Raw genomic sequence first — 72089 nt, forward strand, 5'->3', positions numbered from 1 at the left:
GTGTAGTGTTTACCGAGTGAAAGCAAGGTAAATGAAGGATTCAATTTTTACCGAGTGACACTATATCTATCGAGTCTCCAATGGTTACCGAGTTCCAAGCTATGTTGTGTGATTAGTATGGATCAAGCTTCTACTTCTACTGAGTGCATGATGATGTTGAGTAATGCAGTGGATGCTGAGTATCAGAAAGTTACCAAGTCAGCTTGAAGAACCCGAGTTTTCTACTATTTGGCCGACTCAGTAATATTTTGTTCACTTGTGTTTTGGCTGACCTTGCAATTGTAATTATTAGAATGGTATATATGTAATGTATGAATATATATTTAAGGAATGGACATGTAATGCTTTGAGAAGAATAAATGTGAATCAATAGCAGAGTAGAGTATTCAGCAAGGTCTACAAGGAGTAGTAAAGATTCATCAGTCACAAGAGGTGATCTGTACTTCAAGGATCTAATCAGTAGTCAAGTTGTAAGTAGATCCACTATTTCATCCTAATAGGTGAATTAGTTTTGTAAATCCTTTAACAAGGTAGACTTAACAGTCTCTGTATAAATCTCCTAATAGAGTGCATACTTCATTGTATGTTTGTAAATCCTCTAACAAGGTGGATCTAGCAGTCCAAATTGCTCTTAATAGGGCAGATCATCATAAGTGATCAATGTAAGCCCTAACATGCTAACTTCATACTGCAGTAGCAAAGTTTTGCGGGCATCATCCCCACCCCAGTTTTACTTTCTATTTGGAAGGTTTCTGGGTCACCAAAATTCTATGTTCATGTGTTATAAATGTTTATCTTTCTCATGCATACAATAGATTAGATAAATGTATGATGAATAGATCAAGTATTGAATTGATTTAAAGATTTTGAGGTTACTGATTCACCCCTCCCCTCTTAGTAACCTAGCTAGTCTTGATTATTTCCAACAAAATTATCCTCTAAATGTAGGGCGTGAATGGTTTGGAAACAACTTCTTGAAAGAACACACAGAATGGGCTAAGAAGTTACTCTTTGACATGAAGAAAATTGAGTGTGATGTTATAGATGTATTGCCCAACATCCTCAAAGATGGTTTGCCAATGCCACTATAGAAATGGAGATCATTATTTGTTGACAGTTTGTCAGGCAACTCTCCAATTTGAAGACCACTGAGGACATGGCTAATCATGTGTCGATAGTAATAGACACTATGCCAAACATCTTTGTAATGTATCTATATTCTTAGCAAATTGAAAGGACAATAACAATGATTTAAGGTTTGCAAAATATGTCAAAATTGTCGACAATGTATTTTGTAGATTTATAGGTACAAAAGTCATGTCACTATTATTGGTTTGTTCTAGCCTCAAAATCATGCAAACATTTAAAAAAAGGAAAATAACATTTACATTCAATTAACCAAAGAAAACAAAATAGTGACACGTACCAGTCTCATAGCAAATAAATGCTTCATTTGTAATATCTTACATCCATTCATCACATTCTTACATTATTAAGTAGTGTATCAAATGAAACAAGCCACAATGCACCTCATTTTTATAACTTGCACATCATATGACATTTATGAAAGATTTACTTAATAAGAAAATACTTTAATCCATCCATGAAATTTATTGCATTTAGTGTTTGCAAAATAAGAGCAACAATATGTATATAACAATGTCACTCCATTAACATATTAAAAGAAAAACCGAATCCATAATGATTTATAAACATTAAGAGTATACAAAATATATTTCAAATATCAATTATCAAAGCAACAAATTTATTAATGCAACTGGCAATGGTCTCCTTATTTTCAATAGATCCTAGTTTATATATCCAAACATTAGGTATTGCTTCATATGCCATTGTTCCCTACAACTGGGATTTTACATTGAAATGAACAACAACTACATATAGGCTCAACATATTGAATTACATATGTGCATCTAACTATGTTTTGATGAACCTTCACATTGACGCATTGAAGATGGGGAGGAAGTTGGTAGTTGGCTTCTATTGGAAGGAAAACTAGCCACCTCATTGTACTTTTCCTTCCACCCTTTGGTATGACCTCTCAAAACATCTAGCATCTCATCGTACATACAAGTTGACTCATAGAACATCTTCTTGTTCGCTGCAAGTGATTCCTCTAGACTGTGATTGATCAACTGGTGTTAATGTAGTTGAAGATTGTACTCCACAATTTTCTCCTTAGCCTCTATAAGAATCTTTTCCAACTCTTTATTTTTCATCTCCAATTCTACATTTTGCAACTTTAGGTGTTTCTTATTTGCTTCACATGCAACCAATTTATCTAACAACAAAGATATATGTTTATCTCGAAGCTGACTATGTTTATGCATAAGTTGAAGTGAGTTATTCAAGTTGTCATCCAGGGTAGGATAACCTAAGCCTACATTCTCATGACTATTTCCTAGCCCCACCACACCACTAATATCTGACACACACAATAGAGATACTTATCTGAACTCTGTCATTCCCTCCTAGTGGATGATTCTTTGATCTTTCCATGCTTCCTAAACTACTAGACTTTGAGAATCCTACAGTTATAGTGATGGGGATATTAGATGTCAATTCATGGGGAGCTTCCTTTCTATGAATATCTTTGTGACTACACATGATTGCATCAACACATAAGAACTATGCTTACCTTTCCAATAATGAAGTTTAATAAAAATACCCTTCAAAATAAAATAAAATTTACATTTTTGCTAATAGAATGAACAAAAATGAAGGTGCCACAAAATTGTAGATTACCTATTCAATATTGATGACTAGAAGTAGAAGTATCCTCTTAATATAGTTATAAGATAAAATCTTAAAAATTATTAAAACATCCATCAAATTGAACAAACATATTGAACATTTTACGCTAGATGTTACTGTACAATTTAATTAAGCATTGTATACATTATAAATTAACATAATACATTGATTTGGATGGATTTCCTTATTTGTTGTGTTTCAATACCATTAGTTGGCCAGAGGACTAAAATAATACCTTTCAATTACTTGATTAGCTAGATGGCTAACATGAGTTAGATAAACACCACTACAATTCCTACCCAGTGACTTACAATGGCCATGATTTAACAATTATGACAATATTCAAATACTATTTACGGTGTGAGATTTTAATGAATAACATAAGAATAAGACATTAAATTGAAGAAATTAAGATTTCTAATATTTATATACATTTTTTAATGGAAGGTTTTCATTACCATATGATTAACTTAATTACAAACATAAAAGGCCACAAAAGCTCTGTGCATGGAGATGTTCCTTTGACATTGTTCAGTCCCTTGTATACTATCCAATAAAATCACATTTTTTTAAACACCATAACTACAATTCCAACTACACATGCATGAAGGACAACCACTATTCTATTATAATACACTATTATCTACATTCGTGTGAACTCCAAATATGTATTTTTTGATTTGCACTATCATTCTATGTCTCGATGACCGCAAATGAGTCACAAACATTGACGTAATCCTCCTTGGAGAAAACTATGATTTTCATGATTTCCCTTTCGCTTTTGCCTTGTGTCTAATATTTTGTACCTATGCACAAACTGGAATAGTTAATGCACAAGATCGACATCAATGTAAGCAATATAGTAATCATCAAAACAATGCAATTAAATAGTATGTTTCAAAGGCTAAATTAATTACTACAAAAGATCCATCAAATGTTTTATATTGCACATATTCCATAACTGAATGGGTTCATCAACTTCTGGAAAGATATCTTCAAAATCCAATCCATCATCATAAGGAGGTAGAGCTTTTGTAATAAGGACTTCCTTCAAACGAACTTTCATAGCTCTTGCTGGGATATCTATCATGGAAGTATAGCATTTTAGAATTGTAACATTCCTTAATACCACACCCTGACCAATGAGCATATTACCTTGACAAAGATCAACATAGTCTCTAGGGATGATGACTCTGCAGTCCATATCATGGGAAGGGGATTGTGGATTTTCTAGCTACAAACCAGGTGTCCACATGTTCATCAGATATAAAAACCAACAAAATTCTAGAAAATAAAATACAATTTAAATACCATGGTGGACATTGAGTAAAGGCAATAATGGTTCACTAGTATGTGCAATTTCTCCCTCCTACACAACAAAAGTATTTTGTCAAACATCCAATTCCTCTGTAGTATCTTCCAAGGATTTTGAAGGGGATTGTGGATTTATTGACTAAAAACCAGGTGTCCAAATGTTCACCAAATATGAAATCCAACAAAATTAAACTAAAAAAAATTGAAGTTAAATGGGATCTATTCTACTACAGTCTAAATTAATCTCACACAATCACACAACATAAAATACACAGATGTAGATGGAGCTCTTAAAGATCACTATAACCAAATATTTTAATACACATACACATGTTTGAAGATAAATGTACACACACATATATCTAATTTCTAGAAATATAATAGAATATACATTTATGTATGTATCAATAAGTATAGACAATATATATGTTATTACATATAAATATGCATTCATATAATACAATATATATAAATAATTAGAGATAAACTATATCTATGTTTAATTAACTCAAGCAGTGGTGGGCAAGTGAAGACATAAAAGTAAACATAGATGAAGGGAGTCCAACTTTTCACTTCAACTAAAATTTGAATAAACCAATCTTGGTTAACTCCAAACTAAAATCATCATGAGGCAAAGCCGTGGTGATCTTTAAAATAAAATAAAAAAGGCCTAAGGCTAGTTGAAGAGGAACTCCTTATGCCATGAGAGCAGTGCTAGAGGGTGATAGAGGATCAAATTTATCATTGAAATCTCCCTGGGGACTTGCGAGGGTTTTGGATCTAAGAGTGTCTATTCATTTGCAGCATCATCAATCTCTGTATACCAATGAGGTGAAAAGGTTAAAGAGACCAGAGGGAAATCCTTGCTAGAAGACTAGAAGGCAAGTGCCATATTTAACATGAGAGAAATGACAACCAAAAAGAGTGTGAAAAGCATGCGATAACTCATGCCAGGGAGCAGTGAGATCCTCTAAGTGAGCCACCTCAAGGGTATTTTCTTGAACCTTAATTTGAAAGAGAACATTGTTAGATATACATGCCTTAGCAAATACAAACCAATTAGTGTCAATAATAGCATTTGAAAAAAATAACTAAATTCCTTTCCTTCCATAATTGAAAGAGAATTTTCATTATGAAAGTGAGCCAAATTTGTAGGATTGGAAAGAAAACAGAAGGGTTATCTCCAAATAAAATATGTGTCCAAGAAAACATCAATAGAAAGAAAGTAGAAAAGATGCTATGAATCCAAACCCAATAATTCTATGCTCTTTGACAGAGCTCAAAAAAGGTGGACAAAAGTCTTAGGTTGAACACAAAAAGGACAATCGAGATCTTGAACATGACCCAAAGGCAAGCCTTGAAACAAAAAACACCAATTAAAATGGTTTTTTAGGTAATATAATACTAGACCAAATACTAATAAATTGTTGCCTCCATTGAGAATGTGATGATATCACATGCCATCTTTGGTTCAAGACCTCCACCATTAACAAATGGCTCAAGAGTCAGATGTATCCCTGTCAAAGGAAGTATCTATCAAATGTAGTATTAGGATACCATCACCAATCCTTCCACAATTGTTATTCCAATCTTATATAGTAATTATGGTGGCAGGAGAGAGACAAACAATTCATATGTCTCACCATCACCATTAGAAAAACCAAATTATGTATAAGCATTCTCTCATGTGTGAATTGACATAGTTTTAGAGAAGAAAAGATCTTGAGGAGTCTGTAGACCTTTATAATGAAGATGTAAATCCTGAAGGCTTAGAACTATGGCCAATGGTAATCCTTGGAATTGAAGAAGAGGAGACCACCAAAGACTATTGACTAAAAGAGAGTCCATTGCAGAAGGCTAAACCATGCCAAAACAACCAAGGTCTTGCAACTTGTCAAGCTCACCAAATCCTTTTGACCACAAATGTGCCTTGAATCTATATTGGTCATATCATAAGGAGAATGTTGTGAAACCCCAAATCTCTCTGTGTTTGCGAGTGAATAGGATGTCCACAAATAATGCAATGAAAAAAGAAAAATTTTACATGCTTCATTGCCATAAAGGTTGTAGATTATATATTCAACACAAAATGCTTATCATTTCCTATGAGTGGATGTTGGAATACTTTAGAATAATTGAGAGGGTGGGGGGGGGTGTGAATCAGTTATCCAAGGTATAGATGTATAAATAAAACTTTTCCAACTTACTGAACCCATAAAACATTCATACCCATGTATGCATTCATTATGCAATCACTAAAACTTGTATGTTATTGTCAAATCAACTTGCAAAAATGTAAAGCATGAAACACAATAGATTCATCAGCACACTTGACACAATGATTTACATTGAAATCCAATTTGGGAAAAACAACCAGTAACATGCTATTCTTTTTCACTCTTTTGAAGTGATGATGCCCTATGAAAGGCCAACCCTGTTAAAGGTTATAACACACATAGTTAAATGTGACCCGGTTAAGGGATTTCAATCACCCTGTTAGAAGTGAGCCTTGTTAGGGGACATTAGGCCATTCACTTGGAATGCCACCTAGTTAAAAGATTTACAAATGACTATTTGGTCAACCTTAATCCAAAGGATTTACCCTAGACTGATACAATTATTAGAAAGTAATAGTAGAGATTTGATCTGATACAACTTACAACTTTTCTTGCAAATTATAAATCTCTGTTTAGTCCTCAATTCTACTTGGCCTTCATACTTTGTAGTTTTAACAGCTTGTTCACCCTTCAAGCATTCATCTCCTTAAGCCTTCTTGCTTGACATGCCATTGTAGATTCTCCTCTTGGGTCACTTTGATGAAGCAAAACTCTTAACTCCTTCCCTTCCTTAGGTTCTCGTACATGACAACTTTTTCTTCATGACCAAAAATTCCTATAAATAGGAAATTAGGATATTTTCTTGCTCATTTTCCATTGTCCAATTTAGGGTTTTGGATGGATTAGGAGGATACAATGTATCTTCCCCATATCTTGTATCTCGTCTAGATATTTCTGCTAGAATCCATTTGAATTTGCCTCAAAATGGTTTACATCAAATTTTGTGCCACCAACTCATCAACCTTATCTTCCTCCTGGTTCACAAGTTTCAAGAAAACACACTTGTTAACTTAGATTTGGCAAATCTTCAATCTTTAACATAATGCAGTAGCTTGACATTATCAATCTTCTGATGCTCAACACATACTGCATTGTTCAACATCAACTATAAAATCACTCGACATCAACTAAACTTTACTTGACATCAACTATCTTGCTCGACATCCACTAGAATTTTCTTTTACTCCGCTCCAACTGACTTTTTGCTTGACTTGCACTGACTTTGCTTGACATCTACTATCTATTTGGTTAAGCTTGGTAGACAAACTTTATATAACTTGTCCTTCTAAACTTTCATAGTGTAGCCAACATTTATAACCTTAAGTAAATTATCAATGCATCATGTCATCACTGTCTTAACTGATCCTTGTACTTCATTACATAATCATAACTCAACCTGTCCTCTAGGTGCTATTGTTACCTCTTATTGATCAAATTCTCTTCATCAATCAACTAAGTGATAGTACTTGAATCTTATAAGTAGTTGTCTTAACAAAAAATGGAAAGTTTACATCAGTGACAAAACAGTGATTGAAACACATCATCTTCTTCAACAATTTCCTTCTTTCAATAATCTCTCTCAATAATGATCGTTTCAATCATATCTCAATAGTGGAAAAGAGACCTAGACCATTGGAGTAATGAGGGAGACAACAATACTCCCAGACCACAACAAGAAAACCATGTCATTGAGAACACTAGTAATTTTTGCCCCATGTTTTGACGAAAATTGGTCGAATTTGTGATCAAGTGGTGCGTCACAATTTTTGTCATCAAAATTTTGATGAACTCTCCAATTGTTCAGAATTTCAACCAAATACTTGGTCGAAGTAGGCTACATTTGGTATGAGCATTATTAGTGGCCATTGGTTGAAATTTTGACCAAACTTTGTCAAAATAGCCACCAAAGAATGGTCAAAAGTTTGACCAATTCTAGTCTATCAACGACTAGAAAACCATACTCACGACCAAAGAATTGGTCAAAATTTTAACCAATATTAGTCAAAATGGACACCAAGCTATGGTTGAAAGTTTGACCAATTTAGGTCTTTCAATGACTAGGAAGCCATACTAATGACCAAAGAATTGGTTTGGATTTTGATCAATATTAGTCAAAATGGACACCAAGATGTGGTCAAAAGTTCTAACAATTCTAGTCTATCACCAACTAGAATGCCATACTCACAACCAAAGAATTAGTCAAAATTTTGACCAATACTTGGTGGAATTATCAACCAAGATCGGTCAAAATTTAGACCAATCTAATTTGTTTTAAAAAAATATGACAGAGGTGAAATTTAAGTTGGTAGAGTAAAATACAACCAAAGATGAACATAGAATTAGGGATGGAAGAAGAAAATTCCTATTTGATGCTAAATTCACATGAGCATCTACCATCTTAAACATGCAAAATTTTGTTATTAAGACAACTACTAAGCCAAACATAGAAAATACCATCCATTATGAGCTTGCTAAAAGTAACAAAATATATTACATAGTTCCTTTTCAAACAAGAAAGAATTTGCATTGCATTGACAACATGGTAGATGTTGATGTGGATCTAGCATTAGGAAAAACATGAGCTTAAGGTATGTAATATGCTGTGGAAGCTTGGTTTTGGTAGAGTAGTGCAAAAGCAATTATCAATAGTTAGACTACTACAAAGCATGCTTCTTAGAATACATGGTAGCTACTATAGAGAAAGATAGAGTGTTTTCAATGGAGAGGTACACCACATTTCATAATTCATACATGTAGGGTCTTCTCATATCATGGAAATTCAGTATCAAGAAAAGTTTGTCTAACTTGACATGATAGCAAGAGAGCAAACAAGTTGTACTTTTGAAAAGGAATGACTGAGTAGTGCAGTAGTCAAGTATTTCATGAATAATGTGAATAATGAACATGTGAAAGAAGTAATCTATTCTATAAATGGACAAGTATTACCAATTTTACTTTCAAGAACTTCACATGTGCTATAGTTATTAAAATGCTGAGAAAATTTTCATGAATATCTAAGTAAATTAACACCATCTACAATATTAGTTTCCTAAGACTTGCATGGAATCCAAACATAGATATAAGTAGCAAACTTGAGAAAAGTCAACATGAAGAAAATGAATTATTTTTAGTTATGAAATGAAGGGTCCTACTTTTGTTAAAATCACAACGTGGACATCTACTATAGGAACTAAATGATGCAATTTTCTATTAAAAAATATGCAGAGTTCTGAGTGAAAAGAATTAAGCATGATCAAGCATTATGAAAATAGGAAAATAGAGAGTTCAAGATAGTAACAAGAGGAAGCATATCATGATATGCAATAAAGATAAATTTTGATTTTTTTTTCAAAATGACATAACAATGTGACCATGCCATAGAATGGAGAGCTAATACAAGGATGTCATAGATTAAGAGAAAACAATATGACTATGTATAGATCGACAGCTACAACATCCATGAGGTTTTAATTGTCACTGTGTATTAGAGCATAAAATGTTGTATTCAACTTATATCATATGAAAGAGGATTCCATAGCTAGAACATGAGTAATGGAGGTACTTTTGGATAGTGGGGCTCACCAATAACCCCACCTTCGAATGAAGCTACAATGATATGCTACAAGAGAACTCCACATTTTTATTTTAAATCTGGAGGTTGAACTTATAGGCTGCAGAAAAATAAATAAAAATGATAAATTTTTGAGGGAAAATTCATGTCTAGTAAAACCCTCAAAAGTCTAGTAAAACTTTCAAAAGTTACTTGGTAAAATATAAAGGGAGAAAACATGTTAAGCCCGTGGCTCCAAAGGAACTAGTAAGGTTTTTAAAAGAGAAGCATTTCATATCAGTGAATATGATACATAGGTAAGATAATACAAAGCTTTAATGCTTTTTTAACAAAGAAGTAACAACAATACATGCTAGAGATGGGTCCTTAAAAAAGATGGAGGCCGCAAATAGAAAAAGGGGAGAACATAGATTTAGAGAGGACAAATCATTAGCTTTTCCAAGTTCAAAATCACATATTAAAAGTAGAAAATTAGCAATCCATATTTAATATTAAGGCCTAACAAATTTTTAAAAATAACCATCGATATCTCAAGCATAATTTTAAAATAGAGGGAAGATAGAATATATCCAGGTCATTAAGGTTAATATTAGATTGTGTCAGAGAACAAAAAACTGGAAAATAAAGCACATGTGAAAACTTCAAAAAATAACAGGGAATAATTTAAAACATACCATTGCTTTCATCTTTGAAGCGAATGTCTTAGCATCATATGGATTTGTCTTCATATTAGTAATGAGAATGAGGAACTATTGGGGGATTGTTAATCCTTCTGGAAGTGATTCATTGTTTGCCTACAATAGAAGTTGGTATATGCCTCTTCCCATTCTTTGCAAAATGCCACATGCTCTAGGTTTAGATTCCAATAAGTGTAGAAGTCCTAGGATATAAACAAATTGATCATTCCTCATTACAGTTACGTGAATAGGGTTGGTATTTTAATTTTTATCTTGATTTTCTATATCAATGGAGCTTCTTAGCACATCTTAAGCATCAAGGAAACTCAGAAAAATATTACCTATTCCAATGAACAAGAAGACTATCAAAAGCTAGTTAAGTATCAATGGAGATTCTTAGCACATCTTAAGTAGTAGCAAGGGAGCAAAAATAGTCAAATGACCTATTGACTAAAACATTTAATATCATGAGCATTTGAATCTTAATCTATTAAACCTAATCAAAAGAAGCCATAAAGCACCTAGAGCATACCGACAAAAGTCATAAAGCATGACAAACTTAATTAGTATCTATGTGTGCACCAGTCATAGTGGATAAGTGAAGAATAAAGAGATAATCCTATGGTTGTTAACAACTTTTTGAGGTAATGCATAACAATGGTCGTAGAAGATCAAAAGGATATGGTTACATGAAATTAGTCTAAGGGCAGCTTCAAAAGGAAGAACTCAGACCAATGAACAAGAAAATAGTGTCAAAATCTATTCAAATCCTAATCAAGAGAAATGTAATCACATTTTTTTATAGCCTGCAAACTAATCATGGTCCTACATATCCCAATTTTTGCATCCTTATTTGTTTCCTTGAAAATTTCTTCCAAATATTCTGATAAGATAATGACTATGATATGGCAGGACAACCTTAAAGCCCATGTTGAGGGATGAATATAAAGAACTATAAATACTAATTAGTTAAAAACTCTAAATTTAATACCAAATAAATTGTATATAACACCTAGTTTTAATTAAATTTATTCAAGAAAAAGTCATTATCTTAACAAACTTGGCTAGAACTAATTATGAAAACACTTCCTATGGTGACCTATTAGTAGATGCATATAACTATATGTTATCAATATTTAGTAATCAAGGGGATTACATGGTAGCACAAACCTTTCCTAAAGGTGGTAAATCTTTTAATGAAACCTTGGATGGAGCACCATCGGGTACACTAATGCAATTTTCATACCTAACTTCTTCCATGGAAAGTTTATCTATTTCCCCTTCAACCTACACAACATGAGGCTTATTTACCAAAGAGATCATCAACATGAATCTCAAAGAATCAAAATAAAACTAGATTAGTACAATTATGATGTATTGAGCTCCCTTTATATCATCTAGTCCATAAGGAATCTTTTAACCATGCTTTTCCTGCACATAGAATAGAAAATGCAAGGTCCTACTAAGAACTCTATTGTGGCCATTCAGTGGCTCAAATATAAGCTTTCTATAGAGAAGAAGCAATAAAATTAGAAAGTTTATTTGCAATCAAGAGGTTTCTTAGTACTGACATTCATAATGTACTTTGTTCATAATTAAAAGTGCATTAAAAGCTCAAAATTAACCTGATAGAAATTCTTCTATAAATCTTAGTACTTACAATTGACAATCATTCCATTCTTTCTATATGTAAGCGCAATTACAGGCTGTAGAAAAAAATATGTGAGTTTCAAGTATGCCAAACTAGAAATTAAACTATACAAATTCAACTAATATAGTTGATTTAGTCTGCGTTCAGTCAACCTTATTAGCATGCGAAATTTGCATAACACCATTCCTCCTAAATGTTTCCAAAGAAATATCCCGCTCCATAATGTATTTAGAAATCTGCAACGAGAAATATAATTTTCATAAAAAGCATCTATAAGACTATGAATAATGCATGATGTGTAGTTACCATCATAAAAACTACAAGAAATGAACAAAAATACCCATAGTTCCTTTGATCCATAAATAATCATCTTGGACTAATTACATGCAAAAACTAGACTAGAAGCACAAAATATTTAACGTCAAGCAAAATAACTATTGTACAATATTATAGGGAAAGTATCCAAAAAATATTTCTATGCTTCTTATAATATTGATTAACAAAACTTCAACTTAAACTCAAAATACTTCATAGTATCAACACAGCTACAAGAAACACTTAACATACCATCTCAATATGAATTAGTCAACTTGAATGTCATGTTAAATATTCATTGTTACATATCAAAATAATAATTGCAAAGCTCTATGAAAGGAATTAAGTTGTTACACCCTTATAACCATAAAAGTAAAGTCCACACCCCGTCACTATCTAATTAATGAATCAATCTACAATAAAAAACAAAATACCACTTTTTACTGACCGACCTTATTCTTTCCACGCCCCACCACTATCTAATTAATGAAGAAGCAATCTACAATCAAAATTTGGCTATACACTACTCTTTTTTTAAATTAAATTAATATGTAATTTTAGCTAGTTGTCAAACAATTTGCAACCAAAATGTAAGTAAATACTCAATATTTGATAATCAAACCAAATGTATCAGTGCATCAACACCAACTTCATTTGATTCAATACCAAATAATGTAAGTGTAGCTATATAACCAATCTTTCAAAATCAAACCAAATGCATCAGAATGAGATTCTTTCATTCAACAACATGCAAAAGATGGATGGTAGTGTAGCTAAATCCCCAATTTTCAGAATCATCAGCATCAAATTTCATTTGATTCAACATTGTCAGCATCGAGTATCATCCCAAATTGTGAAAGAGACTAATTTAACAAATTGTGAAAGATATAAAGAGACCAATTTAACAAATATAAGGTTCAAAGAGACCAACTTAAGATACTACGAGACTGCCATCTTCATTCTATTGAAAAACTGGAATCTTGGATCTTGTCTTCTACTGAAGGTAAATCCTCATGTTTTACCAATTTTTGTATTATAAATATAAGATACATTTCTCTTTGGCATTTCCATTCCACATTACCAATTTATAATATGCACATACTGCCATCTTCATTCTATTGAAATCTTGGTTTGACAAACACTAGTAGAATTTTGGCAAATAAATGAACACATGACTAAAACTGTTAGTCACAAGACTAAAAGTTTTGATCACAGGACTAAAATTGATCAAATTTTAGTAATGTTTTGCAATTTATGAGTATAAGTGACTAAACAAATGACTAATTTGGTCTCTAGGTAAAATCAAAAGGTTGAACAAAGATAAGTATGTAAATAAATGATTAAATAAATGACTAATCAATTTCTCACTACTAATGAGTCACCCAAAGAAATGACTAAATGAATGATCAATGATATTTTTTAATATCATTTTAATACATTCTTTACAACTTTTAAAGTTTTATTGGTTATTGTTGATGGATTTTTTGTTCTATCAATACATCATTATCAATTAGTTTTCTTGAATTCCTTTAAAATGTTATTGAACTCGAAACAAACTTAAAATCACCCCAATCTACACTCAAACTCCTCAAAATATATAGAAAACATAAATAACATCATAAAAAATACAAAATATCAAATTAATATGTAATAAAATGTAACTAAGTATATATATCATAAATATTAATTACGTAATGTTTTTAACAATATTTAATTAATAACTTTTTGAATAATATAAAAAGAAATAATATTTATAATATAAATTCTATAATTAAATAATAATTAATATATTTAGTTATTAATTAACATTTACTATTTATCTTACTTTGCATCAAAACATTAAATTTTAAAAAATGTATTCCATGTTGTTATAGATATTTGGGAACGAACCCACTTCAAATAATAAATTTGTTTTTTTTGGAATATTAGAGTCATTAATTGCACATCGCAATATATAGGCAATATACAACAATTCAATTGTCATTATATATTAGAGTTGTTAACATGGAATATGGTAAAATATAATTCATTTTCAATACTATACAACTTTCATCAAATGATTAGATTTTTCCTTATAGATCATTAGACAAAATGAACTCCAAATTAAATTGACACATTATAATAAGAAATTTTATATTCTTAAAATTTATAACCATGCCTCACAATCAAATGTAGCTCACAATTGATATAGAAAATTACTGCCACATTCCTAATCAATAAGTTGTCCTAATATTTCTTATTAACAAATTTTAAAAATATATTTCCATCCATATATCACGCACATTAATGAAGACATGGGGATATCATAAATTTTCCTACTTTTCATAAGCATTTTAGCTTAGTCATTAGACAAAGGATATTTATGAGCTATAAGAACACACTTTCATTCTTTTCAATAATATAGTGCTATAATGATTTATTACACAAAAGTTTATAAAGATATAAATTAAATATGGAAAGCAAAGCTAATAAAATATGATGATTTATGACAAGGCTAAGAATAAGTATGAGTGACAATAAATGCAAAAAGAAAAAACATTTAATGAAATGAGTAACAATAAATGCAAATTAGCGAAAAATACATACTAAATACTACTATATAAGTATATTAAGATAAAAATATGGTAGAATAAATCTAAAACCACCTAAGAATTGACACACTCTCTCTCCATTTGAAAAATAATACGAGCTAATCACTTCTCTATTAAGAAATTTGTTACAATGCACAGCATCAATTTCTAACTAGACAATAAAACAAGCCAATCACTTCTCAATTAAACAATTCGTTACAAAACACAACATTGATTTCTAACTCTAATTGGACAATAAATAAAACTCATGAACAAAACAAATGTATGCAAAATATGCCAAAACTTTTCCCTAATTTACCTTCCACATATATTCCACCTACCTATTATACACCTAGATGCAATTGCTAGTGATTAATTATTTCAGTAATAAAATTAAAGTCATTTTAATTTTCTTAAAAATATACAAGTTTCTAAAATTATTATTAATAAAATTAATTAATTTAGAATTAAAGTAAAAAGATATAAGATCAACTTTGGTATCTATCAAATAAATAAATAAAATTATATTATTAATCGATAAAAAAATTAATAATTAATAATTAATAAAAAAAAATAGAAGATATGTTTGGTGTTATAAACAAACGAATAAACAAATTGATAAAAATAAATAAAATAATCCTAATCTAAAAAAGCTTTTATGAAATGCTGGGCGTACACTAAAGTGGGCTAGTAAAAAATAAAAATAATTGAAGAGTTGTGAAGAAATAACAAAATAAATTAAAAATGAATAATTATTGTCCCAACCCATCCCATATATATGAAAGGGTACAAATTTTACACTCTCTCATTCATGAATTGGCATTATGCGAAAAACATTTGAGGTAGGAGATTGGCACGATTCCTCTATTGTTTCATAGGACCTTCATTTTTAAAGAGTACATAGTAGAACAAAGTTTGGCAATTCATTTGACCTTTTGCCTCATTTGTCACAAGGTGAGTTACTGCTTCTTTGCTTAATATATTCAAACACTGTCAAAGTTGTAGGGTTTTAGTTAAATGTTGCCCTTGAGCTATATGCAGTCTGAGTAGTACGAGACAATGTTCTTTTGGACAATGATATAAAACCTAATTATAGCATTCAGAATCCAAGAAAATGAGCTACAAAAGATCTCCTTCAAAATGGTTTCCTCTTATTGTGAAACCTGCTCCTCCCACTCACAAGCTTTCATGAAGACTTGCAAATCTTCAACAATAGCTTCTAGAAACCATTTGCTACTGCAAATCCCATCACAACCCATCAAACAAAGAGGTTTGAAATCTTTCACACCCAGAATTTGAAAAAGCTCCCTATCTTAGAGAAAAATGGTGATTTTATATGTCAAATCAACTCCATTATCCACTATCAGCTATGTCATGTCCCCTTTTCAAATAATTAAAAATAATAATCTTTTCTAAGGCAAGCAGGCCCAAAAAGGTGAAGTTTCGGAAAAAAGGGATAATCTTTGGAAGCTAATGGACTAATAAATGAAAATTATTATTAAAATATGTTTTATTAACCCCTTTTGGACGTGAGTTAGGGTTATGCCCTCTTTTAAAGAGTTTGGAGGCATTTTGGGCTCATTCCAGAACTTGATTTTTGCTCATTTCTTTGTTATTCTTCAGAGGCTGCCAAATCTGTGGAGAAGGAGACCCAAGAATGGGAGTTTGCAGGTTTCTAGGGAGACCCAAGAACGAGAGTTTGCAGGTTTCCAGGAAGGCTAAGGACAGGAGTTTGAAGCCATTCCATGTGCATGCTCATGCAAAGTTTGCCTTTGTGCTGAACAGTGTAGATTTGTGGGTTTTCGAGTGTATATTTTGTAAGAGTTTGGTGTTTCCAGTTGAGTATTTCATATCAGTTTGGGTTGCTGCTGTATATCAGACTTTAAAATATTAAAATAGAGCTGAATATATGTATTTGGATATGATTATACTTCTGTGATAGATTATTAAGTTTTGTGGTGATTCAGGGCTATTTTGTGCTATTTTCGGGAGCTATTGTGTGCATGTTATACAGATATGGAAATGTCATTTTATAGGCTGTTATGCTTCTCAAATTTTTATAAAAAGTCCACTTTCAGATTTATTAATAATAGGTGAAGCTGTGAAGCTTTTGGCACTATTTCTGGCATACCCGATCTGGGGTTTATTGAGAAATTGGTGGATCTTTGAAATATTGGTTGTTTGATCTTAAAGATCTGATTAGAGGTTGGAAATATCATACAAAATTAGTAAAGGGACATTTCAAGCTATCCACTGGTTCGGAGCCCAATCCCTATAGGCAAGTAGGAATACCATTGTAAATACCCTGACCAGATTATAACTCAACAAGTCCAATTTTAAAGTTAAAATCACTTGCTTGACATTTTGCCAAACACTTAGCAAGCAAACTTTGTTTAACTAAAAATATTGTTGCAATGCATGTTTCTTTTTTTTGTTTTTAGGCATGTATGATTTTGCAAATTAAATATATTCAAATGTAAATACTGGGCCTAAATGCTGGACCACAAATGCTACCAATATGCTCGCTCACAAGTTAAGTTTGATTTACAAATTCTAATATACTAAATCGGATGAAAGAGATAATGTAGATTTCAGTCATTAACAAACTAAGCTGAACGTGATCACTCCTTAGCATAGTAGTGAACTACTAATTGCCAAATACAATTTCAAAAACCTATTAATAGGCTGCAACTCCTCAATTGCTTTCTTCAACTTCATCAACTCCCACTACAGACACTAAGAAGAGTGACGCTGCCCAAGACCAGGCCTCACGTTATTGAGGAATCACAAACAATAGTGGGTTTGCAACTCGCATTTGTAGAGTTAGTCTTAACAAACTGCAAGTAGCTCAATCACAGGCTCAATAATATCGCCCAAAATTTTCACTATTTAGGTGCCCAAACTTCCATGACCAAGGACCCAAAACTGGTGCACTATTAATTGCCTTGCCATCATAAATTTCCACCTAGCATCATTGACCTGGACAAAACTTCCATTATCCTAATGGCAATAAGTGGCCATGTTGATGTAGAGCCCATCTATAGTCCTCTAAGGAACCTAACTCAACCCAAGGGATTCAATAAATATTGCCCCATGTTCATAGTCTAGGGTGTTGGTTATGTTGCCAATAATATTTCTAGAACAATTTCACATCAAATTAAGTTATGATGATGATCTGAGCAATGTAACATAATACCAATGTAGGATTACTAAGCATTGGGAATCTTCCATATGGTTTAAGATAGTGTTCAATTTTCATGTGGTTTATTTGTTTCTAGGCATTTATACTAAGTTGTTCAACTTGTCACTAATTTTTTGTGGTTGCATACTGTAGTCTTACAATATTTGTGTAGGGAAGAATCTTTTGACTTAAATAATCATTTTATATTATGTTACTTCCTTGATGATAAAATACTCTTGGGGAGAATTATGAGGGGCCTATCTGGAAGATATTGTAAGGAGCCCAAAGTTGGTTGTGTAAGACTTTATACTAGTTTATACAGTTTTCTTATCAAGTCTAGACAATCATTTGGACTAGCCATAGCATGGAGATCGAGTTTCACAAAGATTAAATATCATCATGCAGCCCAAGAAAGCTTGCAAGAAATATTTTTGACAATACTAAGTCTCAATATTCACCAAAAATTTCTAATGGAAGGAACAACATTGTGTAGAAATGATTTTGTCTGAAAATCCTTCCTCTTCTTCAACACTCTTATGCATGGACATGTTCTGGATTGTTAGAAACAATAGTTACTAATAATTTTTCTTGTGGGTAGTTCTTGATTTGATAAATTCAGATTCTGAACTCTTCTTGCCTCTGTCCTATGGATTTAGAAGACATAACTTGTTTCTCTTAGATAATGATGATACCTAGTTAACTAGTTTACATGTTCTTAGGAGTTCGCATGGGTTGGTTATGTTTCATAGAAGTTTGTTGTGAATATTACTATGTTAAACAAAAGGATGAGTTGGACAAAAAAGTTATCAGAAAGTATGGAACTGCTCAAGGAAAAAGTTTAGGACAGGTTAGTTCTGACTACTTTTAATCTTGTAAAGAAATAATAACCCAAAACGATGGCAATGGAGAGACTGCAGCTGTTTTGTTGGTTTGCATTCTTTTATGTTTCTGATGCTGAAGGGTTTATATTAACATCTTTGTTTCCAGATATATCATATCCAAGGTTTTCTAAAAGACATTCTATATTACACCTGTATCACTATCCATGCACTCCTCACATATAATATACACAATGCATCATTGGCATCTCCCACCAGACCACATTTAACACAGAGGTGGGAGTGCCCTTACATTTTAAGGGATTTCAACCTTCTAATGTTGAGTGTTCCTACAAAACCAGTCACTATGTATACAAATACCAGTCGTGTTCCTTGATTCAAATTGCAACCAAACACTAAGACTATTGCTTAAACTAGTAGAAGAAATATAAACAAATTTATTTTAAACATATTTAAATCCATTTCCTAGAATTTGAATTTGAGGAAGATTCTAACATTGTTGTTTTATTTGTTGAATGTCTTTGTAATGTACTTAAAACCAAGGAGGTTCATTCTTCTATAGGAGTTTTTCTTGCTTCAGATATGTTCTTAAAATATCCTGCAATGATTTATTATCTTTGACCTCAACTTTGTGGATAGATTTTCCCATTGGGTTTTATCTTGATGCCTATAAAGATCAAACTTTTTGTACACCAGCTTACTTTGGAAGGATTCAGACAAATACGACTACTCTAACATATTGACAAAATCGTCTTAAAATGCTCTAGATAAGATTTATGGTCTTCACTAAAAATGAAAAGATGTCATCAATATGGGTTTGAATAAATTTAGCATAAGGAGCAAAAAAAAATCCTTGATACCTTGAAATATGGATGGTGTTATCTATACATCGAATGGTAGAATATTTTGCTCATAGAGGCCTTGTGGAACTAAGAAGGTTATTTTTTCCTAATCTTCTTATTTAAAAGAACCTTCTAAAATTTGTTTGTTAGATCAAATTTGTTGAATACATTACATCCTTGGATTCTCTACCATATATGATCTTTTCTTGGCAATGGATGTTGATTACTTTCTAGGGGAGCATTAAAAAGCTTGTAGCTAACAACTAAGCATTTCTTAGCTATCTGATTTACATGCTCGTTCTTTTTTGGAACATACATTATATGACATGAGAATGGGTTGGTGCTTATCCTTATCAATCCTTTCTATCAAAGATAAGTAATTTCCTTTCTCATGAAGTTCTTGATCTATTTTGGACAAAATTAAATAGTTAGCTTTCTTGAAAAGTATCATCTCCTTACCATCTTGATTCTTCTTTAATCTTAAGGAACACTCAAATGATCTTTGGTAAGGACTGTGTTGGCATATGATGATGTGATTTATTGTCATTGATGTCAAATTGTGTAAAGGAGGAGCTAACAAGTATACAGTTTTATACTATTGGCATATAGTATATCCCTATTGACGAAAGGAAGAGGTTATCAACATACTAGGTGTTTATCGGATTAAAGAGGGAGCTATCAAAAGCTGACAACCATTGATTTAAAGGAGCACATGAACCAACTAATAAGGAAAAATTTAAGGAATGATCAAGATTAAAGAATGTGATCTAAGATCTGATAAGGATTTTAGGAGTAGTAATAAAAAATTAAGGAAATCATAAAAAGGTTAAGATCAAGATTATTGAGAGAGAGAAGGGAGAAAAGAATTATCAAGCTAGTGTAAAGATGATCTGAGAAGATAGAAGAAAGGAGGATTGAGGTCAAAAATAGAGCAAAAAGGATCCAATAAACTTTGGGAAGTAGATACAAGTCAGCTTTCTATCTTGTATGAATACCTAATAGTTTCTGCAAGTGATTGTAAATCCCTTAACTGGGTAGTCTCTAATCGTATTGTTAAGTTCTATGTATGACCTTTGTGAAATTCTTTAACAAGGTGAACACCACAAATATGGGATTAGTTCTCTTAACAAAGTAGTCTGAAAAAGACAATAGATACACCTCACAATGTATCAATCGCTCCTAACCAAGTGAGTCACTCATTAGGTGACAAATTGTAACCTTACCCAACAATCTCTTTTAACTGCAATGAAGAGTTGTGGGTACCATCCCTACTGCAGTTTTCCCCTTTGACCAAGGTTTTTGCGAGACTAGAAATCTTTGTGTTATGGGTGTGTGAATCATGTTATCCTTTACTATTATTTACTTTTCAATTTACAAGTTATAGTATATTGGTAAAACTAATGGAATGAACACTATCAGTAACTCAAATGTTGAGTATTGGATTTATGGTTGAAAATTAAGATTAGCAAAAGTTTTGTTAGATACAATGCATTGATATTATTTGTCTCTGGGGATGCACCATAAACAAGGGATAGTTAGCCATTGTATATAAGTTAGTCATTATCCTTTTCATTATGTTGCAAGAGCCAATAACTATTGTCTAGTGAATCATCTATTAGTTATCCACCATTGCCTAGTAATATATGTTGGAGTTACTCACTGTGTATGTGATGTATGACAAGCTAGTCAACTTGTGTTCTTGTGATGTGAAAGAGCTAGTCCTTGTAAAGGGATGCATGCTCAAAAGAGTAACTTTGAATGCATTATGTGATATGACCCATATGCATATGGGTAACTGGTAAAACTAATGATTAATAACTATGGGTATGGAACCAACACCATAAGGAATATGCTATCCTTTATTGCATGGGACCAAGTTCATAGTATCCCTTAATTAATAGTTTAGATTAAAGAGATCAAATATATCACGATGAGGAGAGAGTAAACTATCTTTGATTGCAAATTATGAAGCCCCTAACTTTCCACAATAGGATATAGAGGCAGGGTATGAGTAAGTGGTAAAACTAATGATTAATAACTATGGGTACAAAACCAATGCCAAATGGAATTTGATATCCTTTATTGGATGGGACCAAGTTCATAGAATCCCTTAATTAATAGTTAACATTAAAGAGATCAAATATATCACCACAAGGAGAGAGTAAATTGTCTTTGATTGCAAACTATGAAGTCTCTAACTTTCCACAATAGGATATAGAGGCAGGGTATGGGTAAGTGGTAAAACTAATGATTAATAACTATGGGTATGAAACCAACACCAGATGGAATTTGATATCCTTTATTATTGGATGGGATAAAGTTCATAATATCCCTTGGTTAATTGTTAAGATTAAGGAGATCAAATATATCACCACGAGGAGAGAGTAAACTATGTTTGATTGCAAACTATGAAGCCTCTAACTTTACACAATAGGATATAGAGGCAAGGTATGATAAAGTGGTAAAACTAAAGATTAATAACTATGGGTATGGAACCTACGTTAGTGGAATTTGATATACTTCATTGGATAAGACCAAGTTCATATAATCCCTTAATTAATAGTTAAGATTAAAGACATCAAATATAAGATTGAAGATAATTTTGAACATTTTCATATCAAAAATTTCAGATTGAAAAGCAGATTAATTTAATTGGTATAATATGTCTAATCCCATCTATGAAAAAGACGGGATTGTTGCATACCCTTATATCAAGCAATTAGAAATATGTCTTCTATATGGTTTACATGTGCCACCAGAGAGACTAGAACTTCATCAGATTTTTCTACACCTATTGTGATGTAGAATTTTCTCAAATATATCCGTCTTCTCCTGCAGCTTCTTGTTTTTTCTACTACATATTCTTTGAGATATTTAACCTATTCAAGAGCATCTCCTGCGTGACAAAGCTCACCTCATGAGTAAGTGAGATCGACAAAATTAAGCATAAATAAGACATTCATCTCAAGGATCAAGGGTTATTATAAGCATATATAAACAAGGATGACACACCTTAGAAGACGCACTTGAGTTTTAAAACAGGGTAAAATGTAGTGTCACAAGACAGAGTTCATTACTATTATGGATAGACCAATTAAGCTGTAGAACAAGTTGAAGGAGTTGTTCAGCATAGACAACACTTTCAAGCTTTGTTGATTTTGCTAGCATGGAAGAGCTCATCTTCTAGTTCACTGGGTTCCTTCTACTGTGAGACTGAAATGCACTCTCAAACTTTGTTGATTTGATAGCGTGGATGATCTATGTTAATCTGGCCGTCCAAGCCCGAGAAGAAGGAACCTCACTACATCAGTTTTCCTTACAACAGTATCTCGCCGAATATAGAACTTTGTGTGTAACAATCATGTGTCATCTCTTCATCAATTCACCAAAGGAGCCATCTCGTGAACACATTTGTCGAACACTCACCAAAGGTGTTCAGTCTACCATGAAAGTTTGGCTGACTGGATCTTGCAAATCAATCTCACGGAATCAGACATTTTGATGACTTGTAAGCTACAAGTGAAGCCTCACTCAGAAGGCGGTCGAAAAGAGGAAAACCTACTCCGTCTATAGTGGAAAATTTAAAGATGAAGAGAAGTATTGTTGAACCAAGAGCCAAGATCTGGAACATTGTGTCAAGTAGACCAGTGGCAACAAGTTTCTTGCCAAAACTAGCCCTGCAAACTTACCCATCTCTGAGTCAAAGGCTTGGGACATACATGCCCCTATTGTAAATGGTCACGAACCACAAAAACGTCACAAGTACACGCTGGTCAAGTATGGTGAAAAATTCATTCAACATTTTATAGAAAAGAGAGATTTTTGTTAGAGAATTATCATGGGCATGCCAATGGATAAATTAAAGAAGGTGCAGCAGGTCAATTAAATCTCTGGTGAGAGTGGGTATTGTTCCGTCTCTCATCATTTTCTTCTCCTTTCTACTCTCCTCTAATGATCATTGTGATTATGCACATGATTCTAGAGTCAATTTTGCTACTAATAGCTCTAAAATAACTACCATAATAAATTGATTCCGAATTGCTCTAAAGTAACAAGGGAAAGCAGTACTAGTAACATAACTATTTCAAGGGAGCTTCATGATGCAATTGAGGGATTAAAAATGGAAGCAGATCCCAAGAGTTTGAGAAATGGCAGACTTTGGCAATGCCCACCAAGATTCATCTCCACCAGTGATACTGTTATAAGAACAAGCAACTGCTTCGAAGAAAACAGGGGAGAGCAACAATAGTAACAGGTCTATTTCAGGAGAGCTTCCGGATGAATTGATAGATTAAAAAATGGAAGCAGTTGCCAAGAGTTTGAGCAAATGACAGTTATTTAACACCCAAGCAAATGCTGAGTTATTTAACGTCCACGAAACTTCTCCACACAAATAATGCAACTAATGGAAGAAGCAAGTGCTCTGGAAAGTAATCTTTTGAAGTTTGTGAATGCCACCCAAAATTTGCCCCCATCATTGTTATAGGTAAAAGAAAAAGGCAAAGCGACGCCTAGATTTGGAACATCATGGCAACAAGTTTCTAGTAAAAGGCTTGGGCTATATGCCCCTATTGTAAATTGTGACAAACTCGAATAAATATCTCAAGTTCTAGCTAGGTATAGTGAAAAAGACAAGGCCTATCTCATCTTCATGATCTAGTCAAAAATATCTCAAGGAAAGAAATATGACAAGCCCTCCATCCTCCTTCACTTTCTCTGCACAAGGCGAAGGTAATGGCAATTAAAGGACAGCCATCCTTCATAAGTCCATTCTCTCGGTTTACTATATTCTAAAAAGAGGATATAGCTTACAGTTGAAGGAGAGCCTACATCTAACTTTAATTCATTTTTATTCAAATTAACAATGTAATAATAAACTAGGTAAGCTAGTCATAAAACAACACTCATGAAAACAATTTAAAACATCCAATGCATGCCCATACCAGATTTCCATTTTTTTGAGATCTTGCCAAAATCACTAAGAACACCCACTTCGATTATTTGAGGCCACGGACAATCCTGATAACAATAAATTCCTTTAGTTATCAGTCACAACAGTTCTTTAAAACATGACCAAATTGTTTTAATTGTTAGTCATTATTTCTTGCCCTAAGGATAACCTGTAAGAATGATTACATGAACTTGTTGGGCCCTCTTCCTTCCTCTTCTCTGTTTCTTCCTCTATTTCTTCATCTTCTTGTACCATTTTCTCTGCATCAAAACAATCTTAAACATTAAATGCAAGCCCATATCAGATCGCCATTTTTTAAGCTCTTAACAAACGCACAGACAATCCTGGTTATTAGTCACAACATTTTAAAACTTGACCAAATTCTTTTAATTGTCAATTGAGCATATTCTAAACATGATTTTCCTACCCATTATTTCGTGCCAGAAGAACAACCTGAACTTTTTTCGGCTCTGTTTCTTCCTCTCCTCTGCCTCTTCATCTATCTCTTCGTCTTACTCTGCATTTGTCTCTGCCTCCTCCTTGGACTATTCTCTGCCCTGGATCAACCCTAATTCTTCCTCTGCCGCCACATAATTTAAAAGAAAACAGACCCAAAATAAAAATGAACAAAAAGACCAGCGTGCACGCTGTGGAAGTAGACTACACCATGAACAGACATACTGGCAAAGAAAAAATCCCGAGGAACACACACACACAAGACTAAAAAAAATCAAATCGGGTAAAGGAAAAAAAGAAAAAGAAATATTGGTACCAGAAGGAAATCAATTAGATATAAATTCTAAGTGAAAGACGCTAAACTGTTTATTTATATATATCTTTTGCTGATCTGCTTTACCCGCTCCCTGCAACGGCTATTTTAGTTTCAAAACGTTAGATATGTAAATTCTTTTCTCCGTTGCATTTTAGTTTCAGATATTTTGAAATCTCTCCTAACGGGTTATGGAGTCTTTTATTAGTTTGCAATAGAAATCAATAATAAATTTGAGGGATAATACTTTTGATTAATATTTAATTGTTTTTTTTGTGGCTTCTAATATATTTGTTCAGGTTTGACACGTTTGATTAATTATTTTTATCAATTAGTTTTAGCTTACATTAATAATTTTTAAATATTTTAATGACATGTATTATTGAAAAATAATAAAAACATTTTTAATAAGAAAATTTTGTGTATAAGATTTGTTTTTTTATTTATTTTTTATTGTTTATAGAATATACAATTTAATTGCTCATTAAAAATTTTTAAATTAATTTTATATATTTTTTTACTATAATACATAAATATACTATTTCATAAATTTACAATTGTTTTAAATTATAATTATTATTTATTATATGGAAATTTGTAAAATCATATTATTTTTTGTTGTACTTGTCGTAGGCAAATGTATTATTGCATTCACTTAAACTATCATAACTCAATTAATATGCATTAATCACAAATAATTATTTTTAGGTAATTTACATATTTCTAAAGTTTTGTAATTTATTTATGATTTTTTATATTATTAAACTTAAATATCTCAAATTTGATTGGCTCAATTGATTTTGTGTTATAAGAGCCCATTTTTAGGTGATATTTCAATTTTCTCACCTGAACTTTCATACACAGCTAATAGTAACGAATTATAATCTAATTTTGTTAAAGTATATATATATATATAAAATTTACATATAATTATTAATTCTATAAATTTATAATATATGATGAGATTTAAATAATAATATATTATTATTACATATATAGATCAATAAATAGCCAAAGCCTTTATATTAAATTTAGATGTTAGAAAGACAATTACAATGTTCTTCGTTCAAACGGGCACTGGTAGGAAAGAACAAAGTAAAGAATCCTTCAATCTTGCACGGGACTGAGATCTTAAATTATACATAGTTTATAAAGAGCATTCCATAGTATATTCCTAATTAATGAGATCTTGCAGTGTCCAATTATTAGATCTAATATTGACGGTAATAATTTCGTTTGCATTATTAAGTTTGTCTTCCAAATTCAGACTTATGATGCTATCGCGACTACTTATACCTCCTGAGATAATCTTTCTACTAACCTGCATATCAAAGATGTCTTTCTTTCCCCAAGTATTAGTAGTATTAGACCAACAAGAATAAATGAAGATATTCAACAAGATTAGATAGAACCTTTTCTATAAAAAATCTAACACTTTTCTCCTTAACTATATGTAGTTTATTATGAGTTGGTAGACTACCATCTGATTTATCAATTTTTTAATGTTCGTGTCCTTTTAATGTTTATACGTGCTTGTAGTGTCCAGATTAGTGAATAATCCATGCATGTTATAATGTACTATATTGGAAAAGTGTAGTGCCTCCCCTCGTTCACATTTTTTCTGGACATATTATTGCTATTATTATCAGACTATGATAGACTAGCTTTATGTTAATGGATTAGTGGTATTGTTTTGACACTATCAGACATTATGATATGGATTCAGTTGTTATATGACGAGATCATTTAGACTTTACATTTCATGTATGTATGATGATCATTATATTGTTTTCAGTTATTGTTGATGATTAGTTAGATGGTTTATTATCTCATGTGTTTTATTATGGATACTTACCCCATACTTGCATGTGTATGGTGTGCGTGTTTTCTTATTGTATGGTGTTTCTGATGTGGTTAAGGAAGGGAGTCGTAGTCACCTGCTTAGTCGGGATCTACACGATGCACCACTTCCTGCCATTGCCTGTTTAGCTTAGCACTATATATATATTGTATGTACATGCATGATTTTTCTGCAGGTTGCAGGTACCGGGTATCGACTTCCCTGAATTGCCAGGATGAGCGTACCCTATTATACTATCTCAATGATAAGAGAGGGGAGATAAATTCTCAAGTCCAAATCCCAAACCCTAAAACCATTTGTCCTAGTGAGTTAGGACAAGTATCATAATTGAGTACCCACTAAATGTGTCGGATGACATATTTCGTGATTTTTAATCCTTTAGAATGATTTTGTATGAATTGTCCTATGATGGGTTTTCATATTTTATCTTGAAGGTCTATGGTGAATTTTCTATTAATTAAGTCTCAACAAATATATTTAATTAATAAATTAATTATTTGAGAAAATTAAATATCATGATCTTTGATATTTTGATTATAATTAATTAAAGGAGAATTAATTGAGAGAAAAGAATTAAATTTAAAAAAATTAGAAATTAAAATAAATAATAATTATAAAATACTAATAAATGAATAAACAAATAATAATAATAAAAGTTATAAAAATTAAAATAAAAGTTATAAAAATTAAAATAAAAGTTATAAAATTAAAATGGGAGTTATAAATATTTAAATGAAATTATTTAAAAAGTAAATTGGAGTTATAAGCTTGCATGGGAATTAACGCATTTCTCTATTTCTCATATGTCAACAACACGGGGGTTAGTGCATCAATTAAGCACATGGTGTCTACAACCCTATGACTCATCAAAAAGGTTGGAAAAGACCCATGCTTAGTTGGTGACACCTTCTAGCTGTTTCTAGAAGCATTCTAGAGGTTTCCTAAGAGCTCTTTATATTCAGGCATCCTTAGAAGCTTAGATATAGCGTGGATAGCGGGAAGAACAATTGGAGCATTGGAGGACTCGAGAATTTTGAAGAAGGGAGCTTGCTCTATGGGTTTTTTGAGGAAGAGTGAATTAGCATCAGAATCAAGGTAGATTCTTGTGATTTTACTTATGCTATTTCCGCATCTTGCTATCCCTGTCTTCTTCGTGTCTTCCATATGTCTTTTGAGGAATTTCATATTTCTATTGTATGCATTCTCAATTTGAGTAGTTATTTTGTTTGAGAATTCTATATGCATAGATGTAAAAAGGAAAAGCGGGACTAGGGTTTTAAATTCATGGCCAAATCCATTAGATTAATATTTGCATAAATTTGTGATTTAGAAACTTATAGAAAAATTCTGAGAATTGAAATTTATATATATTTCCAAATCTGAATACATACATACATACATACATATATATATACACACACACACACACACACACACACACACATATATATACATAAATACTTATATATATATATATATATGTATATATATATATATATACATATATATATATATATACATATGTATATATATATACATATGTATATATACATATATATATTTTATTAAAAATTTGAATATCGTTTATAGCGAGCGAATGACGCATCGCTATGGGGGAATGCGTTTTAATGAAGCGCAAATATAATTATAAACTTTGGGCGGGGGGGACGTGTTTTCCCACCCCCGCCGGTGGAAATTGCCATAGTAAACTGGCGGTACCGCAGTGTACCTGCTGTAGACACCTAAATTTGATTACACTGCTTTGGTAATCTAATCTCTAAAGGCATCATTAATTAAATTCTTATTTAATTAATCCTTTGCCATCCCTAGTTGATTAATTTAATTAATCATCTATAGTCCTAATTGATAAATCAAATAATCTATTATTTATCAATTAAATCCTTTTCTCCTATCTAATTCCAAAAATCCCCATTTATTAAATAAATCTATTTGATAAATGAAATCCTCAAATTCAAAAACCCCTAACCTATCTCTAATCCTCCATTTAGCCTAATCCACCCCATCCACCCATACTAACCAAGCTTAGCCACTAACTCACCCACCCTCATTAATGCCATCCACTTGCACATCTCTAACATCCCTAATCTAATCCTAAACCCAAGCCTAATCCACCCCCTAATGTTGTCACATTCCTTAAACAAGTTTAAGACTTTCCTAATCCAAACCAAAGTCTCCCCTCAAAAAGCCCAACCACTAAGTCATGAGTGCTCTTACAAAACATAAAAGACTCTTACAAGCCCACTCATGACTCTTACACCCATCTTCCACACTCTTCCCTCTTCCACACTCATTCTTCTTACATCCCTCTTACATACTCAACCCCACTCATCATGCCTTTAACCAACCCTTTATCCTACCCTCTCACACTCATCCTCCTTGTGACAAGTGTCACCTTCCCATTGGTGCTAAACAAGCACAATCCATGTGCTCCCCTTTGAGTGCATCTTAGCCCTCCTTAAGCCTTCATCCATCCTTGCATCTAAGCCCTCCATCTCTCTACCCCTTAGCCTATAAATTGAATCCCATCCCAAGCCATTTCATCAACAATCTTTGAGCTAAAGTTACCATGCTATTTTGAGAACCAAAGCCATCAATATTACCCTTATAATGCCAAATTGAGAGCTCACAAAGCTACCAATTTTCCATTACCCATCTCCATTGAAGCAACTTTTGAGCATCTTGAGCATACATCCACAGCAAAAGGACACATCTACAGAATCAAGAAAGAATGGAGTGTTTTCTCTTGTGAGGTTTGCACTTCTTGTTTGCTTTCTTTGTCTAAGCATATATGTGAATTTAGTTTTTGGTTTGTGAATGTTTACTTTATTTGTTAATGTTCTTTGCATACAAAATCTTGTTCTACATTTTGGCACGCCCGGTGGGACCCCACTATGGGTCATTTAATCATCTATTTTCATCTATATGTCATTTTTCTAACCATCTAATGTTTGTTGTTGTTTGAGTGTGTTGTGAGGGTGTTTTGCTTGTTTTTGCAGGTTAAAGAACGCACTTAGGAAGAAGAAATACCATCTAAAAAAAAAAAAAAAATTGCGTTTTTCAACTTTTTTGGCGCAGTTTTGGTCTGCAACCTATTCTGTCTGCGAAAATCCGCGTCTGCGCAAATCGACGTCTGCAAAAATCTGCGTCTACGCAAATTGACGTCTACAAAAATCCATGTCTGCGCAAATCGACGTCTGCAAAAATCTGCGTCTGCGCAAATCGACGTCTCTGCCACCGCCAATCCAAATCGATGTCTGCGAAAATCCACATCTGCGCAAATTGGCGTCTCTGCTTGTCACTTGTTTTTTGTGCCGCAAAATCTGTTCTGTCATCTTCGAATACTAGCGTATCTTTATTTGCGTAGAAAAAATAGCAAAAAAAGTTAAAATATTTTTTCCCATAGTTAAGCTCTCATTTTTGAAGATTTTGGCTAACTAACTAAATTGCTTTTTTTTGTCTCATTGCAGGTTGGAGCACATATGGAACCACTAACCATGTTTCTTGCAGGTTTTCATGTTGCCAAAAAATGAACTTGAATGTTTAACCATTTGTCTTTGAATGCATGTTGCTAAAAAAATGAACTTGAATGGTTAAACACATTTTCCATTGAATGAATGTTGCTCAAAACACACTCTTGAATGTCATGGATTAAAATCAACTTTCCTTGGAATGCATGCTTAAAACAAAAAATTCAATCTTGAATGCCAAGGATCAATTAACCATTGCAATATCAAACACTTCATTTGGAGCTTCTAAAATTGAACAAAACAAATCTCTTTTCCACATGCAATCTAGGTAAAGTTTGATTTTTGGACATTTAAGAAACTTTGTTAAGTTAAAATACAAATTTAAAAAAATCAATTTGAGTAGTTCCTTGGACTCACCTCTTTTCTAATCACCCATCAAATATTAACCATTGGTTGCAATCTCAGCACCATTTATGGGGATGGGTCTACTTGAAAAAGGTGTTAAATGTTCCACAATCTAACTCACTCACTTGGTCTTGGAACGTTTGCTTTAACTTTATCAGAATTATTAAATGGCCAAAACTCTAGATTAAATCGATCACACTTCAAGTTTGGGCACTAAAATTGAACAACAACTGACGTGGAGAGCCTCCGGGCGCGCGCTTGAAATCGAATCTCACGCACTTTTGTTTTGGGCTTAAAACAAACTCACACTCAATCTTGAATGCCTTAAAGAAAATTAATCGATACTTGACGTGGAGGGCCTCCGGGCGCGCGAGTTTTCCTTTGTTGACCCTAACTCTTCTTATTTTTTGCATTCTTCGATCAATTTACTTTTGTTGGCGCTTCAAGTTGGAATTGAACATTGTCTCTTAAACATGAGTGCTTGCAAAGTCTAGATTAGCACACATAAGAGTCAGTTGGTAAAATAACAAGCGTGTTTTTTAGCCCAAGGTCATCCAAGTCTTCTCTCCCCTTGTCGTCTTTCGAGGCCATCTTGGGTGCATAAGATTAGGATCCAAAACCTTGTTTCTTTTTAGGAGGCCTGCTTGGGGATTTCATCACCCCTTGGACGACCTCAACTCCAGCGTTCCGGCGGAGTATAAGAATCGGGAGGTGAATCGAAAGACACCTCTCTTGGGATCAAGATTTTGTCATTCGGGCTAAGCCTCAAGGAAATTTATACCCTTGAGAAGTGAAAGAGGAGAAGTGGGTTACCACTCCTCTCAGCTGTGTGACATCCTTTTGGTCTCATCTACGGATTTGGGCCTCACGTACCTTGCGTATATCGAGGACTCCCTAGCTAAACCAACTGTCAGCCTTGCAGAAAACTATCTAGGATGTTAATGTGTTTGGAGTGACTGATTGAAACATTTGTAGAACATACACACTCCTCGGCGCAAGTATCACATTCTGAGAACCACAAACTTCTATCTGGGTGTTCCTATCTATTGCTTGTTTTTATTTATTGAATGAATGTTTGCCAAACTTGGTCAATCCTAGCTTAGGGCACACTTAGCGTAGTCACTGCCTATTTTGGAAGTTGAACAAGTTGAAGCAAAACAACTGAGATTTTTTCCAAAGTCAAGCAAATTCAGGAATTTATGTTGGAACAAACCAAACCCAAACAGAAGTTTCACAAGGTCAAACTCAAGCCATCTCTAGCATACCAAGAACTTTCAGCCAAGAGAAAAGAAATAACACCAAGCCCACGAATTTCCAAACTCCACAAAGCAAAGGACAAAGCTACCGACGAAGCACTTCAAGAGGCCTGGTTAGAGCGCACCATCAAATTTAGCCAACATCCAGGAGTTAATCCTGCTTATGCCTTACCAACTAGGCATGATTTCTATGATTAGACACCCTTGTTTCTCCACATCTTCTTGGATAAGCTTCACTTTAGAGTCATCTTTGTAGAAAAGCCAGCCATCTTAGGTTATCCCCTTAAGCATTATTAGCTCATCCATCTCATTTAGAATCATACCATCTAGCCAGTAATCGAAAATCTGCACATCTAAGCTTTCAAAATTGTTGTCACCTTGCTAAAAGTTTGCCATTCCTAAAATCTTCCAAATCCACCAATCTCACCAAGGTTATCCCTTTGACAGAGCTTTGTCTAGGGTAATCTAGCTTTGTCACTTGTTATCCCTCATCACCTTGAGCTAAAGGTTGGGATTCGCAAGTGGTCAATCTCGTGTTCTTCCTAAAGGATCATCAGTCTATCCTTAAGTTGACACAATCACCACCAAGCTTGCACATAGGAAAGCAGACCTTTTGTGCTTTGACAACATATCTTTGAAGTTAGAATCCCCAACCCAATCCTCCTTAGGTTTTGTCATATAGCTTTGCCTCAACCTAGGAAATCATTTGCATAGAAAAGCCTTCCCCCTTTTGCATCCATCAGCATTATTGCATCTCATCCCTAGGAGCATTTTTCATGCCACCCGTCACTCGCTTAGCCAAGAAGAAAGAAACAATGGAGCCCTATCATTTGGATCGAACAACCTCACCCCCCTTGAGCACTCAGCCATCCTTCAGCCCAGAGCAAGCTATGCCATCACCTACTGACATTGAAGCTTTCATGAACCAACTAGGGAATGCAGTATTGGTAAACGCCATTATAGACAAAAACAAAGAGACAATCATGGCTAATTTTTGAAGGGACAATATAGGAACCTTTGACTTTGGAAGACCCCCTCCATTATCAGATCCATCTCACCCGTTGTTTGGGCAGCTGCCACCACCCATAGGCTCTTATGATCCAAATTATCCTCAATATATTCCAAAAGAAGAGCCTCCAGCCAATCCATATGACCCAACAGACCCAAACATACCATCATCCACCCAAGTTGAAATCTCCATGCCGCAAGCCAACCTAGCCACCACCACTCCATCCTTGGTTCATACCTCTCCGCTCCAAACCCCCTTTACTCAAAACACCTCACCGTTCACCCCCTTCACTATTGCTGCTGCTCCCCAACCCAGCCTTCCAAATCCACCCATCTCCCAAATCAGTGCTAGCATCTTTGGCCAACCTCAGCAATATACAACAGGGATGCCACCCATGGGGCCAAGTAATCAACCTTTCATCGCCCCCAGCTTGTTCACCACAGCCCAAAGTACAATTCCATCATTTCCATTAAGTCTTGGGAGCTCAATACCACCAGCCACAAATCCACAAGCTACTACCTTCACTCCACAAAGCTATCAAATCCCACAAGCTACTGCCAATCTTCTACCAAGTTCCCAAGTGACCCCAGCTCCCGCCACCACTATACCAAGCTTCCAAATCTAGCCACCAAGCTATCAAACCCCATCAATTCCATTCCCAAGCTTTCAATTCCCACCACCTCCACCACCAACTAATCCATTACCTCCTATTACCAACTACTTTTCAATGCCACTTCTAGGAGGTAATCCACCACCCCAGCCAACCACCAATTATTTGCAGATGCCATCCCAAATGGGGGCACAACCCACATATATTGGTCAAACCCCACAAGCCCCCTGATCCTTTCCTCAAGCCTCACAACCATCTTATACCTTACCTCCACAAAGCAATCCATTTATCCCACAACCAGCTTATGTTCCTCAATCCCAACCTCAAATCCCATATCAACAGCAAGCCTCGCAGCACATGCAGCAATATGTGCCACCTCCCCCTCAACAACCCGTCATCCACCATGCAGCTGCCCAAACAATGTACAATCCCTATCAGCAAATCCCTCATAAACATCCATATTCAATGGCCCCATCCAGCACATACCTACCTCAAGGCACTCCTACATTGGGGGCACCCCAACCATCACCTATCAATTCATAGTGGGAGCAAATGAAGACAGCTCTGAAAGCCATCCAAGAAGGGAATGATCCAAAGACATTCAAGTTTGATAATGTGTGTCCTTACCCATTTGACAGAGCCATTACCACGACACCATTTCCCGAACACTTTGAGGTACCTAAATTTGACAAATTCAGAGGAAAAGGAGACCCTATCACACATATCAAAGAATTTTACATGCATTGCCAGGACGTGGCATACAATGATGTCTTCCTCTTGCGCCTTTTTCCCAAAAGCTTGGCTGGACCAGCTCTTGAATGGTTTTATAGAATCCCCTATGGCACAATTAAAAACTTTGCTGAATTATCTGAGGCATTTGTAGCCCAATATGCCCATCTTGTTGAAACAGAGCTATCAATAGTTGATCTTGTCCACACCAAGCAAAAAGGTGGAGAAAGCCTTGCCGAATACCTGCGAAGATGGCAAACCCTTACCACCCGCATATCCTGCACCTTGCCAGAACGCCATGTGGTGAAAATGTTTATTGATAATGCACATCCCAGCTTGGCTCACCACATGACCATGAACTGTTTGCAGACCTATAAGGATATCAAAGAGAAAGGAATGATTCTTGAGCAAGGACTCATCAAAGATGGTGTAGTAAAGATTTACAAAGAGGCCAACCAAAATCAATCACATTCCAATGACAAGTCTAGGTATTGGAACAAAAACAAGCATGTTGCAACAAGCATGTAGCTGCAGGGCAAAAGCTTAGATTCCAACCTGCACCTAGAAACTATACACCCCTTGGTGAGCCATTGGATGTTATTTTTGAGAAATTGGCTAAGGAAAACCTCATCAAATTTCCTCCTACCCAGCAAATTGATCCAAGCCAATCCAAAGCTGCATGGTACAAGGACAATGAGTATTGCAAGTTCCATAGGGTAAACGGTCACACCACCCTCAGATGCATGAAACTGAAAGACTATGTGCAAGACCTCATTGATCGGAAGGAAATCATTGTTGGTGCCCAAACCTCTCCCAATGCAAGCTTACAGATTTATCAAAATGCTTTTCCTCCACACAACAACCAAAATCCTGGAAAAGCACCTATCCAAAACAACACCAACAACCGCCAGCCAAACCAACAGCATGGGAAGAACAATGACCACACTTCATCCTATATAGACTATGGTAGCCTTATATGTTGTATATCTGAGAAAGAGCATTTTGTCAATGTTATCAATATTCGAGGACCAGACAATGAGTGTGCGGTCACCACTCGAAGGGTGCGATTTAACATCGCAGGCCCACCAGTTTCATCAACACCATCAGCTCCATCAAAAAGCCGGTACAATATCTTGGAACACCTTGGGAACATGCCAGCCCAAATATCCATTTTAGACCTTCTCGGCACTAGTCCTGTGTACAAAGACATCCTTGACAGTGCTCTCATAGAATCTCGTGTCCCTTCTGATATCAATGCTACTGATTTTCGTAATCTTGTTGGACACCTTTCATCCTCATGTGCCCTATCTTTCAAACCCACCGACATACCCGCGGTTGAGCCAGATCACACCCTTCCGCTTCGCATAGCCATCATGGTATCCAATTTTTTCGTGAAAAGAGTAATGATAGATAATGGATCAGCCTTGATCATTTGCACCCTAAAATTCATAAAACAAGCTGGGTATACTGAGGCAGATATGATCAGTGAGGTTATCACCATCAAAGCTTATGACAACTTGGAAAGGACCACAGAAGGGACTATTTTGCTACCAATCAAGGTTGGGCTAGTCATTCAAGAGACAGTTTTCCATGTTGTTGATCTAAACCTACCATTTAACATCCTCCTCGGTCGCCCATGGATTCATGCTATGAAGGCCGTTCCATCCACCTACCATCAGTGCATCAAATTTTTGCATCAGGGCACTGAGGTAACCATCCATGTCGATCCCGAACCCTTTGCTTACTGCAATGCGGTTGAAGCTTCATATACAAATCATTGCCCTGGAATAGACATCGGCACAGCCATCGCCAGCTCATCCCACACTTGTAATGATGCAGAAACCATCCTTGCCTCCACCCTATCTGCTGTAAAGATCAACAACAAAGGTTGTGGAGAATATAGTCTATCAGATGCATTTGCTGTCGGAGCAACCCCACTTGATCCACATACCCATGGATGGCCAACATATCACAAAGCTAAGGAGATTCCACCTCCTCGATACAAACAGTTTGGCCCAACCACCTTTGTGTCCTCAAAAACCCCTCTTCATGAGGGGCTCACTCCAGATATCAACAATTGGCTACATAAGGATGCACCTCCAAGAAATCAAGCACACCTTGATCACTTCAGCCAGAAGTATCCCCAACAACATAAGCTCATCACTGAAAAATGGAACTATCAAGGAGGTGGACTAGGACCAGAAGAAAGGGGCATGCAATGTCCCATCGAAGCACATAATTGGGAAATAAAGTTAGGTCTTGGCTTTGGCATACCTACAACTGGGGGCACCAACGAGAACGGTCACGCTTTTTCGAACATCCATCGCAACCTTGTCGAAATCGAAGACATTCCTGAGGAAGTTGAAAAGAGAGCCTACGACGATATCCCAGACCAAATCTTCCTAGGAGACTCTGTTCTCCGAGAACTATCCATCCATCTCATTGACCTACCACTTGCTCATCCACAACTCATAGATTGGGACCAACCAAGTGTCATACATATTGATGAGTTCGCATCAGAGGAAGCACTTCTAAGATTCATGGGAGCCAAAACTCCTCATAAGAAGACAAAGCCAGATTCTGCCTACATCTACAAGCTAGATCCCAAGGGGTATTTTGGAGAAAATCCCCAACCTAGTTTCGATACACCCAAAACTGAAACTAAGGTAAATCTGGGACTAGCTAAGGCAGCGAAGAGAACCCCTCAGCAAGAAAATCTAGAGCCACAAGCAGAACATGAGGATTTAGTATTGCCTCCTCAAGATAATCGACCAGAGGTGTCTTCTATTCTAATAGAGGATACTAGAGAAGTCAACATTGGTTCTTCAGAGATCCCTAGAATTGTTCACATTGCTGCATCCCTATCACAAGACCAAGCTGACCTCCTCTTTGAGGTTTTACGAGAGAACATTGGCCGATTTGCATGGTCATATCAGGACATGCCAAGACTTGATCCAAAGCTTGTAGTTCATCATCTTGCAGTCGATCCAAAGATCAAGCTCGTCAGACAAAAGCTTAGAAAAATGCACCCCAAGGTGGCATTACTAGTCAAAGCTGAACTAGAAAGAATGTTAGCTGCTAAGGTTATCCGACCTATTGACTACTCAGAATGGATCTCCAACATGGTCCCTGTCACTAAGCCTTCCGGTGACATCAAAATCTGCACTGATTTTAGAGATCTTAACAAAGCTTGTCCAAAGGATGATTTTCCCTTGCCCAACATAGATATGATTGTAGATCTTACAGCTGGACATGAAATTCTGTCCCTTATGGATGGATTTTTCGGGTATAATCAGATCAAGATTGCAGAAGAGGACCAGCATAAGATGACATTCACTACCCCTTGGGGAACCTTTTGCTACACCATGATGCCTTTTGGCCTAAAGAATGCTGGGGCTACCTATCAAAGAGCTATGACAACCATTTTCCATGATCTTATCCATAGCATTTTGGAAGATTATGTGGACGATATCCTAGTCAAATCTCACACCTTCATGGATCATCTTGCTAACCTGGAAAAAGTCTTTGATAGGTTGGCCCAATATCATCTCATGCTAAATCCCAAGAAGTGTGTCTTTGGGGTCACATCTGGCAAGCTTCTAGGCTTCATAGTTTCTAAACAAGGTATAGAGATCGACCCCAAAAAGGTCAAGGCTATCTTAAACATGCCTCCTCCCCAGACACTGCGACAACTTCGCTCTCTTCAGGGAAAACTTCAATCTGTCTGGCGCTTCATCTCCCAACTTGCAGATAAGTGTACACCATTTTCACACTTGCTAAAGAAGAATGAGAACTTCAAGTGGGATCTTTTATGTTAGCGCAACTTCGATCAGCTCAAGCAGTATCTCACCAATCCCCCTATCTTGGTTCCACCAGTTGCTGGTCGTCCCTTGATCTTGTATATATCAGCAACACCTACTACTCTAGGGGCACTTCTAGCACAACATGATGATTATATCAGAGAGAGAGCCATCTACTATATCAGTAGAACCCTAGTTGGTTATGAACTCAATTACACTCCTATGGAAAAATCTTGTTTGGTAGTTGTTTTCTCAACTCAAAAGCTTTGCCACTACATGCTAAGTCATACCATCCAACTAGTCTCCAAGATTGACCCTCTCAAGTATATGCTCTCCAGAACAGCACTTACAGGCCGTTTGCCAAATGGGTTATGCTACTAAGTGAGTTTGACATCCAGTATGTGGACAGAAAGGCAATCAAAGGGCAAGCTATAGCAGATCACCTAGCTGATGCACCTCTAGTAGATGCATATCCTTTGCTCACAGAATTTCCAGATGAGCATATCTGCCTAATTGAAGAACAACCCCCATGGAAGCTTTATTTTGATGGCTTATACACCTCTCATGGATCAGGGGCAGGAATATTATTAGTTACACCTCAAGGAGATTACATTCCAAAAGCCTTCAAGCTACAATTCCCTAGCACCAACAATATAGCAGAATATGAAGCTCTTGTAGCAGGATTAAAGATAGCTGCAGAATGGAATATCATTGAGTTACAAGTCTTTGGTGATTCCCAACTCATCATCAAACATGTCTTAAATGAATATCAAACCAAAGATGAAAAGCTATTACCCTACAAAGAGCTAGTTGATCAGCTGACCCAACATTTTACAAAGCTTCAGTTTACACAAGTGCCTCGAATGCAGAACAAGGCAATAGATGCCATGGCCACTATCCGCTCACTCTTGGAAATTCCCCAAGAAGCTACGTAGTATGAGTTTTTAGTTGAGCAGCTCCTCACACCTGCCTATGCGAATGAGGATTCAAACCATGTTTATATCTTGGTTGGTCCCTAATCCCCTTGGTACCATGAAATTCACGCTTACCTTAACGATGGTATCATATCCCCTCACCTCACACGTACCCAATGACAGAACCTCATCCGAAAGTCATCCCGCTATGTTATCATAGCCAATACCCTATATCATCGGGGTTATCACGATACTCTCTCTCGATGTTTAGATGAAAATGAGGCCGCGATGGCATTAAAAGAAGTACATTCTGAACTTTGCGGTGCCCACACGAGTGGTATTGTCCTAGCACGACAAATCCTTAGAGCAGGCTACTATTGGCCTACCATTGAAGAAGACTCTTGTGACTTTGTTAGAAAGTGTCTCCCATGTCAGCAGCATGCAAATCTTGTGTACGCTCCAGCACAGGATCTACAACCTATTGCACCACCTTGGCCTTTTGCTTGTTGGGGCCTTGATCTAGTTGGAACTATCACACCTCTCTCATCTGATGGACATAAATGGATAATAATAGCTACAGACTATTTCACTAAGTAGGTGGAAGCAGTCCCCCTAGTCTCAGCTACAGGAGTTCAAGTCTCCAAGTTCATCTTGTACCACATTGTTTGCCGCTTCGGCATCCCATCCACCATCTTCACTGACCACGGAGGTAACTTTGAAAATCTCAACATGGAAGAATTATGCACTTGCCTCCGCATCCATCACTACTTTTCTAGCCCATATTTCCCACAAGGTAACGGCCAGGCAGAGGCGCCTAATAAAACCCTCCTCAAAATTTTAAAGAAAGTTGTCAATGATTCCAGCCGTGATTGGCACCTTCAAATAAATTCGGCTCTATGGGCCTATCGAACTTCCTTCCGTACATCCACAGGAACAACTCCATACTCCCTAGTCTATGGTGCCGAAGTGGTATTACCTATAGAAGTTGAACTTCCCTCACTACGCATATCTTTGCGAGGGCAAATCTCAGATGAAGAATACAGAGTAGCTCGACTCACCCAGCTAGATCTCTTAGACGAGAAGAGACAACAAGCCTATGACCATCTCACAGTCTATCAAACTCGTCTCAAAAGGAATTTCAACAAGAAGGTGTTCCCACGACACTTTCAGCCAGGTGACATGGTCCTCAAAGAAAATATGAAAGTCCAAGCAGATCGAGAAAAGAAAGGCAAGTTTGAACCTACATGGCTTGGTCCCTATGTGGTTACTGCCTCCTTTGGCTTCGGAGCCTATCAATTATCTACAGCAGAAGGAGAACTCTTGAATGATCCCACTAACATTATTCATCTCAAAAAGTTCTATGCTTGAAGATCCTTGGTATACCCAGCTTTTGAAAAAATACAAAAAAAAATAGTAAAGAGAAATAAGCGTCCAATGGTGAAAACTTGGCAATTCAAGCGCCTTGGATAGGTACCTTGGTGAAAACCTGGTAATTCAGGCGCCTTGTGTGCTAAAGACTAATCCATTATCTATCACTATCCTATCCCTCATCCATCCACCCACCATCCCATAAAACACCTGCTTGTTCCCTTGGTGTTCCAATCAAATATCCAAAATCTGATGGAGCTTGTCAATACCTCCTGTACAGCTTGTAAATCTTGTACCAAAGCTTGTATTATACCTTGTAAATCTTGTACCATACCTTGTATATATTTGAATCTTGTCCAAAGCTTGTACCATATTCCAGCTTGTAAATAATCTTGTATCCTAGCCTGTATCCTATCACATGCACACACAGAATCCCATTTTCCTTAAGCTTTTCACAAACCATCTACCTATCCACCTATCAACTATTATAGACATCCCATCCTTCACAAACATTTCCATCCCACAAAAAACCAAAACATTAACAAACTTGTACATTTGTAACATATCTTGGTCTGTCAGCTTGTACATCCTCTTTAGCTTAGTATCATTGTATCTATTCGGCTTTCGTGTTAGTTCATCCTTGGTCAACATCTTGCACACATCACACACCTTGGTTAGATATTCCAATGCATCCTTTAGCTAGATCTCTTGTCACCAAAGTGTTATCCTTCTTAGTTCAGCTTGCTAGATGCATCACTCATCCAGATCCATCAGCTTAGGTGCTCTCTGATAGATCCTTGCAGGATATAGCTTTCCTCATGTCTGATCTTGGTCTGTTAGTACCTCGTCCTACCCATCTCGTTGGCAAACAGTTCTCTTTTGGATTTTTGCTTTCTTTTGATTTGGGATCTTCCCTTTTGGGTCTTGAAATATCTTTTCCAATCAATCTCCTTGTTCCCTCCTCAAGGTTGCCACGATCTTCCATATCATGGTATGCTGCGAATGGGGCAATTAGAGCGTAAGGTCTTGATCAGGTCTTTTGCTTGTTTTTTTTTTTCTGCTTGTGGGTTACCTAGTGTCATTTCCACGCTGCTTCCTCTGGGATTCATGTGTGATACTGGGGCAATCCTTGTGTGTTTGTTTTGATTCAGTTCGTCAGTCCTCTGGATGGTTGGTAAAAAGGCCTTGATGTTCTTGGTAACCCTGGCAATTAACCAACAGTCCTATAGAAAATCTAGTGCTCAACTACATGGTGGTACTTCTCTTTGAAGTATCCCCCCGCTCAAAAAGCTTCAATGGATTCCCTTCATCTCCATTATCCCCCATCCATATCCAACACCTATCCCAGCTTATGCATCAGTATCTCTTTGAATCACTCCTCACCTTTAGCTTTAGGGATCCACAATCCTAGTCTTAGGGATCCACCAATCAAATCAATCCACGAAGCCTCATCTTTCGAGATCCACAATCCTAGTCCTAGGGATCTCTGAAACCCATCTTCCGCCAATCTGACTCTTTGAAATCCTGTTGCATCAGCTTTATCATTCTATCATCCATATCCCTACCATGGATTCCTTTTATAGCGCTCCGCTCCTCCATCTCCCCCCCCACCCCAATCCTGGAAAGTCTTAAGCTTGCTTTACTTTTGTGCCTCTGATTTCCCTTTATCATTCTCCCGTAGTGAGAGTTTGAGCTAATTTAGCCCCTTCTCTTCGCCAACCTGCGTCTCAACTCGTCTCAATTTCTTGTATTTTTCAAGAAGTCGTCGAGCCTCATTTCTCTCCCCGCCGCCTTCTTGAGGGGGCATCATCTAAGTCTAGTCTCTCCTCTTCTTATCTGAGACTGGGGCAACCTTGTTGCTAAAACATCTTCCTCGTGTCATCTTCATTCGAACTTCTTTGAAATAGTGTTGTCTCAACACTATGTCAAAGAGGGGCAAAATGTAGACACCTAAATTTGATTACACTGCTTTGGTAATCTAATCTCTAAAGGCATCATTAATTAAATTCTTATTTAATTAATCCTTTGCCATCCCTAGTTGATTAATTTAATTAATCATCTATAGTCCTAATTGATAAATCAAATAATCTATTATTTATCAATTAAATCATTTTCTCCTATCTAATTCCAAAAATCCCCATTTATTAAATAAATCTATTTGATAAATGAAATCCTCAAATTCAAAAACCCCTAACCTATCTCTAATCCTCCATTTAGCCTAATCCACCCCATCCGCCCATACTAACCAAGCTTAGCCACTAACTCACCCACCCTCATTAATGCCATCCACTTGCACATCTCTAACATCCCTAATCTAATCCTAAACCCAAGCCTAATCCACCCCCTAATGTTGTCACATTCATTAAACAAGTTTAAGACTTTCCTAATCCAAACCAAAGTCTCCCCTCAAAAAGCCCAACCACTAAGTCATGAGTGCTCTTACAAAACATAAAAGACTCTTACAAGCCCACTCATGACTCTTACACCCATCTTCCACACTCTTCCCTCTTCCACACTCATTCCTCTTACATCCCTCTTACATACTCAACCCCACTCATCATGCCTTTAACCAACCCTTTACCCTACCCTCTCACACTCATCCTCCTTGTGACAAGTGTCACCTTCCCATTGGTGCTAAACAAGCACAATCCATGTGCTCCCCTTTGAGTGCATCTTAGCCCTCCTTAAGCCTTCATCCATCCTTGCATCTAAGTCCTCCATCTCTCTACCCCTTAGCCTATAAATTGAATCCCATCCCAAGCCATTTCATCAACAATCTTTGAGCTAAAGTTACCGTGCTATTTTGAGAACCAAAGCCATCAATATTACCCTTATAATGCCAAATTGAGAGCTCACAAAGCTACCAATTTTCCATTACCCATCTCCATTGAAGCAACTTTTGAGCATCTTGAGCATACATCCACAGCAAAAGGACACATCTACAGAATCAAGAAAGCATGGAGTGTTTTCTCTTGTGAGGTTTGCACTTCTTGTTTGCTTTCTTTGTCTAAGAATATATGTGAATTTAGTTTTTGGTTTGTGAATGTTTACTTTATTTGTTAATGTTCTTTGCATACAAAATCTTGTTCTACACCTGCGACCGCAGCGTACCTTGTGATCCGCAAGTATTACGTATATATATGTTTTGTATAAAGTTTTTAACATTGTTTTATGATATAAATGAAACCATATTTCATTTTGGTTTTCATATGATATTTGGATTCAATCGAAATTAATGTTATTCGATTTTCTTTATAAATTGCGATAAAAATAAATATTTATATATTATATATGTATGTATATATATATATATTTAATTATAAATATATGTATATGTATATATGTAATATGTAAATATGTTATTTATAAATTTAAATTGTTTGATTAAAGATTTAAGGATTCATTTTTATAATGATGAATTATTTTATAATATTATAATTTGACTATTAAGATTGAATTAATAGTTTTAAATTATAAAATATATTAAGTATATGAAATTTAATTGGAAGTTGGTGGGGAACGATTTTAATAAAATATTATAATTGGAAATTGGAGTTTAGAGGAAAACTTTTAATCCATCAAAAAATAGTACATGGGAAAAATGTACAAAATGTTCCTTTAAATTCTTTCTCTAAACTTGGAAACGTAAACTGAGACTTTTGCATTGAATTCAAATTTGAAAACTTAGCAAAACCAAAACTTGTGTTTACATTGTGTATTCCTTATGCTAATGTTTTGGGTTTTGGGTTGACTAGTGTTGACCAGTTATAGGACGTCTACCAGAGGTTTGGGGGTTATGTGATTGTGATGTCATGATGATGTTTTATTCTCGATCTTTATAAACCCAACCATGATTATGTGATGGAATGCTCTATGTATTGGTTGTGATTACTGATTGTTAAAGTTGAGATTCTTATGTTTGAGACCCTTGACTTAACCATTGTTTTTGGTCATCGATCAGTTATCCTTGGTTATATTCTAGTCGCCATGATGGGACTGATATGTGGATTTATTCTTAATGATGTCATGTTGTGACATGTTTGACTCAACCATTTTGGAGTCTTCGATCAGTATGATTTTGAGATATTCTTGGTTTCTTGTTGAGAACCAATGGATATGGTGATTTATTTTGAGATATATTTTGGTTATTGAGAACCAATGGAAACTTTGATTATCAGTGATACTTCAGTTGCCAATAGAGAGCTGTTGTGGTCATGATTTTCTATGGATGATGCTCATGGAGATTTGATGCTTTTATGCATATTTGATGATTTTATCATGAATATTTGATGATTCTTATTGTGGATATTTGATGATTTTATTATGGATTTTATTTGGTGATCTTGATGATTTATGATACCATGAGCATTAGGGTAGGATATCTGCATGTAGTGTCGGGAAGTGGCTTGCAATGGGGGTCGGGGCCCTAAGAGGTTGCCAGGGTAACTCATTGTAAGTTGGATTAATAAGTGATAACATTCACACTTAATACTAACTGAATGAACGTAAAAAGATAAGAGTTTTGGTTCTCGCCCATGCCTTGAGTGCTTGTATAGGCCAGGATGGGAGTAATGAGAATGCATGGTTGCGACCTTGCATTCCATAGTATGCCTTGTTAGTATGAGAGGATACTAGTGGCTGCATGAGATCTGTATGGACCCGTGGAGTTTAGCTAACTGCTAAGGTAACTTGTATGAGATAAATGCGATGACACTTTTCTACTTGCATAGTAGGTTCCTACATGTCATTGTGTGCCTCTGGGAAGTAGATGTATGTTTTGTGATTGGAACCTTTGAGTTAGTATACTTTTAGAATTCCTGGACTTTAGAGATTTGTGCTATGTGATTTTGATAAGCCTATTTGGGACTTGAGATTATCTCCTCAGCACGATGGGAGTGGACTACTTAGGTACCACGCGGTCGGGTGGTAGTGTATTTTCCACTCTTATCATTCGAGATTCATCGTGGCTGAAGCGTCCTTCATGATGGTGGATATGTATCCTTTCATTGATGATTAGCATATGTTAGATGATGTTATCTTATGCTTATATTTGCATGTTAGATTACTTCTACATATGATGTTGTATTTATTAGGAGTGACATTCCTACTATGTTAATACCGATGATCTCTTCGGTGATTTGGGATGTTACGCACGGAGGGATGGCTAGGGCCCACGATGGTCTAATGATGCTATTAACGGTTGGGAGGAACCGTGCACTTAGTTTATTTTTTTTGATCTTTATGATGGATGTATATGACTTCTATAATGATGTATCATGTGTATCATGTAATTATCTTTACTTTGATGTATCATGGATTAGAATAGGATGATGTACCTTATTCTACATATGTATATTCTTTTGAGCTTGTCATACCTTGTGACATGTACAGTGGATGATTGAGTATTTGAGATGTAATATTTAAACATTGGACTTATCATTATTATTTCATGTGGATGTTGTACTAGATAGAAACATGTATGTAATTCACGTTAAGGGATCTTAAAGAATGAAATCGGTTATGTATGTTATGTTTACTTTCAGATGGACATTGCTATTGCTTTCGTTATTGTGAATAAGTTATTTGTGGTATTTACTTTCATGTAATTAAAAAAAAAAAAAGTTACCAAACTTAGTGAAATTCTAGGTTAATTCTTTGGATCCCCTGGCGGGGCATTACAAAAAGATTAGGAGTGATAAACATTTTCCATTAAATTATTTTATTGCCTTTTTTATGTTGCTTACTATAGATGGTTGATTTATTTCTTTATATGTTTCTATCACATTTTGAACTTAATTTTAATTTGAGTGTTCTGACATGAATTGCAGTATGTGGAATGTAAGCTTGCAGATTAATATTACCAATTTTTGAAGTTACTACCAAGATTCTGACATTATTCATACATTTATAAGACCGAGCTGCAAAGCCTAAAATCATCATACAAATATTGCAAAAACTAAAGGAATAGATTTTCAAGGATTATATCTAGGTATAAGGAAACTTATAGGATTTAAAAATATGTTCCCATATAGCCTTACTAAATTCCTTTCATAATTGAAAGTACTATTGTCTTAACTCTTTTAATTTTAAATTCAAAAACCTTATTTATTATTTTTTTTAAAATTATATTTTAAATCTGTCAAAGTCTTGATTCATCCCTAAGATTTTCCTCCATCTACCCCCTTTATTTGCTACGAGAAGCCAACGCTTTCAAGTTTATACATGTCAATATACATATATATATATATATACATACATATATATATATATATATATATATATATATATATATATATATATATATATATATATATATATATATATATATATATATATGTATGTATGTATATGTATATATGTATGTATATGTATATGTAGATGTACATGTACATGTACATGTATATGTATATGTATATGTACATGTATGTACATGTACATGTACATATACATATACATACATACATACATACATACATACATATATATAGGTAGGAATGTATGCATATATATTTAAAATTATGAAAATATTATATTTGTTTGTATCCTTATTATGTAAATTATCCATTAGGGCTAATTTAGCTAATAAGATTAAGAGTTACATTATCCAGTTTTGATTAAGATGACTATTCAATTTCCAATTAATTTACTTATAATTATAGATTAAGATATTTTCACCATCAACACCCTTATTTGCTAAATGATCTGCCTCTTTATTACCTTCCCAAAAAAAATATGTAGAATCTAAATATTTTTGAAGAGGTCTAGGAGGTTAAAAACTTCTTCCAATTTAGAATTTAAAACCCATTTGGTGTCTCCCTTTTCCTAATGGCATTTAGGACAATTTGCAAATCTCCTTCAATAATAAGTTTAGATATACTTAGATCCCGACAAATTTGGATACCTTCTTGAAGGGCTTCTAATTCAACGAGGTTGTTAGTGGTTGACCCTATAGATTTAGCTCTTTTAGCGATCCAACTACCAGAATCATTGTTAATGATGCATCCTATTCTGGCAGTACTGAGATTGTCTCTCGAGGCTCCATCAAAATTTAATTTGGTCCATCTACTAGGGGGTAGAATCCAACTACATTTGTTCCTTGCCTCTTTATTCTTTTTTTTTATACATAAGAGCAGGCTTAATTAGGTTTTTCCAACTTTTTTTCATTAGACCATCCCATTCTGAAAATGATCCTCCCTCTTTCAGTATTTTCCTAAGGTGAGAGTTTAAGGTTTCAACAATACATGCCTCAATTTTATTAGTAATCTCACATATTGTCATATCTTGATCGTGAAATATTCTTCTATTCGTTTCTTTCCATACTTCTTAAACAAAGATAGATGGACAAATATTCCAAATTTTACCATAGATACATCTACTATTATCAATTGGCCAACCTCTATGTAGATCATCCAGAGATTCTAGCAAGGGTGTGGTCCAATCCAGCATATGTCGGAGCCATTCCCAACAATATTGTGTATATGAACACTTATATAATAGATGATCAATATCTTCGCTGTCATTCTTACATAGCACACATCTTGAAGGTCCCTCAATGCCCATCTTTCTCAATCTATTAGTAGTTAGAATCCTATTTTGCAAGGCAGTCCATAGAAAGAAGCCTGCCTTTGGCATGCAAGAGGAATTCCAACAAAGTTTTAGAGGAGTATTAACTTCTTCCCATCTTTGGGAATGAGTGATTACTCTATATCCATTTTTTACGTTATACCTACCATCTTTTGATGCTGCCCATATGAGTTTATAATTTTTCACTAATTGCTTTATTTTCCTCTTATGAATGATGGTTTCATACACCTTTTTTATTATTGGTTCTACATCAATATTATGTAGGCTTTTTCATTCCCAACTTATACTGCCATTAATATCTTGTTTGACTTTATAATTGTTGACCTTACACCCCCAGAGTTTGACTAATTGGTCTTCAAGACTAGCTGGGATACCCATTTTTTTCTAATTGGGGGTGACCATCCCAAAAGTCCTCCCAGAATAGAGCTTCATCATCATTACCAACATCCCAAGTGAGATATTTACTAATCAGGGCTCTGCTTTAAACTATAAGTTTATCTCTCAGATCCTTTAGGAAGGATCCTCATTCTAAATAAGGAGTAAGGATCAGCTACATTTAGGTATTTGTCATACAAATTTTTTTCCCTTTTTTAATTTCTTTCTATGAATAGTCTCCACGTCAGTTTCACCCCTAATGCTTCATTTTGTCAACTTAAGTTTTTGATACCAAGACCTTCTAATTCCTTTAGTTTACATAATTTCTCCCATTTCATAAGAGCCAGTTTTTTCTTATCTTCAATGTCATTCCAAAAGAAGTTTCTAAGTTTTGCCTCAATCTTCTTATTAAGACTTTTAGATAGAGGTAAACAAGAAATATGGTAGGTTGGAAGGACTAATAAGACTACTTTGATTTTTATCACTTTACTAGATTTTGTTAGCCATTTATCTTTCTGACCTCCTATCTTCTTATCCATTTTATCAAGTATATTATGCCATCCCTTGTTAGTTTTACTACCTTTTTCTAACTCTATTCCCAAGTATTTACATGGGAATGTTCCTCTCTTATATCCCAAAATATTACAAATCTATTTTTCTCTTTTAGGTTTAGTGTTAATGAAAAAAATTTGATTTTTTAGCATTCACTTTCTACCCTGAAGCTTCCATATACTTTTGAATGATTGACTTGAAGTTTAGGGCCTCCTTAATTGAACTTTCTCTTGGCAAAATGGTATCATTTGCATATTGTTGATGTGTTATATTAGGAACATTCTTAGTTATTGTAATTCCACTAATTTTACCATTAGATTGGACTTTGGAAATTACTCTACTAAAGGTTTCTACCATGATGATGTATAGGAACAAAGATAGGGAATCTCTTTGTCTTATACATCTTGATGTATCAAAGAAGCCTTCTAAAGTTCCATTAATAAGAATTGAATTTTTATTTGTTGAAATGCATTGGTATATAAGGTTAATCCATTGGTGTGAGAATCTTAAGGCTTCTAATGTTTTACATAGAAACCTCCAATCAACCATGTCATATGTTTTATGAATATCTAGTTTCATGAACATGCTTGCCATTTTATTCTTATTGGTTGTGTGTAATGTTTCTTTTATAATGAGTATCCCATCTAGAATTGAACTTCCTAGTATAAAATTGATTTGTTCTTTTGATATTATCTTATGGAGAATCGGTATCATTCGATTTGCTAAAATTTTGGATATGATTTTATAAGTAGTGTTGTAGAGAGCTATAGGTCTAAAATCTCTTGGGATTTCAGGATCATCATTTTTGGGTATCAAGGTGAGAAAGGTATTATTGATTTATGAAATTAATGATCCACCATTTCTTGATGCTTCAATGGCTTTCCAATGATCAATTCCAATAATATCCCAATATTTTTAGAAAAAGAAAGCCTGGAATCCATATGGACCTGGAGAACTATCAGGATTCATGTTGAATAGCACATATCTGACTTCTTCCAAAAATATGGGTGAATCTAATGCTTTATTTTCTTCTATAGACACCACTTTTGGTATGTTTTCAAGCATTTTTGCTTGCACTATCATATTTGAACTATCAAAATTATCTAATAGTTTATTGAAATGATCTACAAAAATCTTTCCTATATTCTCATGATTTTTAGTGATAGTGCTTGACGTGTCTTTAATTTTTATATAATTTTGCTTTTAGCTTTGTTGTACATAGTGCTATTACGAAAATATTTTGTATTATGGTCTCCTTCTTCTAGTCATCTTTGCCTTGATTTTTGCTTCCAAAAGACTTCTTCCTTTGCTAGAATGTTTTCCTCCCTAGCGAGTAGTTATTTTTTCTTAAAAAAAGGTCTTCTTATTCATACCTTTTTTAATTACTTTTGCGTTTAACTTTTTTAGGCTTTCTTTGATATCTATTTTTTCTTTAAATATGTTGTTGAATTGTTCTTTATTCCACTTAAGTATATTTTCTTTAATCATTTTCATCTTAGATAAAAATATGTACATTATGGACCCTTTAAACTTGCCTTGATTCCACCATTCTCTTATGAGTTTCATAGAAAATTTGTCTAAAAACCACATTTTTTCACATTTAAAAGGATTTCTGACAGGTTTAGTAGATTCAATAAATTCAATTCTAACATGATAGTAATCAGATCCTACTATAGGTAAAATTGAGGCTTGTAAATCTAAATCTAATTCACTTAGTTCTCCTTTGAACAAGAATCTATCCAATTTCTTAGCTATAAATGAAAAATATTTCCTTCTATTATTCCAAATGTATTTATCATTGTTAATAGGAATATCACTTAGGTTGTTAAGATCTATCCATTTTTAAAATTCCATAGATTCTTGGGAACTTTGGTGGATGCCTCCAAATTTTTCATCTATATTCATGATAGTATTAAAATCTCCACCTATAAGAATGTGTTCATTACTATGGTTTTTTATAAATAAACTTATTTCTTCCCATAGAAGCTTTTTGTCTATGTTATGGGTTGGTTCATATACGTTTATTAAAATTAGTTGTAAGTTAGTCTTTATGCTTTTAATTCTGCTACTCATCCATGAATTATTTGAATTTAGTCCATTTAGATTTATTTTGCTAGGATTCCAAATCATTCCTATTCCCCTTGAGGCTCCTATCAATTCATGTAAGTTACTGTTCCAATTACCTAGTATCTTTTCTAGGTTAATTCCTTCTTCCTTATTCAATTTTGTTTCTTGTAACATTATAATTTCATAATCAAACTATTTTAAATTGTGTTTTAGTAATCATTTCTTGCTAGGTGCATTTAAGCCCCTAGCATTCCAAGTAGTGATCTTCATGCTACCTTGGGTAGGTTCTTCCCCTTCTCTGTGTTAAGTAACTGACTAATCTTTTGTTGTTATTTTGCCTACCCATCTTCTTCTTTGAGTTCTTTAAAAAACTTCCTTCTTCTTTTAGCTTTCAATCTACTATATTTAGGAGTATTTATTCCTTCTTGATTCATCAAAATACCCAATTGTTCTATCTTCTCATGTGCATTTAAAGAACTCTCATATTATTTTCGTTCTTTCTCACATTTTTATTCATTTTCTGATTCTTTCATTATCTATTCTACAAGTTTTATCTGATTATTTGTATGCATATCATCTACTAAGTCTGGTCTACTCCATGTTCTACCTAAATCATTACCATCTCCTTGACCTATTATTGTTCTAGATTTGTTTGTTTGTGAATCTTTATTTCTCTTATCTTTGTCCTCAATGAGTAACATATCTCTTCTCAAATCTTCAAAGGTGTAATTATCTCCACCTATTTTCAGTACTCACTGTATTAAATCCTCTTTCTGTAAATCACTACTTTTATCAATGTTGTCAAAGTTAAAAACTTGGATCAATTCATCAGTTAATAGTTCCAAGTTCTCTTTCTCTGTCTCATCTAAAATTATTATTTCCATATCTTCATTCTTTGATGAATCATTATTCAAGAAGTCATGAAAATCTTGTATTATAATTCCTTTTGTCTTACTCTGATCCTTCTCCCTTGCATTGTGCTCACTCATCTTATAAATAGGTGATTCTTGTGATGTGGTTGGTGTCTGCCAAAATTTGGTGCATCGATTTATTACCTTTTTTTTGGCGTCTACATGCTCTTTTTCACCAGCTCTTCCATCTTTTGCAGTGGAATTTTTGTTATTTCTTTTATGCATTTAACATTTCTTCACTCTGGAGACTCATCAAAGAAAAGTCATTTGTTTTCTATTTCTTCAAGAGTCTTATTGTTATTCACCAAAATATTTTTATCCTACAATCTAAATTCATTTTATAATATTTTTTATTTTCCACTTATTGCTCTTATACTCTTAGTTTTTTGTATTTTCTTATGTTTTTCGTTTGGTATTTTTCTATTGTTGATTGTCCTTAACTTCTTTATATTAGAAATATTATGTTTTGTTATTCCTTCTTTTCTCATGTTGATTTCTTTATAGTTTTGATCTTCACATGTAATATTTAAAGTCATATGTAGAGTATTAGAGTATTTTTTCATTTATACTTATTAATTAAATCATATTGATTTAATTATATAAGTTTCTATTACTCTAGTTACTTAAGCTTCATTAAGGTGCATTATTAATTAATAATGTACAACCGACCTTTTTAGTTTAGGGTTTCTATCTCACCTTTATAAGGTTGAGCCTTGTACTTTTTTCATTATCTCTTATGCATTTTTCATTTGAGAGCAATTTTTCCTCTATCTCCATTTTTTAGCAAAACCCTTGCCTCTTCTCGTCTTTTTCTTTTGTGACAGGTTTTTCCATGCAGGGATTCAAAGGCTTTATGGATTTGATTGGCTTATTTACTCAAATCCTACATGGTATTAGAGCCAGATCTACTACAGCTTGTTTGTGATTTGGAGAAAAAGGAGAATGAGGGTTTGGCAGAATAGATCTAGATTTTTTCAATTTTTTTTTGAAAAAATAGGGGTGTTACTATTTTTCAAAGTAGGTTGAGGCCAAACGAATATCATAGATGGATCCAGAAGGTGTCAAAACCCCTGTTTCCATATAAAATTTGTTCGATTTGGACAACGTTGCTCTGGGAGGCAATTTTTTTTAGCCTAGCAGGGCCATACGACCTCCTACACACATATCGAGGCATTTTTAAAAAAAAACTTTATTTAGGGCCGCTCCACCCTAGTGCCACCTCACAGCCACCAGAGCACTGCTCGCACCCAGATGAAGCTTAGTCGCAGCCGACAGACCACCCGCGGTGCGGCCTTCGCCCCGCCACCACTACTGCAGGCAATGCCACTAGCGTTTACTGCCCGGGCACCACCTCCTCCAGCGGCACCGCCGCTTGCAATAGGCCTAATGTGATGTCATCAATTTGACCATTGACATCATCAATTTGATGACCATTTTTTTCGGTGACTGGTTATTAACGACCATATGGCCGTCAATTTTTTTTTCGTGCCTGTATCTTTCTAGAGAGCTCCTTTCTTGGACCTACAATTGGTTTTTTGGCCATAACTTGGGCATACAGAGGTCTTATTCTGATTCAAAAGAAGTGCCAAAAATCTGGTTCAGAGACAGAGATAATGGTGTTAGTTTTGTTTGATTCTGAGTTCATTTGAGCTTCTAATTTTGGTATTGAAGTAGAGGATTCTATTTTTCTCTTCTCTGCATCTGAAATCCAAGTTCTTTTCTCAGTTTTTATGCTTTCTATAGTTGTTTTCTTTGGTATTTGAGGGATATCACTATTTGTTGTGGGGAGAATTTTTCTTTTTTGTACTTTAATTCAGAATAAGACCCTTCTACTTATGTCTTCTTCTCTCAATGGCAGACTCCTATGTCACCTACCTTACACCACACAACTATCATACTTGGAAAGGACAAATGACCAGACTGCTTATGGAAAAGGGATTATGGTCATGTCTCAATGTAGCTCAACTAGTTCTACAGAGGCCTTATGAGCTTCTTATGTAGCACAATAAAATGGATGAGGCAATGGGCCTCATTGCAATGAATATTTTAGAGGGGTTATCATTTCACCTAGATGGTTTGAATACACCTAGGGCTATGTGGGACAAGTTTTCGACCTTATTTGGCACAATGAATCAGTTTAGGATTCTATAGATAGATGCAGAGTTTACCTCCTTAATTCTTGAATCATTCACTAGCATTGAGGATTTCTTGATGAAATTAAAGTCTCTTCGATCTATGTTACAGGTTGCAGGAGAAACAAAATCTGATAATGAGTGTATCTTTCTGATACTGTCCAAGCTTCGAGGACCTTATCAGATTTTCACTTCTACCTTCTACTCCACTATGGATGCTCTAGGTACATGACATGTTATGCCCTCTTTTGAGACCTTTTGTGACTGGTTGACTTGTGAGCAATCAAAGTTCACTCAAATGGATTCTCTTACAAGTTCACAGTCATAGGTATTGATTGCCAAGCCACCTCAGAGCACACAAAAGTCGAAGCAGTTATCAGAGTCGTCTTCTCAACACTTTACTAGCTCACCATCTTCTTCTAAGAAGGAGAAATAGAAGACTGAGAGACCTACATGTTCCTATTGTCAAAAGGGAACACATGATGAGTCACTTTGTTATCAGAAGAAGTTTGATGGTTATGAGAAACAGATAGCAGATTTGCAAGCTCTTCTTCAGAAGAGAAATCTTTCCTCTCCATCCTCTTCTGGCTCACAGGGTTCTACTTATTAGTCTTCTTCTATCAATCCTATAGCTGAACAAGATCTTGGAAAGGGTCATGCATTATGGGTTTCTTTCACATTCCCTTCACAGGTCCCTTGGATACTAGATTCAGGTGCTTCTCACCATATGGCATCTTCTCGAGAGATCTTCTCTTCTTTTGAAGCTTCTCCTATTCCCCATATTATCATTGGGAATAACACGATTATGATAGTCTGCAAGAAAGGCACTGTATGCATTCAAGATGGCTCATTCAATGATGTGTTGTATGTTCCATCTCTGTCTGCAAACCTTCTCTCAGTTTATCAGATTTCTCACAGTGGGTCCAAGAAGACAGTTGAGTTCACTCCAGATTCAATTTTCATCCAAGATAGTATGATAGGAGGTATTGTTGCTAGATGGATAGTTGATCTTTCCACCCATCTCTACTCCTTTTCACACTTTGGTCCACTTTTTCCAGAGCATGACTCTCCTCCTTTGAGAGTGCATCATGTGGTATAGTTAGGTTTCTTGAACCTCTGTGTGGTTCCTGAGACTACTATTGTGACTCCCTTGCCACCTCCTCTTGAGCTCTTTTCTGTTCAATAGGGTTCTTCTTCAGCACTGCCTGATTCTCTAGCTCCATTCATCGAGCCACTAGGTGCAGTTGTTGACGATTCTACAAAGGACATTCATCTCCTCTTTGATGATAGTGTTCGCACACCTATCATACCACTTACATTGGGGATTCCCTTTCAGGATCCTCGTGTCTACTCCTTTGAGCATCAACTCAGCCTTCCAGTGACACCTCAGCTTTCGAGGTTCCCTCTCTAGTGTCCACTACCTTTCACTCCTCTGCATTGGAGTCACAGTGGTTTGTTCATTGATCCAGGGGTTCTTTCATTCTGGGGGGGCTTTGGAGCCTCGATCCTCTCTCACGGGGGGGGGGGGTTGAAGTCATGCATTGTACTTATGGCTTTGAGAGAGTCTCTTGAAGTCATTTCATCTCTTTTTGGAGAGGGGTTTTTCCCACTAGGTTTTCTCCTTTACTCCAGTTTATAGAGATTTCCTTTTACTGGGTACCTGATCAGGCCTTGTTGTCGGGACCCACTTGTTTTTGCTTTCATAGCTTTTCTTTGCTAGGTAAGCTTACTCCTTGCTTTCAGCTTAAGGGGGCGTATTAGAGTTTTTTTTTCATTTATACTTATTAATTAAATCATATTGATTTAATTATATAAGTTTCTATTACTCTAGTTACTTAAGCTTCATTTAGGTGCATTATTAATTAATTATTAATTAATAATGTGCAACCTAGCTTTTTATTTTAGGGTTTCTATCTCACCTTTATAAGGTTGACCCTTGTACTTTTTTCATTATCTCTTATGCATTTTTCATTTGAGAGCAACTTTTTCTCTATCTCCATTTTTTAGCAAAACCCTTGCCTCTTCTCGTCTTTTTCTTCTATGACAGGTGTTTGCATGCAGAGATTCAAAGGCTTTGTGGATTTGATTGGCTGATTTGCTCAAATCCTACATAGAGTAGTGTCTTTATAGTCTTTCAAATCTAACGATGGAGTAATTTCTTTACTATTTTTTGGAGTTAAAACCTTTTCCTTTTCTTTGATTTGGGATTCTTTTTCTTTTGAATCTTGTATTGTATCCATTTCTTTCTTTTGATCTTCCTTGGTGTTAGGTATGAAACTATTTCTCATCCATGTAGTTGTAGTTGTAGATGTTGTTTTTTCTAATCTGATTTCACCATCCTCCAATTATGTAACTACTTTTCCTATTATAACCTTACTAGGCTCCAAAAGAGCTATCTCATTTATGATCTTCCCCTAGTTTTCTTTTTTATTTCTAATGTTCATCATAGGGAAGGCATCTTTAAGATTAGGCATAAGTTGAACAGTTTTAAATGTTATCTTTCTCTCATTATCTAATCTGATTATTTTTGAGATTTTTCCTTCAAATCTATAATATTTCAATTTATATATAGAGTTGTTTGAAATTAACTTAATAGTGTTAAGTTCCAAATTTTTATTCTTATCGTTAATCAATAATTTAACATTATTGCAATATTTATAAGAAGCATCTATCCCTATCAAGTTACCAATTGAAAGTCCAATTTTCCTAAGAATCTCTAAATGCATAAGTTTAGGAGGGAGGTATTGAATGGAAATCCATTTTGGCTTAGGGAAGTTTAACTATTCTTCCCTACAATCTGGAATCCATTCAAAGAATCTAACAACATAACCTTTATAATAACAATCAAAGACAAAGAGGAAATTTTTTTTAACATATTCATTATTGTAGTGTATGTATATCAATCTATCAAAATGGTGAGATATACTTACCTAATTTTTATAGAATTCCTTTAACCAGCTAATGAGATTGGTCATTTCTTGTCTTGGCCCATTCTAGAATGCAAATACAACAACATTCTGACATTATTGCCAGTGATCTTCACTAACTTGATTATTGATAATCATGATTTGTTCTTCAGTTTTATCATTAAAGGTCCAAGCAGCCATGAGGGTTTGATTGGGGGAATAACAAGGAGACTTGAGAGAACCATTCTTGGGATGTGGGGGGATATATGCAAGGTTAAGAGGTGATTTGAGCTTTGAATTCTCCATCTTTTAGAGATTGGCTTCATGATTATTGATTGGCCTTACAATGGGTTCAAATAGAAATCTTATATGCTAGGAAACATGCATAATCTATTTTGGGATGCATATTTATTATGATTAAAGAAGAAAATGTGTTTGTCTAAGCTTGTAGTGGAGCAAATGATATTAGGGAAAAATCCTTTCCAAGTCGATGAGTTACCAAATTTGGGTAAATCATCTCCTTTAATGATTTGAGGAGGTGACATAATCTTACTTTCCTTCTTATGATCCGATGAGAGCTGGAGTGCATTGGTTTGGTTTGTTTCCAATTTGGGTCTCTCTCTATTATTCTTATTGAATTTTCCCACTAGATGAAACCCTAATATTTTCATAAATTTCACTGATAACTCTTGACTGGTAGTGCCTACATTTTTATTACTAATCTAATGATTGCAAATTTCTTGTAGTGTAAATTTTTCTCAAGATCATCATGCCCAATTAGGGTCACAAATGGATTCGACGTCTTCACTGCAAATCACAAATCAATTTTGATGACTTCCTTAGAAGAAGTTGAGTGAAGCTTGCCCTTTTTCATCATTTCCAATCCCAACATTCGTGGTAGGAGGAGGTATTAAGAATCTATGTTTGCAGCCACCTTATCTAAATTTCCTTCACTCAATGCATATCCTTCTTCAAAATTTCAATACCGTTGACATTATGGTTTCATTGCAGAGCTAACATAGAATGCATTTTGAGTCGAAGTTTTTTCGATGAGAAACTGAGCATTATTTTCCTTCAATATGTTTTGTTTTCATTTATCTTGGCCTTTTTGTATTGCTGAGGCAAACTAATACCAAATCTGTTATGATTTTTTATTTCAGGCGTGTTATTGCACAAAGCGCTTATGTTCTATCAACTGGGATGAATTTTCCTTTAAAAACACATTGAACTTTTAGGCGATGTATGATAATGCATAAAAACCATTATGTTTTGTGAATGGCAGCAAATTTTAGCTCCAGTACGTACTATAACTCACAATATTCATCATTTCGTAGTATAATTCACTATATTATTATTATATTTGAACAATAATATACAACTAAAAGTTTTGTGCACAACTTGTGAATGATAATCTATTTTTATTAAAATATATAACTATATTTCATTAGACCACACACACACACACACACACACACACATATATATAAATTACATATAATAATTAATTCTATAACTTTATAATATATGGTAAGAGTTAAAAAATAATATAATATAATATAATATAATATACAACTTTATATATTTTAAAATATTATTATCCACTATATCTAGTACTATATTGACTCAAATAGTAAAATATGACAATTTAAAATACTTTAAAAATATTATCGTATACTATATATCTAGTACTGTATTATTGCTTATACTTGACAATATTCAATATTATTTAAAATTTATAATTATTATGAAAACTATAAAAGCAAGTATAAGCCACATTGTGGCACTTGTTTGCTTTTGTGTTCAATTTGTTAGAATGTTTCAAATGTGATAATACATTTCCATGTGTTTATTACATGTCTTGGAAATGCTAGCTTTTGTTCAATCCTAGGACATGTGGAAATGAACCATAATAATCTTTTATAAATAGTTTAAATATCTTGCCCCTTCCAAATAATCATTTCAAGCTAACTTAAAATGTGTTTATATAACATGTAGCTTTGTCATGCTATTTTTCACATTCAAATTTTTATTAATATAAATGTTGTTTGAGTAACTTGAAATAATTAGAACATGTTATGATTTTCAAGGGGGCAAATAATCAAGTCCAACTTATCTAGATGCAAACCACATAAATGTTAATATGCGTGTCTTTGACATCCATCCTCATTGTTGGTCCACCCTAATAAAGGATCAACCTAGGATAACATGTTCCCTACAATAAAAAATATAGTTGATTACATAAAACATAGTATGGATCTCATTAGAAAAGAGAAAATAAGCTTGTAAATGTAAAAATATAAAATAAAAACAAGGCAAGAGCCTAAAACACAACGGTAAATTATGAGCCTCTTATCTCAAAGGTTTTTTGTTCAAATCTACTCGAACTTGATACATAATAATAATTAATTTCAACAAATAATAAAAATACATAATAAATAATCTAGGCTTTGGCCCATTATCTATCCACAACTAATCTAATCACCATAAATAACAGATAGTTAGAAGTTGCACTAACCTTGCCCCAATTAAGCCTAACTTGGAAACAAACCTAATGGAAGGAAAGAGGAAAGAGAGGAAATCCAATGGGAACAACTCCCACCCCCATATATATATATATATATATATATATAATTACACTAACTAGACATTGTATTTACTATGTTGTAGTGTCCTTCATCCTAGGGTCAAGCCACAATCATGCTTCCTACTTTCCATTGCCAATAAATCAGATGGAAAGTGGGGTTGGAAATACTAACAGACTTTGAATAAAGGTCCTTAAGGGCTTCGATCAAAGTCCGCCTACTAGGGTATTCAATTGAAGCCTCATGTGGCATGTCGATAATGGCCTTTGATCGAAGCCCTATAGCTATTGGTAGCTTAAATTTTGATTTCCCCATTTATTTTGTCTTTTTTAATTTTCTGAATTAATTGGACCAAGGGGTTTAGAGCAAAGCCATTGATGTCATAGGTTGCAGCAACGTTTCCATCTACATTTTTTACTTCTTTCAAGAATTTGGATATGTATTTTCTTTATTTTTGTGTTTTTTAAGAATATTTAATTATTTTAATGAATTTTTAGATATTTTTAATGAATGTTTAGTTGTTTTTAATGAAATTTTAGTAATTTTGTAATGTATCTTAATTATTTTTATGTTTACATGTTATTGTAGTTAGTTTCGTGTACATAAATTAGTATTTTTTATTATGTTAGATAGTTTTAAACATAACAATAGTTAGCAAATATTGGAAAAACATACTTTAAAATATAGTTGAAAAAATAATAGGTTTTAAAAATGAAATACTCTAGGTCTAGATACAAAACGAAAAACAAAAATCTAGTACTAGGTGGATAGAAAATATTGGAAAAATATAAACTATAGTTGAAAAACCATTTTTAAACTATAGTTGAAAAAACATAGTTAAAACTATAGTTGGAAAAAATAATAGTTTTAGAAAAGAAAAAACTCTAAGACTAGATAGAAAATGAAAAAACAAAAATCTAGTACTAGCTGGATAGAATTTAAACAAAAAATAATTTAACTCACTCTCTTCTCTTGCTTTCATTCTTTGAGCACTTTCTCTCTCCTCAATTTCTCTATTTGAGTACTTTCTCTATCCTTAAGTTTTTTGTAAGGTTCCCTAATTCTCTCTCTTCTCAGTCACCTCACTTGAATATCTCTCTCCTCACTCTCTCTCTCCTCTCACTTTCTCTCCCCTTACTCTCTTTACTCATTTTCTCTCACCTCACTCACTCTCCTCACTTTCTCTCCTCTCGCTCTCTCTCCACTTTCTCTCTACTATCTTTCTCCTCTCACTATCTCTCTCCTAGTTCTCTCTCCTCGCTATCTCTCTCCTTAGTCTCTCTTAGGTCACTTGCTCTCTCTTCACTATCTCCATCTTCTCACTCACTCTCTTATCCTCACTCTCTCTCTCCTCACTCACTTTCTCTTCAATTTCTCTCTCCTCTACTCTCTCTCTTGAGTACTATATCACTCTCTCTTCTCTTTGCTCTCTGACTTTCTCTTTCTTTTAACTTTCTCTCTCCTCACTATTGAGCTCTCCTTTCACTTTCCCTCTCCTATCTATCTCTTCTCACTCACTCTCCTCTCCTCACTCTCTCTTCAATTTCTCTCTCCTCTCCTCTCTCTCTCTCCTCGCTCTCTCCTCACTTTATCTCCTCTCTTCTCTCTCCTCACTCTCTCCTATCACTCTATTCTCCTCACTCTCTCTTCTCTCTCTCCTCACCATCTCTCACTCACTCTCTCTTCAATTTCTCTCTCCTCTTCTCTCTCTCCTTAGTTTATTTCCTCTCACTCTCTCTCCCTGTTCTCTCTTCTCACTTTCTCTCCTCACTAACTCTCATATCTTTCTCCTCTTACTTTCTCTCTCCTGAGCACTATATCTCTAATCTTTCTCTTCTCACTTTCTCTCTCCTCACTATCTGTCTCCTATCTTTCTCCTCAATATCACTCTCACTATATCTCTACTCTCTCCTTGCTTTCTCTCTCCTCATTGTCTCTCTCCTATCTCTCTCCTCACTTTCTCTCTCCTTACTTTCTCTTCAATGTCTATATCTCCTCTCTCTCTCCTCTCACTTCCTCTCTCCTCACTATCTCTCTCCTATCTTTATCCTCTCACTTTCTCTCTCCTTGTTCTCTCTCCTCACTATATCTCTACTCTCTCTCTTCGCTATCTCTCTCCTATCTTTCTCCTCTCACTTTCTCTCCTCATTCTCTCTCATCTCACTTTCTCTCTCCTTGCTTTCTCTCTCCTCACTTTATCTCTTCTCACTCACTCTCCTGTCCTCACTATCTATCTCCTCACTCTATCTCTCCTCTCACTCTCTCTCTTCACTTTCTCTTCAATTTCTCTCTCTTCTCCTCTCTCTCTCCTTTATCTACTCTCACTTTGCCCTCACTCTCTCCTAACTCTCTCCTAACTTTCTCTCTCCTCATTTGTAGATGACATTTAATTTATTTTATAAACACATTAGCACCTAATTTGACCTGTTAGGGTAAAAGCACAAACCTGTGTCACCTTTTATAAAGAAAAAGGACCCCATAATGTAAATTGTTCAACTTAAATGAAACAAAAATAGTATTTGTGCCTAGAATTTGAAGATGATATAAACTAATGAAATGTGTGAAATTGGGTGAATTTTATGACTATAATTTTATTTTTATTATTAGTAAGAATTTATTCTTTTTTTTTTTTAAATGCAAGTCCCTTTTTCAACTGTGAAAGATATAGAGTTTTTGCTCTGATATAAAAATATGTCATAGATGACATGTATATCTAGGGAACAAAAAATAAATATTGGTTTTTTATGTATATTTTCTTTTGTATAAGTACTCCAGTTTGACCTTATCAAAAACCAATAGTTTTTACCTCCTATCAAAACTTCCTTATCAAATCTATACCTTTTTGAAAAAAAAAAACTACATATTCTTGAAAATGACTCTCCTCTAGAGATAAATATAAATATTTAATTTTTTTGATATGATTTTCTATTTTTTTTTTTTTTTTTGAGAGACCATCTTCTCAAATATTAAAATACCTACTTATAATATTTTGAAATTATAACATATTATAACTAATCAAAATAGTAAAAATATATATATACTGATGATATTGAAGCTGATATCTTTAAAAGGGTAATTTTAGTTTTTGAAAAAAAGATGAGTTTTGATAGAGAAATAAGATTTGACCAAAACAAGTTTAGAGATCCTAAAAGGTGACACAGATCTATGTTTTTACCCATTAACCTATAATAAGACGTAGATTAAGACGTAATATACCTATTGTCTCTTAATATGATAGACCTCTTAGGGCTTAGTAGGCCCTCTTAATTTAAATAACATATTAACATGTTTAATATAACCTATTAACAACTAATAGTCCACCTGCTACTACTACTGGTGGGAGTACACATATGATGGATGTGACACCCACTAGTGCTCATGTGAAATTTAAATTTAGAATTTTTAATTAATTTAATTTTTATATATATGTAATTTATTTATTTAGATATATACATGTACATGTCTAATGAATTGTTGTGTACACTAAATTTGTAGGGGTTAGTTGATACTTCACAGCCACATGATGCTCATCAATCTCGCTTAGAGGATTGGTTTGTTTGTATGCACTTGGACAGCTCTCTAGTTTAGGATGTATTCATAGTTTATTATTTATCTTTTGAGCAAGACATGCACATGTTTATGATTTTACATTTATATATGTATTGACATGTGTATGTACATGTTCATGGTCCATTTATGATACATGACGCATATTTATATGATTCTTATGCTTAGACATTTATATATGTTTCTACTTTGTGCTCCATGTGATATATCTTTGTAGTTTATGATTAGACATACATGTGATCTAGATATATGTTTCTAGTTTATGATTACACACACATTTTATTTCTTCAATTTCTAAGTGATTTTATTTCTAGGTTAATGCTTATATGTCATTGATTGAATTATATATTAAATAGATAAATTAATTATGTATGATTGATTACATTTGTGATCTAGTTCAATTACATAGTTTAGATATTAATTACATGTGATTGATTTAATTTATAAGTGATTTAATTTTTAGGTTTATGATTGTATGTGATTGATTGAATTATAAAGTTTAGATATTAATTACATGTGTAATTGATTACATTTGTGTTCCTAATTCAATTACATAGTTTAGATTAATTACATGTGATTCGTTTGGGTGACTCAATATGTTATAATTTGCACACGATGCACACACAATATGTGATTCAACATGTGATTGATTTAGCTGATTCAATATACATTATAATTTAGATTTAAGTCCTAAAATGAAATAAACATACACATATCACTTAGGTCGACAGGGCTTCGAATGAAGTCCTTGGTCCGCCTCACAATAGGTGTATAATAATCATGCCAAAGACCATACTTAGGAATAGTGTATTCAATCTAAGGACTAATTTTCCCACCATGAGGTGAATTTAATTTTGTCAACCCAGGGACGTCTACTTGAAATGGTCGGCACAATATGTGCACTAGGTTTCTTAATGAGTCATTATCCTTATGCTACAGGAAAGTAAAATGCAAGGAAAGAACCTACACTAGTGCTGCAGGAAACTAACACACTTAACTCTTTGTTGAAATGAATACTAGAAATTTAATGAAATGATAACATATATTCCAACTTAGTTCATCTACTATAACTATTCTTACAAATGTTGCAGGAACATTCACAAAGTGTGATGCTACGGGAAGGAACTTATAACTTCTACTTGCAATACTAAAAATACTTGAAAACAAATCTATACCACTCTAATCTAATCAACCTCCCAAGTGGGCCCCCTTGGTTGGCTTCTGCTAATCTACTAACACAAAATATAAACCAAGATTTATTTCATTATGTTCCAGAAATTCCTTACATGAGTACAATACATAGAACTGTAAAAACAACTCACTACAAAAGTCAACAGTTTCTTGTCATAAACTTTCTTCTAATCTCCTAACACTATTAGTCTGACCTCTATAAATAGAAGGTCAATGCTTATTCAGCAACATAAAATAAAAAAAAACTAACTTCAAATCTACCAGAGAGAAAGGAAGAAAAGATAACAGCTCAAGGCAGGACGAAAAGATAACAGCTCAAGGCAAGAATAATAAAGTCTACACAACCGCTTTGTCACAATAATAAATGCAGAGAAATATAACAGTTCTTCATACCTCCTCCATATTAGCAGTCATGTTCCTTTGTACCATTATGAATCTTTCCACCATGGCTTAACATCTTTTCTCCTTGAATGCTATTGGTTGTCTTCAACGTTTCCCTTTGAATGCTTCTGACCATCTTCAGCTCCCTTTGCTAATCAAGTTAGTTATTATGCAGAGATATTTGTGAATAAGCATTATCAAATTAAATTCAAATATGAGAACACACATTCTAATAGTTATATAAAATACTAAATTATATATATAATATTGGCAAAATATAACATACTATCTACCCATAGGTTAATCATTAGTTCAAGCAATCATAGGTTCACAAATGTCTTGGTGGAAATAAAATAGAGAGTTTAAAACTATCATAAAATAGTGGCAATAATTAGCCTCATCATCTACCCCCTGGTAAACTAATGCTTGTCCTCAAGCATTGCATTTTCTAGTCAGTGACCTGAATTCCCCAACTTCAATCCTTCGTTTCCTATTGCTCTTGAAGGTATAGTAGAATCCTCATGTTCTTTCCCAAACTTCCCTTCTTTTGTCCACCTGCAACTTGTCAAGTCCATCAACATTAATATCATATAGGGGCCACATAAGCATTGGAGGTTGCATAGTGAGTGGGCACCATAGTTCTGGTCTAGCCTGTTTCCCCAACTCTATATACTTTGGAACTTAGTGAAGGGTGGCCTCTAAGTTGATAGGACTATGTGGCTCTGATCTTTTAAGTGTCTCAGGTAATCTGACCCACCTACTTTTAGCACCAACCATGGCTCTTTGAAAGGAAAAGTAGGGTAGGTTCTCATATTATGCATACACCTTGGTTCTAGTAGTGAAGATTCCATCCTTTACTCTCTCATTCTTATCCCCATAAGTTAATCTAAACTAGTCCCTAAGAACTTCTTTTGGTTTACTGCTCTCAACTCTTAATGACAGGGGCCCTATTCTTTCCTCATCTTTGAAATTATTCAATTGTCTATCATAATTAGCTTCATTATGCATACAAGACATCAAAGCCCTTAGATGTATATCCCCTATATAGAGTAAGGGATTCCATTCAGATTCTGTTGGAATGATAAAATTGTGCACATATAACTCACAGAGCAAGTTCTGCTGCCAGGATGACAAAGTCTGGTATAAACCATAGAATTCCTAAGCTGATTTGAATTCTGCATTTATGTTCTTGAGGATTAGCATAAGTTGGAATAAAAGGAATTGTTCCTTTAAACATAGAGCATAAATTTGATGTGGTGGTCTATAGGCAAGTGCTTGATTAGCCAATTTGAGGGCATGATCCATCCTTTGTTTTTGGTTTGCCAATTGCTCTTTCAAATCTTCAATTTCCTCACCTAGGGACACTATGTCTTTCTTCTTCCCATAGGGCTACAACAAACATATGTTGTACAAACAACTGGAAAAGAAGTTTTTACAAGGTAATGGAAAAGTTTTCCTCTTCATAGTTTATTTTCCTCTTCCTCTGTTCCTTCCATAACTACCTTACGAAATATGTAAGCCATGTTGGTTTATAGGGAATTGGGCTAGTGTTTGAATAGATTGACTCATTCATTATGGGAACTATTTTTTGGCCTACTAGAGGATCATTTTGATTTTCATTTACTTCAACCCTACATTCCTCATTAGGGTTTTTAGGAATAGTTGTAGTTTCAGGGTAAGAATGAGAACTATCGAGAACAATTTGTACTAGGGATTCTTTAGTAGATGGTTTGGATGAAGTAGATTGAGCTTCTACTATTACTTTAGAAATTTTTCTCCTCATTCGAATACTTCTTCTCACAAGGGTCTCCTCTAGTATCATAGCCTTCTTCCTACTTCTTCCTTTTGGTGTCTCTGCTATAGGAGTAACTGTTGTAGGACCTGTCTTAGTTTTCTTTTGTTTTACAACTGCAAAGTTTGGCTTTTCTACTATCGGAGCCAAGGTCTCCTCCTATAATTTCCATTTTCTCTTTGCTCAGGTAGAGGTAGGTTTTTGAGTCTCTTGAACAGGTAAAGGCATATTTTCTTGCACATTCTCTTGCACATTTTCTTGCACATTTTCAGCTTTAGCATCTTGAGTGCTTTGCTCAGCAGGTTCATCAATGGGAACTACATTCTCCTCACTAGGTTGTTCATTAAGGATAGCCTGGGGTTGTAGGGTTTTAGCTTCGACAAATTTTGCCCATGTCATAGGAGAGGCATCCCTAAGTGATCTTTCTATGAGTAATTTAATTAGGGCATGATGGGTGATAGACTTGTCCTTCTCTTTTTGGGTTTTTTCAGCACTAATGCATAACATGTTATACAAGAAATTGGGAACATTTACTAGACAATTATGCCTTATATAGCTAAGCAATTTAAAATAATGTGCATGTAAATATGAAAATCTTCCTTCATAGATGAGGTACCTGATAATGTGCATAGCCAACTCATTATATGGCGACAGAAGAGATGTCCTTTTTTAACCTTGCTTGGTAATATCCAACTGAGGATCAGTTGGTATGACAAACTAAGCCCTAGTTGATCTTGCATCATGCATATTAGGATAATGTTATCCTATTGCTGGTAACCCAGTTACTTTAGCTATTCGCTCTTCTATAGAAACAATTGTTAAACCCCATATAATAGCTTCTCCCTCATTAAATGTTCTTGTAAACTCTATGGTTGCTTCTTCATCAAACGTAGATAAACTTAGGAAATACCCTAACTAGCCACATGCATTAAATCATCTCACTGCCTCTACATCTAAGAATAAAACAATATTCTCTATTGGTTCTTATCACTGCAATTGTCCACCTGTTGTGCCTAACAATTTCACTCTCTACTCTATTTGCACTATTTCCCTTCTATGAGTTCACGCTTTTAGACCTATTTTGACATTTTATTTTTTTTAGCTGGTTAATGTCATAACAATTTGTTACGAGTAGAAATAATGTGGTTTATCATGGATATGTGAAAATCATCTAAAAATGGAATTCAAATCACTTGAAAATTAAATATGGGTCATATCACAGCCTGACAGTAAGGAATCGTTCAAGAATAAGGGGTACAACACCTAGACAGTTGCGTACTTATAGCAATTGAGTTTCATAAAGGAAGTATAAAGATTTTGGAAAAAATCTTCGTGAATAAATAGAAATGTCATTGGGTTTTAGTAACCTTCCCTACCCCCTATGAAATATGGACAAGTGTCCACACTTGTCAGACTTAGTACGGGGTATGGAACTGGCATAATGCCGCCATCATATAAATAATATAGTATTATATATAACCAACAAAATCAATGTACTATAAATGAATTAAGATTTGAAAAGCTTGTACCTATGATTTGATTGTTGCATGTACTAAAAAGGGTAGAAATTACATTAGCATTGACAACATACGTCAGTAAACTTGCTTTGTTTATTGAAAGCATTGGAAAATGATGACGTGTAAGGTGGGTGGATGGTAGGTAAAGAAGTGAGATGATTTGAAAAAGAAGAATTAGAAGATGAATGGAGAAATTTAGAACTTAATGCGATCATAAAGTTTTTATTATGGGCATGCGCGAAGAAATTAATATTGAAGAGCTGCAGGCAGGAGGTCTACACCTTTTGCTACAAGAAAAGTTACCTAGTGTACATTTGAATTTGGCCATTGAAACTGTTGTAGGAAGTCCACTTTTTTTTGGGGTCATTTATATAACTTGAGTCTATGACCATTGACTAATAATTTAAAAGGCACTAGATCAATGGTAGTTAATTGGATGGCTCCGTTGTCAAAGACATAGTTAATTTCATATGGACCCAGCCATCTTGTCTGTAACTTGCCTGGTATATCTTTAAATTTGGAATCATATAGCAGTGCCCAATCACCAACTTGAAATTGTTTATTGCTAATGTGGGAGTTGTGTCATTTCTTTCTTTACTTCTATATAATTTCAGTGCATTCTAGAGCATCCTTGTGCATTTCATCCAAGGAACTAAGATGTAAAAAATGTTCTCTCTGTGTTGTAGGAAGTTCAATGTTTAGCTCCAGTGTAGTTCTTAAAGTTTTATGTTCAAATTCAATGGGGAGCATTGCTATTTTCCCATATAGGAGCTCAAATGGTGTGAACCCTGTAGTAGTCTTCCATGTTGTTCTGTAGGCCCAAACGACTTCTGGTAATATGCTATTCTAATCCCTATGGTGCAAATGAACTATTTTTGTTAAGATAGCTTCTATCTCCCAATTTGTGACTTTTTCTTGTCCATTAGTTTGAGGGTGATAGGGACTTGATTTATGATGCCTGACATTATATTATTTCATCAACTCTATGATCAAATTAGAAGTAAATTGTGCACCTTGGTTAGTGACTAGTTCTTTGGGTACACCGTAGAGAGTAAAAATTTCTTCATACAAAAATTTTGCAACTTTGTGATCATGAGCATGCGTCATGGCATTCACTTCAACCCATTTTGTCAGGTAGTTAGTGTACACAAGGATATATGATTTCCCATTGGATGGAGGATCAATTGGACCAATCAAGTCCATACCCCATTTGTCAAATGGTGTTAATGCTAGTTGTGCATTGAGAGGCATTTCATCTATTCTTCTTGGTCGCTCCATCCTTTGACACTTATCACACCTCCGTGTATAGTTGGCTACATATTTTTGAAGCATAGACCTATAATAACCAATTGTTAAAATTTTCAAGGCTGTTCTTTTTTATTCAAAGTGCCCTCCACATGGTTCATTATGACATGCATGTAGAATGTCATATGTCTCATCCTCTCTCACACATCTTCTCATAACTTGATCAATTCCAGTGTAAAATAAGATATTATCAACCCAAGAGAAATGGAAACTTTTCTCTACAAGCATCTTCTTTTCCTTATAAAAAAAATGTTCTGGCATTTTATTAGTTGCAATGTAGTTAGCAATGTCTGCATACCATGGATTTTGAACAACAATATGAAATAAATGCTCATCTAGAAATGCATCATCTACTAGAGTAGTGTCATTCTCATCATGATGGATTCTTGATAAATAATTAGCTACCACATTGGCTCTTCCAAGCTTATCAACAATGGTGATATCAAATTCTTGCAACAATAGCAACCATCTTGCTAATCAACCTATTATAGCAAGTTTGTTCATGAGATATTTTAATTGTTGCATGATTAGTATGAACAAATATGGGATAACTAGTTACGTAGTGCCAGAATTTGTTCAAAGCATAAACTACTAAAAATAGTTCTTTCTTAGTTAATGTGTAGTTTAATTCTTGTCCATGAAGGCTCTTGTTAATATAATATATTGCATTTTCAAGATGTTGAGATTGTTGTCCTAGAACTACACCTATGGCATAGTCAAAAGCACCTGTATATATGTGAAAAGCAAAAGTCCAATTATGGCCTTGTAAAACTAGGGCTATAGTGAGAAGTTTCTTAAGCTGTAGGAAGGCTTCATTGCATTCTGATGTCCAAATGAATTCAGCTTCTTTGGTCAGTAATTTGTACAAGGGACTAGCTATTTTGTTGAAGTCTTTTATGAAATGTCTATAATATCTAGCATGACATAGAAAAGATCTTACATCTTTTAGTTTTGTGAAGTATGGGCAATGTTTGAATTACCTCTATCTTAGCCGGATCCACTTGTATTTCTGTAGCTGATATGAAATGACCAAGTACCACACCCTCCTACATGAGCATGAAACATTTTTCAATATTAAGTGCCAAATTATGTTCTTGACACCTTATCAGAACTTTTTCAAGATTCATCATTGCTTCTTCAAAGGTGACTCCAAATGTTGTGAAGTTGTCCATATATATTTCCATACAATCATGTGATATGTTAGCAAAGATGCTAATAACAACTCATTGAAATGTTGTAGGAGCATTACATAGACCAAATGGAAAAACTAAATATGCAAAATTACCCCATGGGCATGTGAATGTGGTTTTATCTTGGTCTTTAGGTGCAATATTGATTTGATTATAACCATTATACCCATCTAGAAAAGAGAAATACTTCTTTCCAGCTAGAGTGTCTAGAACTTGATCTATGAATGGTAAAGAAAAGTGGTCCTTTTTGGTGGTCTTGTTCAATTCTCTATAATCTACACAAATCTACCATTTCCCTCCCTTTTGGGCACTATAAACATGGGTGACACCCATCTACTATCAGATATAGGATAAATAAAACCAGCATCAAGCAATTTTTGCAATTCAATTTTAACTATTTCTCTAAGGCTGAGATTTATCCTTCTCTAGGGTTGACATAGCGGTAGACACCCCTCATTGATGTATATTCTATGAGTGCATAATGTAGGACTCAAGCCTTTCATATCACCATAATCCCATGCAAAAAAAAATTCATTCTTTTGAAGCAACTTTGTTAACTGTTCCATTTGTGTGGATGTTAATTTGGGGTTAACATGAAGATTATGACCTTTGGACAGCTCAATAGTAGTGGTAGACTCTATCATAGTAACTTAATAAATTGGACTTGTATCTAATTCACATGGTAAAAGTTGATGAAGAATGTCTGGTTCTTTGAGAAAAGTACAATTCTCATCACATTCCTCATATGTGGTTAATTCTAACATAGAACTTTTAGATACATCTTTTTCTACCACACAATTGTTAGTAAGAATACTCTAAAGGACTGAATCCTCTTCCTGCAACTTTAGAAAATATTGTCTATGTAACATCATAAGCTGTACTATAGAGTTTAATTATTATTCTTCATCCCCTAAATTTGGCTAGATAGATGTGCTTAAATCTGGTAATGGTTGTGTTGGAGGATACAAATCAAAATTCTTTGTTGCTTGACCATTTGATATAGTCATATTTCCTGATCTACAACTTAT

General features: G+C 34.4%; 1 long non-coding RNA gene across 2 annotated transcripts; it reads right to left on the minus strand.

Annotated features, from left to right (window-relative positions):
* Nucleotides 1-11939: 11939 nt before the first annotated feature.
* Nucleotides 11940-25608, minus strand: LOC149561313 (uncharacterized). Of its 2 annotated transcripts, none has more exons than XR_016363420.1 (4): nt 25228-25608; nt 24986-25060; nt 24793-24868; nt 11940-12338 (listed from the first exon to the last, which is right to left on the minus strand). It is a non-coding gene; the product is annotated as an uncharacterized LOC149561313 (long non-coding RNA). The 2 variants fall into 2 exon arrangements; XR_016363419.1 differs by having other exon boundaries at nt 24970-25060.
* Nucleotides 25609-72089: the final 46481 nt, after the last annotated feature.

Source organism: Cupressus sempervirens, chromosome 4 (genome assembly GCF_028749045.1).
Source record: "Cupressus sempervirens isolate cs-2001-9-10 chromosome 4, ASM2874904v1, whole genome shotgun sequence".
NCBI lineage: Eukaryota > Viridiplantae > Streptophyta > Pinopsida > Cupressales > Cupressaceae > Cupressus > Cupressus sempervirens.